This window comes from Hibiscus syriacus, unplaced genomic scaffold (assembly GCF_006381635.1).
Source record: "Hibiscus syriacus cultivar Baekdansim isolate YM2019G1 unplaced genomic scaffold, ASM638163v2 tig00116951_pilon, whole genome shotgun sequence".
Lineage (NCBI taxonomy): Eukaryota > Viridiplantae > Streptophyta > Magnoliopsida > Malvales > Malvaceae > Hibiscus > Hibiscus syriacus.
In genome coordinates, this window is record NW_024063482.1 from 1268442 (window position 1) to 1340530 (window position 72089).

The 72089-nt window shown below is 33.7% G+C and overlaps 3 protein-coding genes and 1 pseudogene across 4 annotated transcripts; all 4 read left to right on the top strand.

Annotated features, from left to right (window-relative positions):
* The first annotated feature begins 14596 nt into the window (after nucleotides 1–14596).
* LOC120188961 (probable methyltransferase PMT15) lies at nucleotides 14597–33343 on the top strand. Of its 2 annotated transcripts, XM_039192327.1 has the most exons (7): nucleotides 14597–15288; nucleotides 16490–16700; nucleotides 16783–17080; nucleotides 17163–17558; nucleotides 17640–17717; nucleotides 17790–18053; nucleotides 33332–33343. In XM_039192327.1, exons 1-6 carry the CDS (start codon nucleotides 14617–14619, stop codon nucleotides 18025–18027), a joined length of 1893 nt encoding a protein of 630 aa, XP_039048258.1. In that variant the 5' UTR covers nucleotides 14597–14616; the 3' UTR covers nucleotides 18028–18053; nucleotides 33332–33343. The 2 variants fall into 2 exon arrangements, with proteins under 2 accessions (XP_039048258.1, XP_039048257.1); XM_039192326.1 differs by lacking the exon at nucleotides 33332–33343 and having other exon boundaries at nucleotides 17790–18069.
* LOC120188960 (homeobox-leucine zipper protein ANTHOCYANINLESS 2-like) lies at nucleotides 26135–31098 on the top strand. Its single transcript, XM_039192325.1, has 9 exons — nucleotides 26135–26282; nucleotides 26379–26606; nucleotides 26711–26828; nucleotides 26903–27577; nucleotides 27674–27775; nucleotides 27853–28068; nucleotides 28794–28968; nucleotides 29044–29411; nucleotides 30095–31098. Exons 1-9 carry the CDS (start codon nucleotides 26215–26217, stop codon nucleotides 30482–30484), a joined length of 2340 nt encoding a protein of 779 aa, XP_039048256.1. The 5' UTR covers nucleotides 26135–26214; the 3' UTR covers nucleotides 30485–31098.
* A 30726-nt stretch (nucleotides 33344–64069) lies between the features above and the next one.
* On the top strand, nucleotides 64070–65267 carry LOC120188962 (homeobox-leucine zipper protein ANTHOCYANINLESS 2-like). The gene is made up of 4 exons (XM_039192328.1): nucleotides 64070–64080; nucleotides 64462–64466; nucleotides 64742–64915; nucleotides 65004–65267. The coding sequence occupies exons 3-4, from the start codon at nucleotides 64760–64762 to the stop codon at nucleotides 65250–65252; spliced, it is 405 nt and encodes a 134-aa protein (XP_039048259.1). The 5' UTR covers nucleotides 64070–64080; nucleotides 64462–64466; nucleotides 64742–64759; the 3' UTR covers nucleotides 65253–65267.
* A 171-nt stretch (nucleotides 65268–65438) lies between these two features.
* Nucleotides 65439–72089, top strand: part of LOC120188967 — a 9440-nt pseudogene continuing 2789 nt past the window's right edge.

Sequence of the window (72089 nt, forward strand, 5' to 3'; positions counted from 1 at the left end):
TACTATTAAAAAAATACATGAAATGTGACATAGGAATGGACTGATCTCAAAGAGGTAATTGGATATAATTCTCAAACAAGCCTTGTTTTCTTTGTATTCATCAAAAAAAATTCGAATCTTCAAACATAAGTGAAACAGCACAATTTTGTTGCATCCAAAAATAAACTACTCAAGATTAAGAATTAAATCTTGTTTTCATAGACTTGTTCTTCTTGTTACATGCAAGTTTAAAGATTTGTTTATTTATTTATTTTTGCAGAAGCGCAAAGAAGAAGGTGGTTTCTTTTTTGTTTTCAAAGGCCATGGATTTATCAAAATGTGCACATGGGATTGCCTCTACATATCTTATTAAACAAAAGAGGCACGTCACATGCATGTTTTCATCAACGGATGGAATATGTAAGTTAAACCAAAGATGAAATTAAAGTTGGAGAGATCATGTTATGTCAAATAGAAGTAGATACACAGGATCTTTCATTTTATTTGAACACTCTTTTTGCTGTTTCTTTCTTTTTCTTTCTGATTCAATGGCTCGAAACAATCGATCATTTCTGACAACCAAATATTCGAGGGGGAAAGGAAAGAGAAAAGGTCGATGGATCCCACATGAAATGTGGGGAAGTAGGGGTGAGTGACAAAACGAGGATGAAATTAAATGCGAAACGGGCATCATTAGATTATTGTCTTCCCCTTCATTCCAAATAAATTAATATTTCCAGAATCAGACTGCAAATAACCAACTCCGTGGCAAGAACTAACTACTGTGCCTCCTTTTTTGACTCGTAAAACATTCCCCCATCAACTGCATGGGCGCAGTGCTCGTGCTTGTTGCTTCCATAACCTCCCAAACGAAGAGGAAAAAAAGTGGGTAAAATTTCCATGCTAAAATGGGGATGAAAGGATATATGCATGTGGCGTGACAAAACATCAGTAATGTTGAAAACCATGAACATGAAACATGTGTTTGTGGACATGCGTGAATGAAAGATCTTCTTAGTGGTTTATAAAAACCTTGATAACGGTAGCGGTATTATTTTGGGAGGAAGGGGGGGGGGGGGTAGGGGTAAGAGACGAGAATACCCTTTCAAGAAGCTTTTGAAATAAAGGTTGAAAACGAAAGGTTTTTTCAACTCTGATGGCCCAACAGGGTTATAAATAATGAGTAATGAATATTCTTGAGTTATATTCTACTTTAAAAATGTGAAATTGAGTTCTATTAATTCAAAAATTTATGAGCTTAAATTGTCAAACTCAACTCACACTTGAAATAAAAAAATTGAAGCTCGTCTCGATTAGAAAACACACAAGTTCAAAATTTTTAATCTTAATTCGAGTTTAAAAAACTTAAATTCAAAATATTCTCAGACTTGGTTCAGTCGAAGCTTAAGCTTGAACTCAAACATAAATCTTAGTACATGAAACCCTAAACCCTAATTGTGAAACAGATGTATTCTATTTCAGAAGTATTTTTTTGTGGTAAATTGTTTTTCAAATATATGTTTAATATTATTTCTAGTTAGAAAAATATTTTCTAAAAACAATACGCTTCTAAACTATCAGTTTAGTTTGCTTTTTATAGGTTTCTTAAAGTGCTTCTCTCTAAAAGCATAAAACTGAAATTTTAGCAAAGAATGTGTAGTAGTGAAATCTGTAAGCTACCAAATAATTTTGCATGTGAATTTTAGGTTTAAACATTGAACCGAACATTAGTTAAATGTGCCATAATTTAGGTTTGAAATTGTGTCTCTGTCCTTTTCTTTCATACCATATTACGAAGACTAAGATGCAAGAGAATCTTGGAGGCAGCGGGAAGAAGATGAGGAAATTCTGTAAAATCATTATAATATTAAAAAAATATATTACTCAAAATCTTAAAACATTAACGTATATAATTTTTTTTAAAATCTAAGTAGAACTAATATAAATAAACGGGAATATACATAATACCAAAATGTATATGTTAAAATAAACTTGGATTTTAGAAAATAAATATATTGAGATGCGGGGACGAATCTACGTAGGAGGTGGGAGGGCAATTGCCCCCTAGTTTTGAGTGTTTAATTAGTTTTAGGTAACTAATATTTTTAAAATCATAACAATTAAGCTCTTACCTTCCTAAAATTTATTTGTTTAATTATATTTTAGGACCCTTTCAATTTTAAAATGAAACTTTGACTTCTAATTTTTCTAGTTTAATTACTCTTTAAAACCCTTCAATTTTAAAATTAATGAAATCAAACCATAACTTTTCAATTTTTTTATTTATTTAATTTTAAAGATATATTTATTTTAAAGTTAAACCACTTGTTTCTTCATAATTCAATCTTACTTCGAGATTCCCAGTTGAGATGGCTTAGTTGTTTAGGTGTACTTAAGATGAAGCCAATGTCGGCTAAACATAGTGTCAACACACTTTTTTGTCCGGGTACAACTACTCAAACCACCATCGAGTCCAGCCGCAAAGATTTTGAGTTATTGGGATTTCTTTGCGCCCGAGCTAATGAAGACTATCGACATTCGAGTGCCAATCTTCTCCATGGTGATTCCATCTTTCCTTGACATGCCATATGAGGGTAAGGGAAAGCATCAAGACGTTTTTGCATATGTGTTTACCGAAGATACAAAGGAAATACATGTAACACCCCAATTTAGGGGCTAAATTTTAGAATTACAAAGTATTGTATTTAATTTGGTATTTTGGAAGAAAATTGAGGATTAAATTAAAAAAATTCAAAGTTGGCAGACCGTTTTATAAAGTGCAAGAAATTCAATGTCTAAACTCATGGTTTACCCATTTTTTATGGGATGAATTATAACCCCTCCCCCTGTATTTCTGCAGAAAACTCTCATTTCTCCTCTACCAAGTCAACGACTTTCAACTCCGATCTACTCGTCGGCCGACCTCCGATAGACGAACCGAAACCACCATCGTGTTCGTTATCGATCGATGAACAAAACCCCTTAAATCTCTCATTGTGAATCGACGTCGTTCGTCGTTAATTTCAATCGGAAGTATTGTCGGTTTTAACTCAATTTTAGTTGGTTTTTCGTCGATTCAAGTCGATTCGGCCATCCGTTTTTGACACCTCCCGCACCATCGTGTTTCTTACATCGTTCTGAGTCCAACGGTGTTCTCCGTTTCTCCGTCGTCGTCGACGTCGGCGCGTGGAGGGGTGAGACGTCAAAGTTTCTAATGTTTCGGAATCGAGCTCTCCGCCATTCAAATTTGTGAATCGAGCTTGGTAAGTGTCTCAAAATGCCTTAAAATAATTTTTAGGAATTTTTTCAGGAATTTTCTGACACCGTATCACTGTTCACGCACCGCCACTGCGCGTAGGGGGTGTTAATTTTATAATTAATTTCTGTTAGGGTGATATTTGTGTAAAACACGGGTGTTATTTTTGTAAATATTTGTAGAAGGTGGCTAAATTTGTAATTAATTTCTGTTAGGGTGATATTTGTGTAAAACGGTCGATTGTTGATCGTTGACCTGCGTTGATCGGGCGTTAAACGACCTTTGACTTTGACCGAGTATACCTATTCTGACGTTTTTCGACGTCCTCAATTCAATTTTGGTGTCCGTTTCGCCAAATTCGAACCCAATAAGTTGGTTTTCACTGATTAATCACCTGATTCGATCCGTTTTTTGGAATTAAGCCACATTTTTTATGAAATGTTTATTGTTATGTATTTGAGGAATTATTGAAAGTTAAATTAAGATCGAGGGCGTTAGAATGGAATTTTTATGTTCGATCAGTTTGGCACGAAAATCAAGGTAATACTTAATTACATCTTTATGCTTTATGGAACATATTGATATTGGATAAATTCATGAATGTTTATGATTGGACTATGATTCCTGTTTGAATATGATGAACTTGAACCGAATACAATTTAAGCGATAAGTTATAAGAATACTTTGATTAGGTAAAATTACGAAAAACCTTATATTGTAAAAGGGACAAGAATTTACTCTATAATTTTGATAAAAGATAATGTCAAGTTCAGAGATTATCTGGGAAAGCAATTAACCTTAGGATCACCATATTATATTATTTTTGTTAAGAGTTTAATACCGAAATTATATGGTTACAAAATTACGAAAATGCCTTTGAGAGGTAAAAATAGTTCGAGTTGACTCTGAACGAGAAAGTAACCTGAGAATTTGTATTTAAACCGATAAATTACTGATTTGATTGTTGAGATCCTACCTTTATAGAAAATTCCTGATAATTCGTTAGTAACATTTGAAAAGACTTTTAACCTGGAAATTACCGAATTGAGTAAGTACATGAAGAATAGTTTATAGATGGTGCTCTTTTATTAGAATGGTTAGAAATGACTGAAGTAAATGATAAGTTTGGACTAAATAATAAGATCGGACGGAAGGAAATGATTGAAATACACTGGATTTGTAAAATGATTAAAATACCCCTAGAATAGAATGACTCAAGAGTATCACCAAGCCCAAGAATGAATGGATATCCTCAAGCTTTGAAATGAATGGAAAAACATTGAGCACCAAAATGACCAAAATACCCTTATGGCCTAAACAAAGTAGATGTCTTGGATTAATTAAGGAATCCAAATAATCATGAGTGTGGTACTGTTTTTAAAAGTTATGGACCATATATTAAGTTGAGCAACCAATATTAGTGTTATATCAGTACCAGAACGACATAGATGTCACTTGAATGCGTGTTCGACTTCTCAAGTTTGGCTCGATGATAAGTTTGGAAGCATTTAGCTTAGCTCAACTCTAGATCGCATTCAGTACTAAGAATTTGATATTTGTACAAAAAATAGACCATGAATACCAAACTAAACTAAACGAAAGTACAATATGTATCAGTAATTCAAAAAACGTCTGAATTACATTGAAAAATTATGAAGTAACCGGGATAGAAGTGATTACTAAATGAATGAAGTAACCTCAATGACTGAGGATTAAATAAGTGATTGGATGAGTCTGGAAACACTGTTGAACTTACATGATGAATTGTCCTTATGGGTCATGAACCATGAATCAAGTACGTCAGTATTTCCTGATATCGTTGAAACGTGGAAATGAAATAAAGACCATTGGAAGATCTATTCAGTGATGATTACGAAGATGATTTATGGACAAGAATTGTTAGTATTAAAGAGTGAATACCTTGAAAGGAAATAAATTGACGAGTCGACATGCATTAGTTTGAGAGTTGTTCAGTTCGAATTATTCGATAAACCGATCGATCAACATGGATTATAAATGTCTTGAACCTCTATTTTTATTTTGTTAGATCAAATCACTCCGGACATGCCTGAATGCTTTCCTGATGCACATGAAAACATAGTGGGATTTTAAAGTATCAACCTTAAATGTCTGATTAGATCGATTAATAATCGATTTTCCTCAATAGAACATTGTTCCTGGAATCCGATCAAATTGCACAAGTTTCATGTTATCCTTACTGATAATTACAAAATGCCTCTAAAAAATACTTGGATCCTCTAGTGTGTTCCCTATGTACCACATAATTATTTTATCTGTTTTGAAATATGGTACATTGAAATCTATGGCTTACTGTTTATTGATACACCGACTTACTGGTGATGGTTTATGGACTATGACTGATATATGATTATTGGTTTTCACTGATATATAATAACGATGATTACGGACTTATGGAAATTATTCTTACTGCATAAATTGTAATTTGAAATACTGATTTTGGATTGGATTGAATTACGAAGGTATATATCTGATCAAGCTAGTAAACCTTACGGACCTAATGTGACTCTTGGGTAGGCTCACGGGCCCCAAGATGCTCCATTAGATTGGCTCCCTTTGTTGTGTGCTTAGAGCAAGCCCTACGGACCTAAGGATACAGACCCCAAAGTCTATCCTTAGGTGGCTTCCTTTTTGTTGTGTGCTTAACGTAAGCCCTACGGACACAGTTCTGGGGAACTGCGGTTAGTGTACAGTAGAAAGGTTTAAACTACGAGTTTCAAAAGTTAAACTTCATTATGATTTTATGATGATTTACTGAATTATTACTTGTTTATTGTACCTACAATGGTTTTAAAAGATTTATATCTTTTCACTGGTTTTGATTGGAACACACTAGACATCCTATTCAATCACCTGAAAATGTTATACTTTGAATGCTTCCTATGAACTGTGATCTTCATGGCTTCAACTCGATGAACTACTAATGGAAACCCAGATTATTCCGCAACTGGTATACGTCTGATTCAATAAGGAAATTATATGGCTTTCCAATTATCTGCATATCATGTGGCTCTCAGACACAAAACGCATGCTTAGAATCAATATTGAAGCAAGAAATGATGAACAATGGGGGCATCTTTGAAGATTCAATATCGAATATTGGGGCATCTTTGGGGATTCAACATCCTGATACGAATTATTAGATCTTCTGAAGGTATTTCCTCCACATACAGGAACAAGCATACAAAGAATGAGGCTCCATCCATGAGATAAAAAAGAATTAATTCATGTTGCGTGCATCTTAGACATCACATTTATCATTTTTAGCATACATAATTTTTTGCAACGTTTTGAGTCAAGTGTCAACTTCAAAACGAAAGATACTCGATTCAAAAGCACATTCAAAACTTGATGGTGGTTGCTCGACCTCACGGTGAAGGGGTGACTGTCTGACGACAAAACAACTTTTCAAGTCTCGTTCAAAGTCAATTTCAACTTCACAACGAAGGATATTGGACTCAAAGCGACACAATTTACTCGAGATTGGATTTCAACTTCACGACGAAGGATATTCAAGTCATGGCTCAACTTCACGACGAAGGGGCCATCCACGATTTCAACTCCACGACAGAGGATATCGTGTCCACACAACCATAATTTCAACTTCACAACGAAGGATATTGTGCCAACTCTAGATTGGATTTCAACTTCACGACAAATGATATTCAATTCAAAGCACAACTTCACGGTGAAGGGGCTTCACAGTTTCATTCAGAGCTAATTTCAACTTCACGGCGAAGGATATTGGACTCGAAATAGTACAAGCTTGGATTTCAACTTCACGACGAAGGATATTCAAGTCAAGGCTCAACTTCACGACAAAGGGGCCATCCACGGTTTCAACTTCACGACGAAGGGAATCGTGCGCACAAGCAGCATTTATTTTTTATTTGATTTCAACTTCACGATGAAGGATATCCAATTCAAGGCTCAACTTCACAACGAATGGGCCATCCACGGTTTTAACTTCACGACGAAGGGAATCGTACCCACCAGCAACATTCATCTTCAGGAACAAGCAGATTATCGATCGCCTTTGAAATTGTTTCTCTCGAAACAAGGGGTCGTCTCGCTTAAGACTAATTTACTCAAAACAAAGTTTTGTCTCTCTTGAGACAGTTTCTCTTTAAACAAATTTTGTCTCTCTTGAGACAGTTTCCCTTGAAACAAAATCTTTGAATCTGTTTTCCTTGAAACAAATTTCGTCTCCCTTGAGACAGTTTCTTTTGGAACAAAGTTTTATCTCTCTTGAGACAGTTTCTCTTTAAACAAATTTTGTCTCTCTTGAGACAATTTCCCTTAAAATAAATTTTGTCTCTCTTGAGACAGTTTCCCTTGAAACAAATTTTGTCTCTCTTGAGACAGTTTCCCTTGGAAATAAGTTTTGCTTCTCTTGAGACAGTTTTGAATATGTTTCTCTTGAAACAAAATTTTGCCTTCCTGGAGACAGTTTCTCTTGAAACAATAAAAACCTTTGAAATCGTTTCTCTTGAAACACAAAAAACCTTTGAAATCGTTTCTCTTGAAACAAAAAAAAACCTTTGAAAATGTTTCTCTTGAAACACAAAGACCTTCGAGTTCGATTACACTCAGCTCAAGGGCACATCATTTACAACATAGCTCGAGGCAAGAAGGGATATATGTCAACAAAACTTGTTGACTTCGATTATATTCAGCTCGATGACACATCAATCACACTATTGTCAGGTTGCAGTTGAGGTTTTCAAGTCGAGAAAAAGACCTGGATTAGTCGTGCCTTAGTGACAATAAACCATTTTTCGACAACATAGCTTAAGTCGAGAAAAGCTACCTGGTGGAGTCAAGAAACTACTTTCCAGTCGAATTTTTAACCAAGGTCTTTAAACCGAGAAGAAGACCAAAGTTGACTATAATTTGGCAACGATAAGCCATATTCCAATTCAAATTCCGAACTACGTCTTCAATTCTATTTCAAGATAGACTCGACTTCACAACGGAGGAGTCATCCGCAACTCAATTCGACAGGGAGTTATTGAAACATCAAAGTCAATTTTCAACTCCACCGAACGAAAATTATATCTTTTAATCTTTGCCCTATCCCCGTTACACGACTATGGGCAAATAGGGGCAGCTATCAACACACTTTTTTATCCGGGTACAACTACTCAAACCATCATCGAGTCCATCCATAAAGATTTTGAGTTATTGGGATTTCTCTACGCCCGAGCTAATGACGACTATCGACATTCGAGTGCCAATCTTCTCCATGGTGATTCCATCTTTCCTTGACATACCATATGTGGGTAAGGGAAAGCATGAAGACATTTTTCATATATGTTTACCGAAGATACAAAGGAAACACAAGAGAAAACCAAAGCTTTGAAAAGACAGATCTGGAAGTGTAACTTAAGCAAGTCACGCTTAGTTGGTAGATTAATCTTGGGAGAGACTAAAAAACAGGAGTTTTAACTGTTAGTCCATCAGGGAAATTATTTGGCATCTGTAATAAGTGCAAGCTTCCTGATCAGGGGCCTGAGCGTGCGGTAGTTAGGAATGTGACACTCACCATGATCCCACGTATCTCAACTACTTCAGTAAGTCCCTAAAAATCTGGCTAGAATATCTGGCAGCTGCAACCTTCCAACATCCATACCCGTACCTTATATAAATCATGAACAATGTTCATGTGGGGGGCTGCACAAACAAAAAGACACAAAATGAGGGACTTAGGGAGGAGTTGATTGTTGACTTGGTGGAGCAGTGATCCTATACTTGAGCGAGGAGTCCCTGCTACTACTTCTGATTTTGTTGGAAATGGTTACTGGTTCACGAGGTTGCTGCTATTGTGGAAGTGGTCCTCGACGGTGATGTGGCAGTGGTCCCAGCTTCAGCGGCGACGATAGAGGCTTGAAGTAGTATAAGGACTTGGTTTTAGCCAACCCTAACCTTGATATTAGATCTATTAAGTTGAAATCTATTTGAGATACTGATGGACTCATTTGATTAAGGATATTAGGCTTCATCTGGGTTGAATAATGAGCATATGATATTGGGTTTATATTTTGGGTACGAAGCATTGAACTTGAGTTGTAAGCCAGGCATATCACATGGATCAATGGAAGAGATGAAGAGAAAACAAGCTCGACAAAGACGGCAATGGCTATATCAATCTGGATGAGTTCATCGCTTTCGATGGAATCGCTGGAGATGAAAATTCGATGAGCAGCAAAGAACTTAAAGAGGCGTTCGTTGCATGTTGTGTTGAAAAGGTTGGGGGAGCAGTGTTCGTTGAGTTCTTTTCAAAGAATGATTAGTAAGTTCGATGAAAATGGCGATGACAACGTTGATTTCCCAAAGTTTGAGAAGAGGATGACTAATGCTTAAAAAAGGGTTAGGGTTTTACTCGTTTTTAGATTATCTGAATTTTGATCTCCAGTTTTAAGAAGATTTTACTGTTTTCCTTCTTGTGGATTATAGTTATTATTATTTGGTTTTAATCCTTTGCACGTGGTTTTATATTTGTTTTATAAGAATTAAATAAAAATGATTAATAAAAAAAATTAGATGGAAATTGTAAAAAAAAATATTTGTTTTTAATATGATAATTAATTTGATTTATTTTTTGATTTATTTATTTTTGACACGTGGTTTTTTTTTTTTTTTTATTTACTATTTTTATCTAACATTTTTTACTTTTTAAATGAATTCTAACCAATCAAAGGTAATTAATTTGAATCGGGCTTTTTAAATTTTCATTTTCATTTTAATTTTCGCGATTAAGACAACCGACAAATTAATTGGTATCGAAAGGGCAGTACAAGACTGCTAATCATTCCTTGACTGTAACCGACTCCCGAACCCGACACATTTCTGGTAAAACGCGGATCAAGTAAGATGGTGTATGACCGACCTAAATTCGTTTAAAAATGGTCGGTGGCGACTCTAACACTCATTATTCACGTCGAAACCCAATTACGGGCTCAACCGAGAGACGGTTCCGACACATAGCATGTGGCATGTAGACCAAGAAATAACGCAAGGGGTACAAGTACGACAATTAACATAGCATGTGGCATGTAGTTCCTTTGTATCATGGTTCAAAATTTTTTTCTCTAATCGGTTAATGATTTTTTAAAAATATTAGTTCAATTAATGATTAAAAATTTTATGGATTCGATTAATTTGATTTGAAATAGTACGGTTCGATTATAAATTAAACTCATTGTTTAAACACATTTACTTATATTAACTCTGAATCTCTTATTTTATCTCATTTTTCCTTTTCCTTTTTTATTTTTTCTTATTTTCTCTTCAGCTAATCGATCGTTGGGTTGTCTTTCAATTGTATCTATCATATTCGTTAGTCACCGTCTACCACCATCAATAGTGGTTGTTTGATACCAAAGTTTACAGTTAGATTTTTTATGTCAGTTTGAAAAAACATGTTGATGCTCATAGATCTAGGTCAAAATTTTCAGCTTCTTCCTCATTGAATTTTCAATTCAACCATCAAATGACGTTCATTTCATTTATGTCTATGTTATATCTTGTGCCCTTATGGAACCACTTCACCATTTAAATCTTCCAACAAATCTCTGAAACACTTAAAATCATTAAAAATAATGAAGGTGAGAATATCGTTTTAGGGGTTTTTCAATCTAAGATCCATCCTTGTTTTTATATTTCGATGAACATTTTAGATGGAGTGAAACAATTATTTTTTTTATCAGAATGTGAGGATGAACTTGTTTTAAATGCATTTACATCGTGTAATTTAATGAACTTGTCTCGAATACATATTTTTCCTAAATTTAGATAAATTTGTGTCTCAATAAAGACTTCATGACATCATTATACATAATTTATAAAATATTGAAAAAAATATCTTTATGAGAGATTGTAAAAGTTATCTCCAGAGAGACTCCAAAAGGATTTCATTTTTATCTTAAGGGATAAAATTTTATTTGTCCCAACAAAAAAACACGATATTGATTGTTGGGAGTTATATTGATTATTCGACAGATAATACTACTAGGACTTATCCCCATTGAAAATTACCTTTAAGATTAAAGTCATGGATTCAAATTTCACCAACACCTAACAATTTCATGTTTTTGGTAGATCATTCCAAGACAACATATGAGCTGCACTGTTGGACGGAGAGAAGGTTCTGAAGGCTCTTGTTTGGATTCAATCTAGGCCATCAATCTTCTGTGATCAAATCTAATTGTAAGTATTTTCCTGGTGTTAATGGCGGTTGGAAAGGGTTGTTAAAAACCCTAGTTGCTTCCCACTTTTGGGTCTGTTGAACCTTTGCTTGGGGTTTCACTAATTTTTGGGCCTTGTAATGTATTGGGCTTTGTAATCCATTCTTGGAGATTGTACTGGACCTAGAAACATGAAATAAAAAATTAAATAATTGTTTTAGCCCTTATATGTATTTAAATTAACCCACATATTTAAATAGGCAATATTAAGCAAATTAATTGATGTTATTATATGTATATAAAGACATACATATTTATATAAGTAAAGCTCAAACAAAAATCCCGAACAAAAATGTGTATTTACAGAATTATGCATGAATTATTCATTTTTTATAAATAAAGTATGTATCATATAAATTAATATATTTAACATATTTATTTTATTATTTCATATGGTATGAATACATAACATGATTTTATTTATTTTGTTATTTCATATGGGGCGAATACATAAATTGATTTTATGTTGTTTTAATTTATCTAAAAATATCCGCACTCATACAAATTATATGTTGGTTACATATTTTGATGTGTAGTAATTTTATTTTGAGTTTGAATACTTGTTTTTGTAATTTTCGATATAATTTTTAAAAATTAAATGATGAATACAGACCATATATAGATCAGTAATCCACAATTATAATATTTAAGAAACAAAACATTTATGAAACATAATTCTTAGAATTATAATTATAGACGGTTTTTCATGGTGTCTTCAATTATTATTCTGTTTGAAGATGCATCATCGGTTTCATTATTTTTTATAGTCCAATTAATAGATTGTGATCAAAGGCTCAAATATTGGATAATATATTAAAAAATAAAATGTGACACTGAGTTTGAGCTTCACGGTAAATTTTCATTCTGCCATGCTTAATCGGTAGGATCAAGGATGGACCGAGAGAATGTTGGGAGTGCAGTTGAATTTTTTAAAAAATTTAAACCATCTTTTATTTGAAATATGTTTTTTATATTTTATACAAATTATTTAATTTCGTATTTATTGAGATTTTATAATTTGTACCTTTAAAATTTTAATATAAATTTTCAAGTTCGAGTCCTCTAACATAAATTCATGCTCCTGTCATCTTGTCATTAAAATTTATGTTAGAGGACTCGCTGTAAAATAATTTGTACCTTTTAATTTTGAAGTCGGATTGGAGGCTCACTGTAAAATAAAATTTTTGAAATAATTTTCTGCATTAATCCAATCATCTTGTCATTTAAAGGAGCATGTATTGATTTTTGTTTTTTCAATTCATACTTTCTTTGAAAAAAAATTATTAGATATTAAACTATTTGATAGTCATAATCTCATTGTTCGAAAGGATTGTTCTTTTCATTGTTCAAGGATTGTTCTTTTTGGCAGGGGCAACATGCTTTGGTTTATCACGTAAGTATATATATTATAACTCATCAAGTAGCTTCAATTATAAAAGATTCTAGAGATCATAGGTTTGAGCAGTTGGGTTTGTAGGATGTCTATACGTAATCAATTGATTAAAAAATTCTTAACAAATATTATCTTATACTATTAAAAAAAATACATGAAATGTGACATAGGAATGGATTGATCTCAAAGAGGTAATTGGATATAATTCTCAATCAAGTCTTGTTTTCTTTGTATTCAGCAAAAAATTTCGAATCTTCAAACAAAAGTGAAACAATTCAAATTTCTTGCATCCAAAAATAAACTACTCAAGATTAAGAATTAAATCTTGTTTTCATAGACTTGTTCTTCTTGTTACATGCAAGTTTAAAGATTTGTTTATTTATTTATTTTTGCAGAAGCGCAAAGAAGAAGGTGTTTGTTTTTGTTTTCAAAGGCCATGGATTTATCAAAATGTGCACATGGGATTGCCTCTACATATCTTAGTAAACAAAAGAGGCACGTCACATGCATGTTTTCATCACATAGTTTTTGACTCCTTTCTTTCTTTATTTTTAGGTAGTACCTATATTATTACTTCTGTTCCATTTTAGTACCTATATTTTATTTTTTAAAAACATACCCAACGTTTAGTTTAGGTTTCAATTTGGTATCCTATCATTAAAAAATTAATGGCAGCGATGACATTGAATTATTTCCCCTTTTGAATATTCCATGTGTCTTATCATATAAATTTCACGTCATCTATGCCGTTAAGTTTTTAACGGCGGGGTATTAAATTGAAACCTAAACTAAATATTAGAAATGATTTTGAAAATAAATTAAAATTTTGGTACTAAAATGAAATAAAAGTGATAGTTTAGATCCTTAACTTAAATTTATTATTTAGTGCAAATCCATGGTTGGCTAAGATGTGACCCGCCTCATCTATAGACAATACACTTGATCAGAACTCAATCGTGCACCCAACCAATTCCTGTTTTGCATTTATAAATTATTTTAAAAAAATTATATCCTTTTATCAGTCCTTGTACTATGCCTATATTATGGATTTAATTTTTTATATTTAATTCGATCATTTTTAATCTATATTCTTTTCAATTTGAAAATTTTTATCTTTACTCACATAGTAGTTATTAAATGATATGTTAAATCAAATTTATTTTTTTATTTTTACAATAAGATAAGTTTTTATTATTTTTAACAATAATATTAAACACTTCAATTTTAAATTAAGCATATCAAAATCACGTTAAACTAGTCTCTAGACTCTTCATTGATTAGATTAGATTAGATCAAGACATAACTCAAAATTGCATATTTCTTATTCAGATTTATTTTATTTTTAAAATAATGAAATATTATTTAATATTAGTAAAAAGTTGAATTAATAAATAATAAATTCAAATAACGAACCACTTTTCTACCAAATATAAATGTATGGAACGAGCATTAAAATTAGAAAGTCAAAAACAACACCTATAACCATTTAAATAATTTGATGGATCAATGCCCACTGCCCACCCATACCTGTCTAAATGGGACCTTTCCCAAATCATTATATATATTCCATATGTCCTGTAATATTTGTGTATTTTAACCATTTAATTAATATAATATATTTTAACCATTTGATCACTATATATACAGCCTCTTCTTGGTCTCTTGTTCCCATTATTTGAAGGAAGCTTAATTTTTATTCGTCAATGGCCGCAATAACATCTCTCTCGCACCGTACCTTATTCAACACCAAAAACTCTAACCTCTACTCCCTCACTCTCCTCGCCGTTCTCTGCATCACTTTTTACTTTATTGGAATATGGCAACAGTCTTTAGGCTCCATCCCCAAGTCTTCCTCCTCTGCCGCCGCCGGCATCCTCTCCTCCGACCCTTGCTATTCCTTTCCCACCGCCCAACTCGACTTCACATCCCACCACCTCCCTCCCGATCCACCTCCCACCGCGGCGATGCCTGCCCCCCAATTCCCTCCTTGTGATCCTTCCTTCTCTGAATACACCCCATGCGAGGACGCTCGAAGATCACTCAAGTTCGACAGGGACATGCTCATTTACAGACAGAGGCACTGTCCCGAAAAGGACGAACTTTTAAAGTGTCGGATACCGGCTCCCTACGGTTACAAGGTTCCTTTTAGATGGCCTAAGAGTAGAGAGCTTGCATGGTTCGATAACGCGCCGCACAAAGAGTTGGCCGTCGAGAAAAAGAACCAGAATTGGATTAAGGTCGAGGGGGAGCTGCTCAGGTTCCCCGGCGGCGGGACCATGTTCCCACGTGGAGCCGAAGCGTATATTGATGATATTGACAAGTTGATCAATCTCAAAGATGGCTCTATAAGGACCGCCATTGACACTGGTTGCGGGGTACGTACGTTCTAATTAGCATCTTTTTACGTTCATGGTTAATTTTTTGATCTGTTGGGACAGATAGAAAATTAGAGGGAATTATGGAAAAGGAAAATTAATTGGTGGGAAGGATCGATCCCGCAAATAATTCGTTTGATTCTTTCCTTTTGTTATACTTAAAGTATTCGACACGGAGAATTAGCGACGGAATGTACCATTTTTAAAATTTATAATTAAGTAAACTACCTATTTAGTGACTCGATTATTCACACAATTTTATTTTAACCGTCTTACTTTTTTTAAATCATTTATAATATTATGTTTTGATTTTATTTTAGTTACCAATATCTTTTTAATAATTGGTGTTAAAATAAAACTAAAGCCTAAAGTTAGATATGATTTAAAAAAAGAAGTTGGATGACCAAAACATAATCACACGAATAATTAGATACCTAAATATGTAATTTATCTTTTATGATTATTTTAAAAATTCCTATTTAAGAGAATAAGAATTTTACTCTTAATAAATATATTATTTTTAATTTACAGAAGGAGGATTAATCATCAAGTGAGAAATATTATTATTTTATGGAATACCATTCATTTATTCTATGGAATCGTTGTTTATAAAAAAAATTAAAATGATTATAAAATTTAAATTATATAATTAAACGGAAGCTACATTCTTAAGTAAAACCCAGGAACTATTACAGGACAATGGATTGATGTGGAAATTAAAAATTGTCATTTACAATATGATTTATAATTTTAAAGAGATTCCATATGCGCATGTTGTGTTTAGCAAATGCTTAGGTGAGATGCAGCATAAAGTCAAAAATCTACTTTGCCAACTGTATATGGCTTTTCTAGGCAAATTTGTGCTACACTTTCAAGTAAAGTGGTTCACCGATACCAAACCATTTTTATTTAGAAAGGATATTGTCGGAAAGGTTAGAAATTTAGATTACACGAAATTATAAAATTTTAAGATTATGAAATTAGCATATTAATAAAAGGTAAAATGTTGAAACCCATTTATGAATGGAGCAAATTGGATTTAGAGGGTAGTTATATAATAAGTTAGTGTAAAATTTGACTCGGATGAATATATCGTTAAATCAAATACCAGTAGGTATAACAAAAAAAATGAAATTTCTAGAGATACAATTGTATCTCAACATCCCCTCGATCTATCACTGAACTAATTAAGTTGATTCAGGTTGCAAGTTGGGGAGCATACCTATTATCGAGGAACATCCTAGCAGTGTCATTTGCACCAAGAGATACCCATGTTTCTCAAGTCCAATTTGCTCTTGAACGAGGTGTCCCTGCACTCATAGGAGTCATTGCCTCCATTAGACTCCCTTACCCTTCAAGAGCTTTCGATATGGCCCATTGCTCCCGTTGCCTCATCCCTTGGGGTACCTACGGTAAAACTAAACCCCCTTCTTCAATTCGAATGCTCTAGTTGGTGCCCATTTGCTCGAGTCCTAATGCTGCTTGTTATGGCAGATGGGATTTATTTGATCGAGGTTGATAGAATCCTACGTCCCGGTGGGTATTGGATTCTGTCGGGACCGCCGATCAACTGGCAAAATCATTGGAGAGGTTGGAATCGAACGACTGATGATCTTGAACAAGAACAGTCTCGAATCGAGACCGTGGCTAAAACCCTGTGCTGGAAAAAGATTGTACAAAAAGGTGATCTTGCCATTTGGCAAAAACCCACCAATCATATCCATTGCAAAGCTAACAGAATGGTCTTCAAGCAGCCTATGTTTTGCCACTCTCAAAACCCTGACATGGCATGGTCAGTCTCATTCTCTTTTCCATTTACTTGATACTCTCCATCAAAAGCTTTTGACCAAGAAGATTTTCAATTTGTGGAACAGGTACACAAAATTGGAGAAATGTCTAACCCCATTGCCTGAAGTATCTAATATAAAGGAAGTTGCAGGTGGGGCATTACAAAAATGGCCGGAGAGGCTGAATGCAATCCCTCCAAGAATCAGCAGCGGAAGCTTAACAGGGATCACAGAAAACATGTTTGTAGAGAACACAGAGCTATGGAAGAAGAGAGTAGAATATTACAAGAAAATAGATTATCAACTAGCCGAGACAGGGAGGTACCGCAACTTGTTAGACATGAACGCTTATTTGGGAGGCTTTGCAGCTTCTCTCGTCAATGATCCTCTATGGGTCATGAACACCGTCCCCGTCGAGGCGGATCAGATCAACACCCTCGGAGTCATCTACGAACGTGGATTGATCGGAACATATCAAAATTGGTATTTCCTCCGTTACAATCAGTAACATTATCGTTTTGGTGGGGATAATTTGATTAAAGATGAACTTTTGTGTCTTACTAGGTGTGAGGCAATGTCTACTTATCCTAGGACTTACGACTTTATCCATGCTGATTCCATTTTCAGCCTCTACAAAGACAGGTAACAAATAAAGCTAAACGAACGTATTCATGATGAATTATGATAATGAGGACTAATGGTTCGACAATGCAGATGCGAAACGGAGGATATCCTTCTGGAAATGGATAGAATTTTACGACCAGAAGGCAGGTTAATCATTAGGGACGATGTCGATTTGCTGTTGAAAGTAAAGAAAATTACAGATGGTATGCAATGGGAGGGAAGAATTGTAGACCATGAAAAAGGACCCCATGAAAGAGAGAAGATTCTTTTTGCAGTTAAGCAATATTGGACTGCACCACCACCATTGACACCTGAACAAGACCAATAGGGAATTAGAACGGCTTTCTAGCTCTTGTAAAAGAAAAGGGAAAGTTTGTTTTTTCTATTTCTTAAATTTTAATTTTTCATTTTTCAGTTTGCACGTTGAAATATCTTATTGATTATCAACGGATGGAATATGTAAGTTAAACCAAAGATGAAATTAAAGTTGGAGAGATCATGTTATGTCAAACAAAAGTAGATACACTAGATCTTCATTTTATTTAAACACTGTTTGTTGTTTCTTTCTTTTTTGTTTTGGTTCAATGGTTCGAAACAATCGATCGTCTTTGACAACCAAATATTCTAGGGGGAAAAGAAAGAGAAAAGGCCGATGGATCCCACATGAAGTGTGGGGAAGCAGGGGTGGGTAACAAAACGAGGATGAAATTAAATGCGAAACGGGCATCATTAGATTATTGTCTTCCCCTTCATTCCAAATAAATTAATATTTCCAGAATCAGATTGCAAATAACAAACTTCTTGGCAAGAACTAACTCTTGTGCCCCCCTCTTTTGTCTCGTAAAACATTCCCCCATCAACTGCAAGGGCGCAGTGCTCGTGCTTGTTGCTTCCATAACCTCCCAAACGAAGAGGGGAAAAAGTGGGTAACATTTCCAAGCTCAAATGGGGATGAAAGGATATATGCATGTGACGTGACAAAACATCAGTAATGTTGAAAACCATGAACATGAAACATGTGTTTGTGGACATGCGTGAATGAATAAACGGGAATATACGTAATACCAAAATGTATGTGATAAAATATATTACACAAAATCTTAAAACATTAAGATATATAAATATATAATTTTTTAAAATAAAAATATAACTAATATAAATAAACGATAATATACGTAATACCAAAATGTATATGATAAAATAAACTTGGATTTTAGAAAATAAATATATTGAGATGCGGAGACGAATCTACGTGGGAGGTGGGAGGGCAATTGCCCCCTAGTTTTGATGGTTTAATTAGTTTTAGGTCGCTAATATTTTTAAAACATTACAATTTAGCTCTTACCTTCCTAAAATTTATTGGTTTAATTATATTTTAGGACCCTTTCAATTTTAAAATGAAACTTTGACTTCTAATTTTTCTAGTTTAATTACTCTTTAAAACCCTTCAATTTTAAAATTAATGAAATCAAACCATAACTTTCCACTGTTTATTTATTTAAAATTAAAGATTTATTTATTTTAAAGTTAAACCACTTCTTTCTTCATAATTCAATCTTACTTCGATTGTCCCGGTTGAGATGGCTTAGTTGTTTGGGTGTACTTAAGATGAAGCCAGTGTCGGCTAAACATAGCATGTGGCATATAGACCAAGAAGTAACGTAAGGGGTACAAGTACGACAATTAACAGAGTGAAGCATTTAGATGCATTTAGATTTTAGCCGCCCAATTGCTCAATGATAGTTGTAAGTGAGTTCCTTTGTATTCATGCAAGGATTACATGGTTCAAAAAATTTGACTATAATCGATTAATGATTTTTTTAAAAATATTTGTTAAATTAATGATTAAAAATTGTATGCATTCGGTTAATTTGATTTTAAATAGTACAGTTCGATTATAAATTAAACTCATTGTTTAAACACATTAATTTACTGATATTAACTCCAAATATCTTATTTTATTTCATTTTTCCTTTTCCTTTTTTATTTTTTTTCTTATTTTCACTTTAGCTAATCGGTCGGTGGTTTGTCCTTCAAATGTATCTATCATATTCGTCAGTCACCGTCGTCCACCATCAATAGTGGTTGTTTGATATCAAAGTGTACAATTAGATTTTTTATGTCAGATGTTGATGCTCACATATCTAAGTCAAAATTTTCAACTTCTTCCTCATTGAATTTTCAATTCAACCATCAAATGACGTTCATTTCATTTCCGACTATGTTATATCTTGTGTCCTTGCGGAATCACTCCACCATTTAAATCTTCCAACAAATCTCTCAAACACTTAAAATCATTAAAAAGAATGAAGGTGAGAATATTGTTTTAGGGGTTTTCAATCTAGGATCCATCCTTGTTTTTATATTTCGATAAACATTTTAGATGGAGTGAAACAACTAATTTTTTTAATCAGAATGTGAGGACGAACTTGTTTTAAATGCATTTACATCGTATAATTTAATGAACTTGTCTTGAATACATGTTATTCCTAAATTTAGATAAATTTGTGTTTCAAGAAAGACTTGATGACATCATGATACAAAATTTATAAAATATTGAAAAAATATCTTTAGGAGAGGTTGTAAAAGTTATCTCTAGAGAGACTCCAAAAGAATTTTATTTTTATCTTAAGAAAAATAAAATTTTATTTGTCCTAATGAAAAACATGATTTGATTGTTGGGAGTTATATTGATTACCCGACATATATTACTACTAAGCCTTATTCCCATTGAAAATTATCTTTAGGGTGCGTTTGGTTCATGGAATGTAGCATTACCTTTGGGAATAGAATTACCAGAATGTAACATTACCTAACACATTACTGGGAATGTTGCATTATTGTGTTTGGATCGTTTAACATGAATGTAAGATTACAGTGTTTGGTTAAAGGAATAAAAGATTATTAGAATGTATATTTTACCAAATTATCCTTATTATATATCGGGTTTTTTAACAAGTTGAATTGTAAATATTCAAATGAAAATATTTGTATAAAAGATCATAAAAATATATAATTTTACTATTTTTAATTTATACATTTAAAAAAAATCATAAAATTTATATAATTTTTTTACAAAATTTAAATGATAAACAAGTTTAATGAAAGGGTTTAATTTTATTTTAACCCCTGAACTTCATATAAAATTCTAATTATGGACTTTTTTTTGTAAATCTAAAATAGTTTAAGGATAAATTTGCAATTTAACCTTCGAAGAATTTTTTTATTCAACGTCAAAAGAATGATATCTGTGGAAAAAAATTTGTTAAAGGCATTTTTATCCAAAACGCCTCGAATGTAACAATACCTAAGGGATTTGGGGGAATCACATTCCTGCTAATAAGCCCCCAAAATACCACTGTTGGGAATGGCTTATTACCGGGGGTTGGGAATCTTTGCAATCCAAAAGGAGGAATCACATTCAGGAAAAAAATTTCCCCTGGTAATCTCACAATCCCCCATCCAAACGCACCTTTAGGGGGCGTTTGGTTCACGGAATGTAAGATTACCTTTGGGAATAACATTATTGGAATGTAACATTACTATGGGAATATTGTATTACCTTGTTTGGTTTGTTTAGTTGAATGTAAGATTACAGTGTTTGATTGGAGGAATATAATATTACTTGGATGCATATTTTACCAAATTATCCTTGTGATATATTTTTTAAAGTTAAACTTTAATATTAATGTAACACCCCAATCATTGGGTCAGTGACAAAAATGTAAGAATTCAAATCTTAGTGGTTTGATTAGAATAATTTAAAAAGTTAAAGATTTAATTACGGAATTTTGTGTAGGATTTGGTATTAAATTTGGATTAGTGGAAGGGAAATATGATCTTTTCTCAATGAAAGATTTTTATCTCATCTTTTAAGGGATAAGCACGTGGTAGAGAAAAGAAAAATCTCGAGCTTAAGTTATCTTCTTTCTTCTTGCTCGTGGAAGCAACTTCAAAGGTAAGCTTCTGAAATTTGTTGGTTCCTTCAATTTTTGGGTTGGTGTTGAAAGCTTGGGTGTTAGATAAGCTTAAGGAAAACTTGTATAAGATTAAAACAACAAGAGGAGTGAATTAGAAATTAATTTGTAAAATGGGTTTTGAGATGAATGATTGATATGGTGTAGTTTTTGGAGTCTTATTGATATTTTTGACTTGTTAAGGATCTAACTAAAGAGTTAGGAGGATTAGAAATGATTAAGAACTTGTTTAAAATTATTGTATGATTTTGAGAGGTAAGAGTTTTAGTGAGATTTTATTTTTTTAGGAGTAATAAATGGAGGTAAGTTGGCTTTGATGAATGAAGTTGAGTTTAAAGGTATAAAAGGAAGTAAAAGTAGGAGATTAGTTAAGTTTTAGGTAATTTTCGAAATGGAAATGGTAAATTATGGGTATGGGTATCGATACTGTAAGAACAGTACCGATACTTCAAGGCTAAATCAATTAAAAATTAAGGAGCAGTATTGGTATTGATTGAAGGGTATCGATACTGAAAGGGGAGTATCGATACCAAGAGTAAGGTATCGATACCATTTTCAAGTTGAAATTCCAGTATGTCGAAATGGTATCGGTACCGAAAGGAGGTATCGATACCATAGAAGGGAAGTATCGGTACTGACGTGGGAGTACCGATACTATTAAGCATAAAATGAGAAATTAAGTGTTTATTTCAGCTTAAGTTATTATGATTGGATATAAGTGATTTGAATTCCGATATTTATTTTCGATTGTTTTGTGTAGACGTTGAACAAAATCAACTTCCGGTCAACTCGACATTATAAGTTTCAATCAAAAGTGTTAAGGACTTCGTTTAGGACTTCACTGAGGCAAATGTGAGTGCAACTCATTGGATTCGAGGGCGGCTTGCCATAAACCAACCTCAAAGTTTTCGATCGAAAACCTGTCAAATTATTTTATTTTATATTTTTACAATGTTTTATTCAAGTTATATTATTTAAGCTATGTTTTGATGTTTATGGATGCATGACTATGAAAATGTGAAATGTGAATACAAAGATATTCGATGTGAAAATGCCAATGTGAATAAGATATACTTCGAATAATGAATGACAAATAATTATGTGGTTAAAAGCCCAAGGTATATATATGAGGATTAGATGTGTAGTTGACATGCCAAGAGTCGAGGGTTCTACGTGGTCATTCGGTAGAAAACCTATGTGGTCCTTCGGGAAAATTATGTGGCACTTCAGTGCAAATTATACGAGCTGTGGTGACATTATTAGTGCATATCCTCAATGTACTTAAATACCTAGAGTTCTCAGAAGTATACGTTGGGCATTGAAAACAAAATATATAAAATGAATAATGTATAACACCATACATTCTTGTTATGGATAATCATTTGAAATCCTTATGAAATGTTTCTATGAAATAAATAAAGAATTGGATTATATAACTTTAGTTGCTCGTAATTGCCTCACTAAGTTATCGACTTAGCGTGTGATTGTTTCACACGTAGGTTTGAAGAAATCAGAAGAGTGAAGCTTGTCGAGGATATCATACTCCCTTGAAGATGAGATCAAGACAAATTGAATGTAGGTTTTTTGAAATTTTGTAAACTGTTGGCATGTACTATACGTTTAATTTGAATTGCTCTGGTCTATTTTTTTACTCTTACTTTGTATTTATGTAAATTATTAAAGACTTTTATTAAGTATGAATGTGAGTTTTATATTTTATTTTAAGTTAAGGAATTTTACCTTGTTAATATGAATAAAAAGTTAAAATTTTCCTTATTTGTTATGAATCAATGTTTTGAAAAGTCAATGTGACACTTCGGATTCGTATTCGGGTCGGGTACGGGTTAGGGGTGTTACAATTAATTTATAAATATTTGAATGAAAATTCATAAAAATATTTTAATCGATATACAAATTTTGAGTAGAAATTACATTTAATATATAATTAATATAATTAGTATATTACCAACAACCAGTTGATCTAGTGGGATGAGGCACTAGGTCCCTTAAGCAAGGTCAGAGGTTCGAATCATGACGTTTGCGAATAGAGCAAACTGGGTTGGGAGGGTCGCTCTAGCCTCTGCAGTACCTGATTTGGATTAGTCAGTCAATAGATCGGATACTAGTGATTAATTCAAAAAATATATATAATTAGTATATTAAATTTAAATTTTTAAATAATGTTCATAAGTATCATATTTATTTATATAAAATATAATATATTATAAAAAATAATATTATGGTAGTAAAATATTATTTTAAATAATTACATTTTTACAATAATACTATTTTTTCCTTCCCATAAAATTATAAATAGTAAAATATTGAATAGAAAAAATATAAAATATTTTAAATTCTCAAAATTATTAATATTTTAGTAAATCAAACTCTTTGTATATTATTATTATTTTTATAATTTTGAGTAAAATATAAAAAATAAGAATTTAGAATGATCATTATAAAAAAAATTCATTAGTCCAAGATTATTCTTGTCCAAAGTAGTGGGAATGTAAGATTACCTAAGAATTTGGAGGTAACGACATTCCCACCATTTTAACCAAAAAATGCTACTATTGAGAAAAGAGTATTCGTGGTAATGTAAGATTCTGTGAACCAAATGTGAGAATACAATTCCGAGAAAAAAAACATTCAACTTGGTAATGCAAGATTCCGCGAACCAAATACACCCTTAGGATTAAAGTCATGGACTCAAATTTCACAAAACACCTAACAAGTTAATGTTTTTTGGTAGATCATTCCAAGGCAACATATGGGGTGTACAACTTGACTAGATTCGAAAAATTATTTTTTTTATTTCGAATTATTCGAGCTAATTCTAATTATTGAGATGATTTTCGAGTTCGAGTTCGAGTTAAGTTGAAATTTGAAATTTTCGAGTCACTTGAAAAACTAAAATTTTGGTTGATTATTATGACAATTTTGCAATTTGGTCCATGATTTCCTTATTCCTTTAATTTCTCCTACATTTTAAGTTCATTTTTTACTAAATTTGAACTACATGCTCTATAGAATACTTATGTACTTTCAATTCATCTTTTTGATAACAAATTTTCTATTTTTAAATTTTAATCTCTCAATTTTGTTTGATTTCATTATTTCTTCAATTTATCATTCATTTTAAGTCTGGTTTTGACTAAATGTAAACCACATGTTCCTATACCATTGTATAATATCTACTTAACTTTAATTCATACTTTTTACTAAAAATGTATTCTTTTTTCAATTTAATCCCTTAATTTTACATTTTATTCAATTTAATTTTTTACAAATTATTTCTCCTCTTAATTTACCCTCAAAATTTTTTATTTGAAATATAGTATTATAATATATTTAATAATTTTAAATTTTATTTGATTTATTAAATAACATTATAATGTAAAAAAAATGAAGAAACACACAACACATATATCTTATATGATTAGAGAAACTAAAAAAATTAAAACCGATCTATACTATAATACTATATAATTATAATTAAATTTATATAGAACTTCGAACAACTCGACTAGAATAAAAAAATCAAATTAAGTTTAATTCATACAATACATTTTTTTATTTAAATAAATCCAAAATCCCCCATAACAATTATAAGTGTATAACCAACCATTTATTTTATATAAAATAATATATGTTTACAATATTTCTTAATTATTGAAAATAGATATCTTATAAATATAATTGTTCTAACTCAACAATGCTATGTTTAACCAATGAGGGACCAATTGATAGATTCATTGTCCATTTTTCTTAATTAATCACTGATATTCGATCTATTGATCGACAAATCTAGATCGGGTATTATAGAGACGAGGGCAACCCTCTCAACCTAGTTTGCTCCATTTGCAAACGCTAGGATTCGAATCTCTGACCTTGCTTAAGGGATCTAGTGTCTCATTCAACTATATCAATTGGTTGTTAGTATTTATTTTAAAATATAATAAAACAACATATTAAATATAAAAATACTTAAATGATTTGTAATAGGTGCATGAATATTGAAGTGATTGGCGGAAGCTTTTTTTTCTTTTGAAATTTTGTTGGTGATGTTGGGGAGAAACTTTGATAGTTCTTGAATTTGGAAAAAGCTTATATTTAGTAATTGCTCACAGCGAAGCATGCAAAGAACGAGGAGATGAACACTAACACCACTATCGGCCAAAACTAGGGTTCCCATTTATTCTATCGCCCATCCAACTGATTTTAAGGCCTTCCCTTTGCTCTTTTTCAGACCTAAAACCAAATACCAAAAACGGCCTTCTTCATCCTTTTAAAGGGAAAGAAAAAGAAAGAGAGCGCGAAGAGCTAAGGAGGTCATAAAGAGTTTCACTTTCCTTCTTTCTCTCTCCTTCTCCATTAAAAATCACTTCTTTGTAGAGAGAGAGTTGGCGACATTAGAATTTTGTTTATCCTTTTGCCTTCTCTACGATCTTTCGTTTATACTGAACTTGTTCGATAACAGCCCCGGTGGAGGCTTTGGGTCTGCAAGGATTGTGGCCGACATCTCTTTTAGCAACAACATGCCTCACCTCGTCTCTCCTTCTCTTCCTAAGAACATATTCAACTCTCCAGGCCTCTCTCTTGTTCTCGTAATAACTACACTCTTAAAGAATGAAGTTGTTTTCTTCTTTTGTTGTTGTTTGTTTTTCACTTAAAGGACTTATCTGGGTTATTTTTTTTGGGGGTGGTGTTTGCAGCAGCAACCGAGTATAGATAATCGAAGAGATGGGGTTCGAATGAGTGAGAATTTTGAAGCAAGTTTTGGGAGAAGTAGAGAAGAGGAACAAGAGAGCAGGCCTGGAAGTGATAATATCGATGGTGTTTCGGGTGATGATGCAGACGCCGCCGACAACCGTCCGAGGAAGAAGAAATACCACCGGCACACTCCTCAGCAAATCCAAGAGCTAGAAGCGTATGGTTTCACTTTCATGTTTCGAACTAAAGTTTCTTTTTTAGTTGGTTCAAGGCCTTAAACAAAAGTTTTCCTTTTTTTCTTCTTCTTGGTTTTTTGTTTAGTCTCTTTAAGGAGTGCCCTCATCCCGATGAGAAACAACGATTGGAGCTTAGCAAAAGGCTTTGCTTAGAAACCAGACAGGTCAAGTTTTGGTTCCAAAATCGCCGTACACAAATGAAGGTATCTACAAGAATCAAACCATTGTATCTTTTATTTTCTTCTTTGCTTAACTTGATCCTTTTTTTTAATCCAAGACTCAATTGGAACGCCACGAGAACTCTTTGCTGAGGCAAGAGAACGACAAACTTCGAGCTGAGAACATGTCTATTAGGGATGCTATGAGAAACCCGATTTGCACCAACTGCGGCGGTCCGGCAATTATCGGCGACATATCTCTCGAAGAGCAACATCTTAGAATCGAAAACGCTCGTTTGAAGGGCGAGTTAGATCGAGTTTGTGCACTCGCCGGCAAGTTTTTAGGGCGACCTATTTCATCACTAATCACTTCAATTGCACCTCCAATGCCAAACTCGATTCTGGAACTCGGAGTTGGTAGCAATTATTTTGCTGGTTTAAGCACCGTGGATACAACATTGCCTTTGGGTCCCGATTTTGGTGGTGTGGTGACGAATTCATTGCCGGTGGTTCCACCGACAACAACCGGACTCGACCGATCCGTCGAAAGATCCGTGCTTTTGGAACTGGCATTGGATGCGATGGATGAATTGGTTAAGATGGCTCAGACTGATGAACCACTTTGGATTAAGAGCTTGGAAGGTGGAAGAGAAATACTAAACCATTATGAATACACAAAAATATTCTCCCCTTGCATCGGCATTAAACCGACCGGCTTCGTCTCCGAGGCATCCAGAGAGATGGGGATGGTGATTATCAACAGTTTGGCCCTTGTTGAAACCTTGATGAACTCGGTAAACTAACTACATATATCCCTAAAATTGCTCAGTTTCGCTTGAATTTATTGGCTTTTTTTAATTCAATTCTGAATTTTGCTTTCATCTATATAGAATCGTTGGGCGGAGATGTTTCCTTGTATGATTGCTAGAACATCTACCACTGATGTGATATCTAGTGGCATGGGAGGAACCATAAATGGTGCAATTCAACTGGTAAGTAAGCTCAAAGTTTCAAGCTTTATTTTTATTTATCTCATCACCATATTCGCCAATTATTTCTTTCCTTCCAGATGCTTGCTGAGCTGCAAGTACTTTCTCCTTTGGTCCCAGTCCGTGAGGTCAATTTCCTAAGGTTCTGCAAGCAGCATGCCGAGGGAGTTTGGGCGGTGGTCGACGTATCTGTCGACACCGTCCGAGAAAATTCGGGTGCACCGACAACATTCGTAAACTGCCGGAGACTTCCTTCCGGTTGTGTTGTGCAAGATATGCCTAATGGATACTCTAAGGTAATTTTTTTATATATATAGAAAAAACATTTAAGAATCCGAAGCTTCCTACAAATTCAAAAGGGAGTGTCTTTACTTCATTCATCTGCCCAATGCTTCTTCTTACAGACAAAAATATTGTCTAAATTTCAAGTTTCACAAACTGGGTTTTTGCTTAAACACTATTAAAATAACCCCCCATTTGAGCAAATCTAGATTACTCCACTCACTGCCATTAATTTTATATCAATGGAAGCCTCTAATTACTCTTTAATTTTTGTGCCCTTTGAACACATTAATTTCATATAAATCCCATTGTGAATAAACTATTGTTTGATGTTTCTATTCCAATCCTTTTGCGTGGGTTCTCCCATATAACCCTTTAGGCATTTTAATCAAGAAAACGAAACTCAAAGCATCGACCAGCTCCCCTTGTTTGTATCTTAATCTTTGAGCCGACATCAGTACAATCAGCTCGATGTCACAATAACAGATGCCATTTTCTTTCATAGAGTTGAGCTCCTTTTATATTATTAAAATAAAAATCGTTTTTCAATAACGATGTTTTACAATATCATACTCAGGCCTGGCTAGTGATAATTGAATGTTATCAACAAGTACATTTTTTCTTATTTATTTATGTATGGGAAATTTGAGATCTGTCATTAGTATCAATGATTGTAGTGTAACATTGCCAAAATTCTGCATGGAATAAGCCTGTGACGATTGATACTGAAAAATTGCAGGTAACATGGGTTGAACATGCAGAATACGACGAGAGCCTAATTCACCAACTCTATCGCCCTTTACTAAGCTCCGGCATGGCGTTTGGTGCCCAACGTTGGGTCGCCACCCTTCAACGCCAATGTGAATGTCTTGCTATCCTCATGTCTTCCACTGTTCCCACCGGAGACCATACTGGTAACCCATAACCCTAAGAAGATGAATATATAAAATATATTTCATTTCATTTCATTGTATTTATTTATTTTGTAGCTATAACTTCAAGTGGGAGGCGAAGCATGTTAAAGCTAGCGCAGAGAATGACTGATAATTTCTGTGCCGGTGTGTGTGCATCGACGGTTCACAAATGGAATAAGCTAAACGCCGGGAACGTTGACAAAGACGTTAGGGTCATGACTAGGAAGAGTGTCGACGATCCCGGCGAGCCGTCGGGGATCGTGCTGAGCGCCGCTACTTCGGTGTGGTTACCGGTGTCACCCCAAAGACTGTTCGATTTCCTGCGTGATGAAGGGCTGAGGAGCGAGTGGGACATTCTGTCCAACGGTGGTCCCATGCAAGAGATTGCCCATATCGCCAAAGGCCAAGATCAAGGCAACTGCGTCTCCCTCCTCCGCTCTAACGTATGTATACTCATCATCATTATTATATTTTCCACATCGAAAAATGAAAGAAAAACAAAAGAAAATGAGATGATCGCAGGAGTGGGTCGGATAGGATAAAAGGTTAGTCGGAAAGGACGAGTGTGGAATTTGGAAGTATCTATGAGGACAGTTCGATGGCAGTGATTTGAAATAAGATTTATTTTAAAAGTCAAAGTATAGGACGTTTCTTACCTTTCTAGCTTTTTCGGGAAAATCTGACGTGTGCGTTACCCTTGATATATGTTTAAGAAAATCTATTACTGAAAATATTATTATTTTTATTAATTTTGTTATTATTAAGTGATTTATTAATTTGGTTAATATATCTGGTAAAATATAATCGTTTTTGTTATATTTTTATTGATTTTTAGAGTATTTTATTAGATTTATTGAAAAATATTAATATTTTAAGTAGAAATAATATTATTTTAAATAATAATTTATTAGTTTTATTTAAAAAAATAATAAAATTGATAGTGTTTTTTTCTTAATTATATATTAAGGGTGTTATACGGTATAACATCCCAGCTTTTTCAATTATTATTATGATTAAAGTTTTCGACATCTCATTTTGACTCTTCTTTCTCATTATCTGACACTTTGGAACCAAATTATTTTATCGAGAAAATATTTTATTATTATTTTTTGCATTTGGTGTGCAGGCCATGAACGCAAGCCAGAGTAGCATGTTGATACTGCAGGAGACATGTACAGACGCGGCGGGTTCGCTAGTTGTGTACGCGCCCGTTGACATTCCGGCCATGAATCTCGTCATGAACGGTGGTGATTCAGCTTACGTGGCGTTACTCCCTTCCGGTTTTGCTGTCATCCCGGATGGTCCAGGATCTCGTGGGACCGTCTCCGATGGACATATTAGCGGGAATGGCGGAGAGTCCCAGAGGGTGAGTGGTTCCCTTCTCACGGTGGCTTTTCAGATACTGGTCAACAGTTTACCGACGGCCAAGCTTACGTTGGAGTCGGTGGAAACGGTCAATAATCTCATCTCCTGCACCGTACAAAAGATCAAAGCCGCCCTTCAATACGAAAGCTGATTACAGTTTCTTTGGCAGTTTTATTAATTTAACATGTGTAGTATTTAGTTTTATTTTGTGAGAAACAAGTGTGTGACTCAGTGAATTGAGGGGTGTTGAGTCAAGAACGAACCTCTAATTTGAGACTCCTTGCATGGTTGACTGAGTCGGTGCGGCTCATGGCAAGGATGGTGGTTCGGGTATTGACTCAGGTCGACCCTTTAGTTATGGGTGGAAAAGAAAAAGGTCGAAACCCTTTTGTCACTTTTCCTTCAAGAATTTGGGGGGTTTTATTTTTCTAATGAATGTATTCATTTCATTACTCTGAAAGTTTCCAATGTCGTACTTTCCGTTAACACGGTAGGTGGCGACTGAGCACGTAGAAACAACGCGCCGCCGATGAAAGTGAGATTGGGGAAGTGAGAGTGACGTGCATGGGCAATGAATAAATAAGCTGTTGGTAGAAAAGCGTTGCTTTCATTTACTGCATTGTGTAGGGGATTACGTGGAGAAGTGAATAAAGCAGAGCCACGTCGGTATTAGAAGGTGAAAAGGAAAGGGGTTGCTTTGGTTTATAATGCCAAGGGATCTGTATGCTTGATTGCTTAGCTGCTCAAATCTTCGACATTAGTTTGTTCATGAAAAAACGTGAGCAGAGAAGTTATGTGTAATAGATCTTACTGTGCTCGAACGAATCCATTTATCAATAAATTAAATTTTAATAAATATAAAAGTAATATGGAGTGACATTATAAGTGTAATAACTTCGATTGAGCAAAGAAAAATCCCTTAACCAAGTACAAAAAAAATCCCGCTAACTTGTGTTGTCACTGAAATAACTTGGTTAAGTGCATTATTAATTGACATGAGGGTTTAGCAATGAATATAGTTTGAGGATGTTAAATTAATTTTTTTTTTTAAATTAGAGGTTTAAATTTAATTTTAATTTTTTAAAGATTTAATTTACAATTTTTTGAGAAAATTGGGGTCTAATTAAAATTTTTAAAATTTTAAGAGACTTAATGATAATTTTAAAACGTTATGAAAATGATTTAATTAAGAAAATTTAAAAGGTTTTAAAACGTAATATGAATTTCTAAAAATTTTATAGGACCGAATTAATTTTTTAAAAGGTTTTAAAGATATAAATTATATATATTTTTTAAATTTTTAGGGGAATATGGCCCCAACATATATCTATTGTGTTTCGCCTCGGTGGAATGACAACATAAGCACAATAATTATAATTATAAATCTAATTTTTTATGCTCGTTTTAAACATTTGAATTTAGACATTTACGGAAAAAAAGTTATTAATAAATTAATGCCTTCGAATTAATTATATTCTAACTCAACATCAAATAACTGTCGGGCTAATAAAACCACTCTCGTATGCATATTTCACACTGTTTTGAGATGAGTTCAATGTTGGATCAATTGAAGAGATACAAGTAGTAGTAGAAAAGTGGGCGAATTTCCCAAAAAATCACTCTACACTACTTTATTTCCCTATCAGACACTATTCCAAGTTTATTTCTTGATCTAACATCTTTTGCACAAAGATGTGGCTCATGTACCGCGCATTATGCTGATGTGGCACCACATGTTGAAAGACGCGATCCATGCACCGCTTTTTATGTGAACGTGTAAAACTATGTGTTAATTTTGTAAATATTTTTAAAATGGTATATAATATATAATTAATTTATATTTAGATGATATTTGTATAAAAATGTCAACTTTATTTATTTATTTTTTGTGTGTAAAAGAAAAAAACTTGCTACATTAAAATCTTTAAATATTTATTTTCCAAATTATTTTATAACTCAACAAATTTTGATTTTTGTATGAAATTATACAATACGTATAATCTAGTATAGAAAAACTTTGAGGGTAAGTAATTTAAAATATGAATACTTTTATAAAAATTTTATAACTAGTATTTCTTTTACAAAATGATGATGATGATAAGAAATATTTATTAGCTTAAGTTGCCAAACTCAACTTGCACTTGAAATAAAAAATTGAAGCTCGTTTCGACTCGAAAACTCACAAGCTTAAAATTTTTAAGCTCAATTCGAGTTTGAAAAACTTAAAACTCGAAATATTCTCATACTTGGTTCTGTCGAAGCTTAAACTCGAACTCAAACCTAAACATTAAGTACATGAAAGTTTTATATTATGTTTTTTAAACAACATATAAACGTTAATATTATTAATAATTTAATTTAAAAAATTTAAAATTTTAATATATTATTTTTTAAGACAAATCTTAAATAATTCATTTTAGTTTGTTAAAAATTTAAATCGAGTTTGAACTCAAGTCAAATATTGATGTTGGCTTTTGCCTTGCTTGGAGTACACAAAGAGATCAATGGATAAGTGGAAGTTGATTGGACGGACAGATTTAGCAGCATTATTACAAAGGCATAGTGCAAAAAAAATCTCATAACCTCCTGTTAAATAGTTATTTTAACATATTTTTTTTTTTAAAAAATATATTAATATCTAGTAATTCATTTTAGGATTAAAATATCTTTCATGAAATCAAAATAAAAATCTTTTATTCTAAAATAAATCATTATAAGTTAAAATAATCTAAAAAATAATAAGGGACAAAATAAATATATAGTCAAATATTTAAAAAAAAGTAAGCTAAAAAAATATTTCAAAAAATAAATTTAAATAACTATTTAAGTAAACGTCAAAAAAATATTTGTAATACTAAACCTTATCAAAAGGCAAAAGAAAAAGAATAAGGGTTGGTGGCAATGGCCGTTGGGTTGGCCTAAATGTGAAACAGACGTATTCTATTTCAGAAGTAGTTTTATTTTCGGGTTGAAAATATATGTTTAATATTATTTCTAGTTAGAAAAATATTTTCTAAAAACAATACGCTTCTAAACTATCAGTTTAGTTTGCTTTTTATAGGTTTCTTAAAGTGCTTCTCTCTAAAAGCATAAAACTGAAATTTTAGCAAAGAATGTGTAGTAGTGAAATCTGTAAGCTACCAAATAATTTTGCATGTGAATTTTAGGTTTAAACATTGAACCGAACATTAGTTAATGAAATCAAACCATAACTTTCCAATGTTTATTTATTTATTTAAATTTAAAGATTTATTTATTTTAAAGTTAAACCACTTGTCTTCATAATTCAATCTTACTTCGATTGTCCCGGTTGAGATGGCTTAGTTGTTTAGTTGTTTAGTAGTAAGTTCAGTTCCTTTGTATTCATGCAAGGATTACATGGTTAAAAAAATTTGACAATAATCGGTTAATGATTTTTTTAAATATTTGTTAAATTAATGATTAAAAATTTTATGCATTCGGTTAATTTGATTTTAAATAGTACGGTTCGATTATAAATTAAACTCATTGTTTAAATACATTTACATATATTAACTCCAAATCTCTTATTTTATCTCATTTTTCCTTTTCCTTTTTTATTTTTTTTCTTATTTTCTCTTTAGCTAATCGGTCGTTAGTTTGTCATTCAACTGTATCTATCATATTCATCAGTCACCGTCAACCACCATCAATAGTGGTTGTTTGATACCAAAGTGTACAGTTAGATTTTTTATGTCAGTTTAAAAAAACATGTGATAGGGAAGCGGTGGCGGGTTAATGAATGTTGCTCTTGTTGAAGAATCAAACCTAGAAAAGATCTAGACTCGATGAAGAACAATAAGGGATGAATGGGGAAGGTGACGGTAATAGATAGGGTTCTTTAGGGTTTCTTTTTTGTGCTGAAAACAAGATTAAAAATAAGATTAAAAAATATAAAGAAAAGATAAAGGAATTGCAAATAAAATAAGATAACCAAGAAATCAAAAGATCTCCCTTATGAAGGTGAACGGTAAAGATGATTGATGACGTGGATGGATATGTGGAAAATCGATGGATAATATCCTATCGAGCCCTCCTAGTCGCAATGAAAAGGAAAACACGATAATATGGCTCTAACCAACCCTCCTAGTCGCGATGAAAAGGCAAATTGGAGTGTGAAGATTAATCTCCCTCACAAGAACTTGAAAGAACTCAAGGAGAATAAGCTTCGAAGGCACAAGGCAATCAGCACTTGCAAAAACGAACTCTCGTTGTATTATTAATCAAAGAAATCTTGAATTACAAAGTTTAATGAAGCCTCCTTTATATAGGGGCTGAGTTCTAAAGGTCCTAAATAACTAATGAATAAAATAATAATAAAACTAAACATATCTTAACTCTAATTCCTAATAAAAATAATAATAACTAAAGATAATATTTTTAACCCAACCTTAATTCCTAATAAAATAATAAATCTAATCCTAAAAGATAATGCATCATCCTATATTAAGTTATATTACAAATAATCAATAAAAATATTGAAAATTCGTAATATTTACAAAATCCCGTATAGGATTTTCTGCATGCACCGTCTTCAGTAAAATAGCCATATCTTGAGTTCCCGATATCGGGTTGATGCGATTCAAGAACCGTTGGAAAGATAAGAGACAGACGGTCGTATCTCCAGATAGACATCTTGACTAAATAAGATCAGGATCCCATTCAAAAAGTCATCGTAAGTCTGCTTCTGTTCTGATATTCTTTTCCAATGCTTGGACGAGTGGATCATTTGGAAGAGTTATTACTTCTTCCTTTGATGTGAGCCTTGTGATGCATGTATCATCCTCCCTTTCTTCAAAAAGATTTGACCTCGAATCTGAAACATTAAAGGGAGCAACATTAGAATCGTTTAATGATTCATTCAGATTATACTTACTGAATAGATATGCTTTGAATCTTCGAGACTTTGTTATTCTAATAGGTTCGAGTATAAACATTAGTCCAAAGAAGCATGTATTATGGACTCTGGTGCATGTATCATTCCTCCACTCCTCAAAAGGATTCGTCCTCGAATCTTTGGACTCTCGTAAATCATGACTCTTCATTGATATATCATAGTGATTAGGGCTTTTAGGTGGTAACCCGTCAGGAGGGTCACCTAGCACTATTCGACAACTCTTGGAGAAAGAAGATGGTGTGGGCCAGTCTCGTGTTGCTTTTACTTTCTCATCATTTACATGGATTCCCTGTGCATGAACTATAAAGCATGTGGAGTTGTTCAAGTCATGTTTCATCATTAAGATGACGTTACGACTAAGGCTTTCATGGATGTAGCCTTTTTGTAACAAATTTAACTCTTTGGTTTCTTCGAGATTGTATGTTTGACGAGGTATGATGGAACCTTGAATTAGATTGGTTTGGTGTTGTTTTCCTTTTTCCAGTGGTAATCCGTCAGGTGGATCACCTAATTCTTCTTGAAAATCCTGTAACAAAGATGAAAACACACTAGGCAAATCCTTGTTAATGTTAGAAATCGAAACAATTGATTCTCTAAAGCGAACAAGGATGGAAGGCTATTTGTAAAGAAGGTTCTCTCTCAATTCTTTTGTGTTCACACATAGATTTTAAGTCACTCTTTTCTTCTCACAATTAGGTTCACTCACCTCCCATGGGTCATTATTCTTTTGGCTTTTGTAACTAGTGACCTCTTTTTCTTTTGCCTCTTTCTCAGCCTTTTCTACCTCCTCACAAATTATCATTTGATCTTTAGGGACTGGAAGTGTGTCATTCTTTGTTGGTTGTTCTTTCTCCTTGTCAGGTTTGTCATCTTTTGGCTTTTTTAGAGAAGATGTAGTAGAAGATGAGGAAGGATTTGAAGGATTACCTTGGTAAGAGGTTGAAGTACCTTGGTAATGTTTACTGAATCGAGATTTCCTTTGGATTTGTGCTTCGATTGTCATTGCTTTCTTTAGTGTATCTTCAAGGTTTTCGTACCCTTGATGATCAAGAAGATCAGTGATGTTTGAGTTTAAGCCGACGATGAATCTTGACAATGTGACTTCTTCTTTTTCGGTTATGTTAGCTCTATTGAGTAAGGACTGCATCTCCTTGTAGTAATCTTCAATTGAACTTCTACCTTGTCGAAGTCGGTGTAGTCGTTGTTTAACTTCTCGTGTATAATGTGTCGGTAGGAATCGATTCCTCATGGTTTGTTTGAGGTCGGTCCAAGAAGTGATTGTTGGAATTTGTAAGTTCTGGATCTTTTTCCTTGTTTGCATCCACCAAGTTCGAGCATATCCTTCAAATTGTATGGTGACGAGGTGAACTTGTTTAGCTTGGGGGCAGTCATGGTATGCGAACATAAGATCAACTTTTCCTTCCCATTCGATGTACCTGTCTGGATCGTTGTCTCCTTTGAAAGACGGGATCATGAACTTTGGTTTTGTAAAGAGTTCGGGTGCTTGGAAACGTGGTTGTTCTTGCCCGGGTACCAAAAGTTCAGCATTGTTTGGTCTTGGATTCTGGTTTGGTAGATCCAGTTGTGGTTCTTGTCATTCTCTCACGATATTGGTAAGTTCATCAAATCTTTCAACTTGAGTCGTGAGTCGTGCAAGTGCGGCTAAGATAGCCGTAAGTGTCTTGTTGTTATTGTCACACATCCTAAAATCATAACACTCGAAAGAAAATTTTAAAGTAAAATAAAAATAAAAGAAAGAAAATTCAACAAAGCAATAAACCTCACAAGTCACTCCAAGAAAGTAACACAACGAGAGGCAAGTAAGCCGATCTTGTACTCTTTAAAACTCACTTTACCAAGTAGTCTTCCACGGTTCGCATTGGAGTTTGATTACTAGCAAAGGCGATAAGAAAAAAACCTAAAAGCTATAAGAGGCTAAACAAAGGTTAGACTCCAAGAGAACGAGAATGCAAAGAAATGCAAAGAATGAAGAAGTATGCAAACTCTTTAGTCCTACTAACACAAGGAAGATAATGTGTTAGATAATGCAAAAGAACAATAATAGGGAAAAACAAAAGAACCTAAAGCACTAAGAGTCAAAGAAAAAGGGACCAAACCAGAAAACCTAGAAAACGCTGGATCAACTTGTGAAACGTTTTTGAGGGGGTTACCGGTGTCCAAAAATTCTGGAAAAATTCTTGAATGTCTTTAATGCGTCAAGAAACCACCTGTAAAATTTCAGAACCAAATACCTTCAGTAGTATCCAGTAGACTCTGTTGAACGGTGAGTCCTCAAACAATCTATTTTTCTTGATCATTTTGTTTGAAGTTGTTCTTGATCTCCAAAAAATCTGATTTTTTGTGTGAATGATCTTCAATATATGAAGTTGCAATCTGGAAATTTTCACCACAAAATTACTCCTGTAGAATTTTCAAGAAATTCGACAATATTCTAGACCGAATCTGCCGATAAAACTTGAATGATGTATTTGAAGGATCTAATGAACTCTGATCGGAGTGAATTTTGGACTGGAAATTAAACTTAAGACGAATATGATATATGGAGAAAATCAGCCCTAAATACCTTCGTTTGCAATTTTTTTTGAAATTTTGGCTTTTTTATTTTTTTTGCCTTTTTTTGTTTGTTTTTTTGAAAAAAATAGCAAACTAACAAGAAGGATTTGAATCTAAATTAAAATTAAATAAAAAGAACCTGAAATGATGAATCTTCTCTGAACTAGCTCCGTTGGGGTACCTTGACGGTGTTGTGTGCAAGAACAAACAAGATTGCTTGCTTCTTTCCAAGAATCGACCCAACTCTGATACCAATTGATAGGGAAGCGGTGGCGGGTTAATGAACGTTGCTCTGGTTGAAGAATCAAACCTAGAAAAGATCTAGACTCGATGAAGAACAATAAGGGATGAATGGGGAAGGTGGCGGCAATAGATAGGGTTCTTTAGGGTTTCTTTTTGGTGCTGAAAACAAGATTAAAAATAAGATTAAAAAAAGATAAAGAAAAGATAAAGGAATTACAAATAAAATAAGATAACCAAGAAATCAAAAGATCTCCCTTATGAAAGTGAACGGTAAAGATGATTGATGACGTGGATGGATATGTGGAAAATCGATGGATAATGTCCTATCGAGCCCTCCTAGTCGCAATGAAAAGGCAAACACGATAATATGGCTCTAACCAACCCTCCTAGTCGCGATGAAGAGGCAAATTGGAGTGTGAAGATTAATCTCCCTCACAAGAACTTGAAAGAACTCAAGGAGAATAATTTTCGAAGGCACAAGGCAATCAACACTTGCAAAAACGAACTCTCGTTGTATTATTAATCAAAGAAATATTGAATTATAAAGTTTAATGAAGCCTCCTTTATATAGGGGCTGAGTTCTAAAGGTCCTAAATAACTAATGAATAAAATAATAATAAACTAAACATATCTTAACTCTAATTCCTAATAAAATAATAATAACTAAAGATAATATTTTTAACCCAACCTTAATTCCTAATAAAATAATAAATCTAATTCTAAAAGATAATGCATCATCCTATATTAAGTTATATTACAAATAATCAATAAAAATATTGAAAATTCGTAATATTTACAAAATCCCGTATAGGATTTTCTGCATGCACCGTCTTCAGTAAAATAGACATATCTTGAGTTCGCGATATCGGATTGATGCGATTTAAGAACCGTTGGAAAGATAAGAGACAGACGGTCGTATCTCCAGAAGACATCTTGACTAAATAAGATCATGATCCCATTCAAAAATTCGTCGTAAGTCTGCTTCTGTTCTGATCTTCTTTTCCAATGCTTGGACGAGTGGATCATTTGGAAGAGTTATTACTTCTTCCTTTGATGTGAGCCTTGTGATGCATGTATCAACATGTTGATGCTCACAGATCTAGGTCAAACTTTTCAGCTTCTTCCTCATTGAATTCTCAATTCAACCATTAAATGATGTTCATTTCATTTCCGACTATGTTATATCTTGTTTTTATATTTCGATAAACATTTTAGATGGAGTGAAACAACTAATTATTTATTATCAGAATGTGAGGACGAACTTGTTTTAAATGCATTTATATCGTGTAATTTAATGAACTTGTATTGAATACATGTTATTCCTAAATTTAGATAAATTTATGTTTCAAGAAAGACTTGATGACATCACGATACATAATTTATAAAATATTGAAAAATATCTTTAGGATAAGTTGTAAAAGTTATCTCTAGAGAGACTCGAAAATGATTTTATTTTTATCTTAAGAAAAATAAAATTTTATTTGTCATAATTAAAAACACAATATCGATTGTTGGGAATTCTATTGATTACCCGACAAATAATACTACTAAGACTTATCCCCATTGAAAATTACCTTTAGGATTAAAGTCATGGATTCAAATTTCACCAACACCTAACAATTTAATGTTTTTTGGTAGATCATTCCAAGGCAACACATGGGGTGTAAAACTCTACTAGATTCAAAATATTATTTTTTTATTTCGAGTTATTCGAGTTAATTCTAATTATTGAGATGATTTTCGAGTTTGAGTTAAGTTGAAATTTGAAATTTTTGAGTCACTTGAAAAACTAAAAATTTGGTTGATTATCATGACAATTTTGCAATTTGGTCCATGATTTCTTTATTCCTTCAATTTCTCCTACATTTTAAGTTCATTTGTTTACTAAATTTGAACTACATGCTCCATAGAATACTTATGTACTTTCAATTTATCTTTTCGATAATAAATTTTTTATTTTTTCAATTTAGTCTCTCAATTTTGTTTGATTTCATTATTTCTTCAATTTATCATTCATTTTATATAACTCCCATAGCCCGTAAACATCTAAGAATACTAGCCATAGACGTCACATCAAACTGACTAACCATTACTATTCACAGTTATTTAATTGTTTTTAAACATTCCTATTTTCAACTTTCTATCAACTATTTTTATCTACTTGAATTTCCATACCATTTAAAAACATACTATTTTATTTACTAAATAATTTTAGGCAAAATAAAATGCTAATAAGCTAATCTAGTCAAATTAAACAGTCCTAATTTACTATTACCAACCATTTTGTCAAAACTGATAAAGCAGACTTATAACATAAATATACATGCCACTATTAGTCAAAGGAAAATTTAACGATGTCTTACTGATACTGGTATTATAGATGATCTGCACATGATGCTTGGAAGGCTCCTCATAAAACGTCTGTATCTCAGTCAGACCCTACGCATGAAAATCATCACGTGTTAAGTATAACTTAGTGAGACAGTAATACTAAAGGTGAGAACAAATAAATAAAGTATAAAAAAATATATAAATTTATAAAAAATAAAATAAACAAACTTTCATAATTTCAAACTGGATATCACATGATGAACTTTATCAGAAACTTGAAAAGAATAATCTAATGATTTTCACAAAATCATAATAAATCATATCAGAAAGAATAATCAGTCCACATTCTTTTGTAATCAGACACTTTTTAGAACTTTCGTATTTTAGTTTTATAGCCCAAGTATATTTTAAGAGAATATAAGGTACGTGAGTCAGACGAGTGTGCGCAATACAGATCTCAGTGCCATTTGTCGTAACCGGTTTTCGCCCGGGCACGAAATTTTTACTTGGCGGGAAAAGTGATGTGTGAATAAATGGTTTTTTAAAAATGGTTTTCTTAAAATGTTTTGGGAGTCGCCATCGGCCTTTTGGATTAGGTAGGTCGAATACCTAAAAATTATCTTTTAAAAGAGTTTTTAAGAAAACATCAGTTAAAAGATAAACTGTTATGCGTTTTAACCAAAAATTCATTCTTTTTTAATAATAAAAAGGGATTCGTGGTCGATTACGTTTGAGGAAGGATTAACACTCCCACAACGCCCAAAATTGGTACTTATTAATTATAAATTGTCTTTATTATTAGAAATTTAAATATTCAAAGATGTATTTAATTTATAATCATGTTATTTCAAAATAAGTATTTTTATAAATAAGATATTTATTTATTTAGAAATACCGGAATAAGGCTTCTAGGTGCTTTAAGACAGCTCTTTTCTTAGTATTAAAAAATAAATAAATATTAATAAAATATTTATCTAAAAATAAAAAATAGATTACTATATATAATTTATAAAAGTAAAATATTTATTTATTTAAAAATATCAGAAAATAGACATCCAGTTGCTTTAAGACTGTCCTTTCTTAATATTAAAAAGAAAAATATATTAAAATATTATTTTTTAAAAGTAATTTATAAAATTAAATTTATAAATATAATTTTAATAAAAAAAATTAAATAAATAAATGAATATGACTAAATAATAATAATAACAATAATGATTAAAGTAATAATTTAAACATATTAAAATTGAAATGATAATAATATAAATTAAATTGCAATTAAAGATATAAATAAATAAAACAATGACAAAATAAAGAAAACTAAAATTATAGGATTAAAATATAAGATATATAAATTAATAGACAAAATGAAAATTATAAAAAAATAGTGACAAATATATAAAATATAAAACCTAAAGATCCTAATTTGAATTATTAAAAAAAGATATGTACTAACAGTATAATTTAGCCTCAATATTAATTATCCGGGTTAAAATAAATTTTATTAAAATTACCAGGGACTAAATAAAGTATTTACCATAAATATGTAAGTATAATAATAGTGACTAAATAATTAGAAAGTTGATTTTAGTGATTGAAATAGAAAGTTACAAAACTAGGATGGCTACACGCGTGATTCTTCCCAGATGGAAATTACACAGAAGTCCCTCCTAAAACGACGTAGATTTGAGGAGGGTATAAATAGACCTTAAATAGCCTAAAATTCCCAAAATTCCTCATTTCTTCATTTTGCTTCTCTTTAAACTTAGCCATCTGTCGGCCACCGCCGATCAATATTCTGACCACCGTCGATCACTATTCTGGTCACCGTCGATCACTATTCTGGCTGTCGGTCATTATTTATGGTGGCCGAAAAATATAAAAATACCCCCAAATCGTAGATCGGAATACCCTAAAGCCAAATCTGACCTCCGTTTTTCCTAAAAACTCCTAGAATTTTCTAGATCTAAATTTATACCTTCGATATTTTGGTTTTCTGATGACCGTGGTAAGCTCTCTTCTTTTTTCCTTTCAGTTTTTTACTGCTGGTGGTAGATTGGTTCTCTTGCTTCCTCTTTTTTTATTTGCAGGTTAAATGGCCTTTTTATAGGCCTTCAAAACGCTGTTTTGTTCGGTGAGTCACCGGATCTAGGATGGCGACTCACCTTAGCTTCAATGAAGTGTACAGTCGTCTTCATCTCTTCTGGAATCTTCATTGCGGCTGTGGTGACGTGGCAGCAGCTGATTGGGGAACATAACGGCAGAGCAGTTGGAGTAGAGACGGTGGAGCAGTTGAAGTAGAGGAACGGCTGGACGGTTGTCGTTGTTGGAGCTGTTGGCAGCTATTGAAGCTGAAACGTGGAGCTATTGGAATGGGGAGTTAAAAATGGTGATTACACCATTATCATAATCGAAACAGATAAGCACACACAGTGTTATCACATCGGAAATAACAATATGCACACAAAGTGCATTCAGATCAGAATATATATATTGTCGAGACGGTATTTCGCCTAGCGAAAATAAGTGTCGTTGCTTTCTAAATCTCGTCTCGAAAAAGTGAGTGTTTTTCTTCTGGTATAAGATAAAACACAATTTGTAGAGTCGCCACCAATCATTTTATTAAGGTGTGATTGGTCACCAAAAATGTTATGTTATTTTAATAAAATTTATAAAAATAATATTAAAATAACACAAAAAGGGTCTGCTTACCAGAAAATGAGTTCGTGAGTCGGTTACGTGTAGAGAAGGATTAGCACCCCCACAACGCCCAAAATTGGTACCTTGTTTATTAATTAATGTCTTTGCAATAAATTAACAAATTTGTATTTAATTTCAATTTATGATCCCATAAAAATATTAAGGATGTTATTTTAAACCAACAAATTATTTAAAATAAATTCCTAATAAGTTAAGAAAATATTTTATAATTTATTGTATAAAATAAAATAATATAAAATAACCCAAAACAACATAATAAATTTAATGATTAAAAATAATACAATTTTAGGTTACTATTAATAAATACTTAATATGCAAAGTACTATAATAGTAAATAATTCTAAAAATAATATTTAAAATTATTATTTTAAAACTAAATGATTAAAATTGTAAAATATCAAAATTAAAAATCCTAATTCTAAATATCATGAAATCTAGGTATTATTAGTGTAAATAATCCTAAAATATTATTTAAAATTAAAATATTAAACCTCAATGATTAAATTGTAAAAATATAAAAAATTAATGGTCTTAATTCAAAATATTATAAAATATAATTACTAACAGTGTAATTTAACCCTAAATGACTATTCAGGATTAAAATATAAATAATTAAAACATCAGAGACTAAATATGTTATTTACCCTAAATATATGTAAATATGCGATTAATGATTAAAATAAAATAAAATCTAAAAACCAAATTATAGTGCACAAAAATCAATTCCAGTGACTAAATTGTAATGCATACAAAGTACAGGGACCACAGACATAATTTGCGCATTTAAGAAATTACGCAGAAGCCCCTTCCCAAAACGACGTAGGTTTTAGGAGGATATAAATAGGCCTTAAATGGTTTAAAATCCTCATTTTCTCTCATTTCTTTATTTTTGCTTCTCTCTAAAGATAGAGAATCTCTCCATTCTCTCTAAACTCTCTCACCGGAGGGAGAGTCGGTCACCGATCGACCACTTTCCGACCATCGTCGGGCACTATTTTGGTCACTATTTCGGTCACTGGTCACTATTCACGGTGGCCGAAAAAAATAAAAATACCTCAAAACGTAGATCAGCTTTCCCTCGACCTGAATATAAGCTTCTTTTTCGCTAAAAGCTAGTCAATCGGACTAGATCTGAGATTTTACCTTCGGTAAAATCACTTTTCCGATGATGTTTGAGCTTCAACGGTGGTAAGATCTCTTCTCCTTTCTTTTGCTTCCTCTGTTCGTTTCTCTCAGTCGTCTGTTGCTTCTCTTCGCATTCTTGTTGTTGTTATTTTTTTGTAGGTTTTCAAGGCTTTTTATAGGCCTCGGAAAGCTTCAACCAACCGTTCATTTTGGTGAGTCACCGGATCTACAATGGTAACTCACCATAGGGAGTGAGGTGTGCGGTTCTCCTTGCTTCTTCTAGAGTCTTCTACTGAGGCGACGGCATGGCAGTGTTGGAGTGGAACACTTGGACGGTTGGAGGAAAAGTGTGGGAAACCCTTGCTACTAGGTTCTGGATCGGGTCAAATGGGTTTCGGTTTGTAAATATATATTGTAATAAAATTTATTATTTAATAATAATAATAATAATATAAAAAGGACGGGACGAAAATGATTGTCGACAGCTGCCCCTCTTTACTCATTTTTATGTTAACAAGAATAGAGCAAAGATAAAAAGACAATGAATTTTCGTCCAGTTGACTTAATGTTTTGATGGGAAATCTATTCCATTTTTCATGGGAGAGATCCAACTGGTGTATGACATTGTTCCTTAATGATGAGGACGTCTGACCATCTTTGAAGATATTTGAGATAACAAGGTTCCTTTATGATGAGGACGTCTGGTTATCTGAGAATGACTCGGCTCCTACATGATGAGGAGTTCTAATCGGTGGATGACATTATTCCTTCGTGATGAGGATGTCTGGCCATCTTTAAATATATTTAAGATAACATGGTTTCTTCGTGATGAGGACATCTGGCTATCTAAGAATGATATTTGCTCCTTCGTGATGAGGAGTTATGATCGGTGGATGACATTGTTCCTTCGTGATGAGAACGTCTGGCCATCTTTAAAGATATTTGAGATAACACTGTTCTTTCATGATGAGGATATATGGTTATCTAAGAATGATGTTTCTCTTTCGTGATGAGGAGTTCTGATCGATGGATGACATTGCTCCTTCGTGATGAGGAGTTCTGATCGATGTATGACATTGTTCCTTCGTGATGAGGACGTCTTGCCATCTTTGAAGATATTTGAGATAACACAGTTCCTTCATGATGAGGACGTCCGGCTATCTAATGATGATGTTGATGGACACGATATCCTTCGTCGTGAAGTTAAAATCGTGGATGCATTGCTGTTGGTGGACACAATATCCTTCATCGTGAAGTTGATATCGTGAATGACCCATTCGTCGTGAAGTTGAGCCTAGAATTGGATATCTTTCGTCGTGAAGTTGAAATCCAAGGGTTGCATTGATGTTGTTTCGAGTCCAATATCCTTCACCGTGAAGTTGAAATTAGCTCTAAATGAAACTGGAAACCCCTTCGTTGTGAAGTTGAGCTTTGAATTGGATATCCTTCGTTGTGAAGTTGAAATCCAATCTTTGGTTGTATTGATTTGAGTTTAATATCTTTCGCTGTGAAGTTGAAATTGACTCTGAATGAAACTAAAAAGTTGTTTGTTGAGCCCAACATCATTCGCGGTGAAATTGAAATTGACTTTAAAAGTCTTGTTTTATCTCTTGGGTGGAGTCTCATGCTTTGCTTATTCCTGTATGTGGGATTTGAATTCTACCTTCCATTTGTAAGGTACTTTGTCCCTGCATCTTCATGTGAAAAATGTATTTATGCAAATGTAATGCATGATCTTTTATGCAAATAATGTTCTTATGAATGCAAAATGTCGATTCAATCTTCGTTTGACTTCAGAGTGTTGAATTCAATCTTCTTCCACTTAATAATTCCTTTCCAGGGTTTCCTCCAAATATTAGTGTAGCAACTTATGTTATCAAGCTTGCATTTATGAAGAACCATCTGATCAACTTGTATCTTTGTGTCTTCCTTGTCTCAATTTGCATTAAAGTTTCAGAAGAAATGTTTCATTTACGGATCTCTTATTGCAGTCATAATTATGAGCTCAGTGTCCCCATTTTGTCCTTGAACTTGTGTGAAAATCCAATAAAGCTTTCATTTTTTAAATGAGAATCTATCATCTTTGGAGAATGTATATGTAAATATGCCAAACTCAGCAAATACCAATGAGATAACAACATTTGTTCTAATTTCACTTTTGAAATACATCACAATGAGGATTTATCCTAATTCCTTTTATATCTCCACTTCTAATCGGATATCGTACAAGCCATTCAGACCATATCATGTTGAGACATTTATGCAACAACCCATCGTTCAATCTTAGTTGGTTCCACTAATTTCTTGAAAATTTCAATGCCTTTTTTCTGTGGAAATCAATCTTCATAATTTCTCATTTTTATCCCTTGGAGTTGTAGCAGACAACCTTCATCTCAGATCAACAAATGGAAACAACATATGATCGGAACATTGGTTTAGCACCATAATCACTGGTTCGTAACATTTGACAACACATTTATTCTTTCATGTGACTTCTGCCCAAATTTTTTTTGTCAGTCAAGCTCTTTGCATAGCGTTTGGAGCTTTTGTATGACGTTATTTAAGAACAAAGCTCAGTGAGACTACAAGTGGAATGCTTTAACTGCCAGTATCAAATCACCATAATAACTGCTTGATGAACAAAACAATTATATATAGTCAGCTCTATTGTCATTGTTCCACCATTTTCATTCTTTATACCTTTTTATCTCATTAGAAATATTTGCTCAATTCAATGATCTTGACACAAGATGATATGGGCTTTCAGCATGCCCTAATATTTGCTGATACGAACAATCAAAATGGGTCAACATTCCTATTTCTGATTGAAATAGGCTTTTAGCATGCCCCATCATTTACTTCTTGTTGATATGAGCCTTCAACAATGCCCCTCATGGATCGTTTCTTTCTGAAATGTGCCTTCAAAATGCACCAAATTTTCATTTCTGATCAAAATGGACCTTCAAAATGTCCCAACATGATGATGTGAGTCTTCAAGATGTCCAATCATTGATAATATGGACCTTCAAAATGCCCCTCATTATTTCTGGTTGAAATGAGCCTTCAAGATGTCTCAACATTCTAAGTTGTAAGGTTCACTCTCAATGTTCATTTGATTTGAATCTTGTGATCCTCATAATGTCCAATTTTAATAATGCCTCATTGTGGGTATTCGTGGCTTTCTTGGTGTCGAATCTCTTAATCTTGAATGCTCTCATTCTAGTGTTACTAGATAGCAGTGTTGTCAAGTAACTTGAGGGATTCTCTTCATGTTGTCACCACAAACTTAAAAGGTGATTAATTCTTCTGAAAAAAATATTTGAGATATGTGCCTCTTCTGAATGAGGTGATCATCTCCTTCTGGATATGGAGGGGTCTAGTCAGACAGAGCGATATAAATGCTTGGTAATCCATTCTAGGCCGACACAGTGGCTTGTCATCTTTCGGTCTTAAGAGACATGTTCCCCAGGTATATCAATGTCTTGTCTCTTTTTTCAGGGATCAGTGGTGTAGATATTGTCCTTTACCGGCTCAGAATGCCTTTTAAAGCAGATGTGCAAGAACTGAATGGTGATCGATTGGAGCAATTGATGAGTAGATTTGGCAGATTCGACCTTGTTATCGGTGGCATCCCGTATAACAACCTTACTGGAAGAAATAAACATCATCAGGATGAACTAGAAGATTTTTGTTGGTATTTTTTCTTGCAACGATTGCCTCTTCTGTTGCTCCAAAATATATCCCACTCTTCCCGAACCATGAAAAGGTTTAGTAGACAGTAAAACTGATTATCTCTACTTTTAGAATCCTATAACCAATGCTACCCCGTATGAAAAGCCTATAAGTGTAGAATATGTTCCAATGTCTTATTATGTCCCTATAAGTTTTCAAATTCAAGTTCAGCAATCTTCTGAAGGACATAATCGATATGATCATGGCAAAGAAAATGATCGGCATGGAAAAAGCAGCAATGATTTATCAAGACTTGAGCCAGTATCACAACATAACCAGAGTGCATGTGATGGACTTGTTCATTCCCATAATACACCTAATGAGACTTATGGCTATGTGATTAGAGGATTTGCTAGAGGACATGGATTGGTGGATGGGGGAAGTAATTTGTCTGGTGATGCTTATCGCCATTAGTATGAGATAAGTGTCCCTTTTAAATAGGATAATGTTTCTTGATGAGTTGTTAATAATGTCACAGGAGATCGTTACAAGTTTAATTCTCTAGACTTTCTGGCTTCTTGGACCACTTGCTTTCAAGAATGTTTCATCATTCTGGCCTGGCTTATTCTTTTTCTACAATAAAGATAGAATAGGCAACAATTTGCTTCAAGAATCTTTCTCATTTGAGACTGTCCTGTTTGAAAATGTTTTTTCTCCTTTCCTTATCAAAGAATGAAAGAATTTTGTAAAGTATTGTTTCTTACATGTTCACAATAGAATCAAATCATAAGTATGAGTTCAAAGAATATGAAAAGGATCAACAATTATTTAATGTTTGAGAATTATAGCTCTTTGACAAGTATCAAGATTTAGTTTGGTTTCAGGATGGCTTTTCTATTTTCTATGGTTATATCTATTTAAGATGTCACTCCTCTCTTGCTCTTTGTGAACTTTGTCACATTTCTCATTTTAAGAACTTGGTATTTTAACCAGATGCGTACAAAATGACGCAACTTGTATAACCAATTACTAGAATACTTCTATTTCAATTCTCTGAAATCTTCCATTTAGACTCATCTAACCAAAGTAGCGCGAAAATATCGGTATAAAAATAAAATTTCTGAGTGCTCGTGTGAGGTTGACTATAACATGTGTTCCTTAATCCCCTTAGTCCATCTTTATTTAGTAACTTTTTGTCATTTTGGCTAGCTGAATTCAACTTTATTGTATATAATAATATAATCACCTTTATCAGGCTAGTTGAAACTTATCTATAAAGCCAGGGCGATTAACCAATTGCTCTAGAGGGATAGTTTTATTGCATATAATAGTATAATAGGTTAGCTGAATATTATCCATAAAGCCGGGGTGATTAACCAATTGCTTTAGAGGGACAACTCGAGCATAACACACTAGCTGAATATTATCCATAAAGCCGGGGCTATTAACCAATTGATTTAGGGGGATAACTCAAGCTTTATTGTATATAATAATATAACATGAGTATATAGCTCCAATTTCTTAAGTTTGTTAAAAAGAACTTGTTATAGTCTATGTGTTTTGGTGGAAATCAGAAAAAATCTCTTCGTTAAAGTTCAATTCCCAAGCAACTGACTTAAACTAGATTTGCCTATTTGTAAAAACAACATTTTCATCATCAAACATCATCAATATAAAAATCCTCTAGTCGGTTTTGCAATACACCAACGATGCCCCATGTTGTACGCTCCGATATATAAATACCAAGCCTTTTTATAATTCCTTTCAATAGGAGAATGCTATCTCATATTTGTAATAGGATAGTGTTTGGGTATATTTCATCTGAGATAAGGTCAAGGGTCCTTGTTTTTCCAGTTTTCAATCCTGATATTTTGTCAAAGTTTATAACTCTAATCATTTAAAGAGTTTTTTAATCCGGTTGATATTCAAAGAACTGTAAGATTGCAAAATTGACTCAATGCTTATAACCTTACAAGCAACACAAATTTATTTATTGCACAAAAGGCAGAGAAAGGAATAAAAAACAAGTTCAAACAAGATCCTGAAAATAGAAAGATACTATAGTGGTAGATAACAATTTCCACTTATTTATTTAGCCTACCCCATCATTCCAGTAATATTGGGTGTGTAATCGGCCCAAAATTTTTGTCCTCATTTGCCTCAATTTCTTGATAATCTTTTGTGTCAACTTCTTTGGATAAACCTTTAGATACACAAATCTCTTCTTCTTCCTAAGCAATTTCTTGGTAGAAACTCATCATCATCATTTTCTTCCCTAACTGGAATTTGGACTCAATTTTAGATTCAGAACAAATTTATTTGGTGATGATAGTTTTGTCTTGGTTTTGAATGCTCATTGCAACTACGATTGGGGTGGTATTCACCAGATTCCTTAAATTGCCCCCTACCTCACTTGTTTTCAGAAAATCTGATATAGGTGTCTGAGGTGTCTTCTGGGTTACATCTGCCCCATTCCTTTTTAAACCTATAGGCTAGTCTCGGATTACTTCTCCTTTTACTTCTTTATCATTTATAATCAGAGAGGTATTGAGAATTTAATGTTTTATCATTGGCTTAAGTACTTCGTTTTCCTCGTCCTCTGTGACATGTACTTCACTTATTTTGATACTACTAACTCCATTTTGGGGTTTGATTCCCAACTATTTGACCAAAATAGACTGGTCATTAACATCCACTTCTATGATTCCCTGAACCAAAAGGTCTTGAACCCGTCGTTTGAAGTTACCACAATTCTCGATGGAGTGCCCTCGGGCTCTAACATGATAATAAGAAGAGAGTTTCTTATTATACCAACTCGGGTATGGAAGCAACAAAGGATTAGCTCGACATGGAGCAATAATCTAAGCTTGGAGCAACTTGTAATATAACTTGCTGCATGAAACTGAATGAAAACGGGGTAGATTCTCCCTTGACATCACTGTCTATTTACAATTGTTTACTTTGCTTTCTTGAAAACCATGTGAATGATAACCAAAATGTTTGCTTTGAATGTTTGACTCTTGAACATCATGAGACAGACAGTAATTCAAAAATTTCTCTTTCTCGACCAGTTTTGAATCTTTGAGGAGCTTAGGTTTCCCATCTTCAAAACATAGCAACCCTTATGCGAAGAGGTTTGGACCTTTAAATTCATAACCCTACAATTCTCCGTAGAGTGGCTAAACTCTCCAGAATGATAATTGCATGAATTCTTGACACCCTGCCAATCTGGACGCAAATAAGTATTAGACCTTGGAGGAATTGGTGTTATGAGGTCATTTTCAAAAAGAAATGGTAATAAATCTGAATATGAGATTGGAATTCGAATGAGAGGTATTATTTTCTTTTTGTTTTTCCTAGCTTTCTTCAATGGCCTTTTAACCTCTTCTATACTTCGCTTCAACTTGATCTTTGTCGCCTTTTCTGGGATCATACCCGATTTTTGGAGACTTATTGGATTTCCACATTTCTTGACAAGTTCTTGGTCATTTGTTTCCATTGCATTGGCTATACCACTAACGTTCATAAACCCATTCAAATCTGTTACAACGGGATCCTCTAAGGGTTTCTCTCCATGGATCACAATATTCACCATATCCATTAGTTTTGTCATTTTCTCTTTTGAATCATCTTGGGATTTTTTTACTTTATCCATTTGTTCATTTGAATCACCCTGGAACTTTTTTACTTTATCAATCATCTCTTGTTGAGTCTTGATAAGTTGCTCTTGCAGTTTTTCGATTCTACCAATCCTTGATTAAATCTCATTCATGGCTATTATCCTTCTTTAGGAAGACCAAGTTAGCTCCAATTTAATTTCAAAATGCTATCATGGAATTCTCCATGAATTATTCACATATTTTTATGATTAAATGCATGTAAAATAGTTTGAAACAAAATGCAAATGCATGATGTAAGATTAAAACTATAAATATAACTATGCAAAGATACAAATGTAAAAAATGAAAATGTAAATACAAACGTAAAGATGCGAATGCAAATGCAAAGATGTGAATGTAAAATGAAAATGTAAAAAATGCATAAATGCAAAAATAAGAATGTGAATTGTGCAATGCAAATGCATGCATGCAAAAAGGTGTTGATACTGAACTGATTCCTTAGAACAACTTTTATACTAAAATGAAGTTTTAAACATATTACAGATACATCTGCATTATTTTCTACTTCATATAGGACTTTTCGTTCTATATTTCTAGCCTTCTATATGAACATCAATCATGAATCAACACCATGGTATGAAAAATGTAATGCATAATGAAAATGATAAAACAAACAAAGGAAAATTAGGGTAGAAATATCATAAAAATCCTAACCTCATGTAATCTAGTTCCATGCTTTATTTGGAGAAATAAATCTAACCGCATGATTTCTAGTTCGCATGCATTTATTAGGAAAATAAAGTAAATTAAGACTCAACATGTTTTTCCTTGTGTGCTAATCTTACGAGATTCTCTTGGGTTGGCTCTGACTAGATTCGAGTTCTAGGTTTAGTATATGCTGGGTTTGGATCTAAGGTAAAAGGGTCATCGAATTGTCATTTGTTGGTGCCCCCTTGGACTACCAAGCCCTCAATCCTGGTCTATCACAGACTTTCAAATTGAGTTCAATTCGAAGGAACACACTTCCTTATGTCCATACGGAGGTGAAAACCACACGAGGAACATAAGGTGTGAGCTCAAGGAATGGTCCCCTATCCCATACGGAGGTAAAAACAACACGAGAGAGTAGTTTCTCATTCAAGCTAAATAGGATAAGACCGGGGTTTTTCTCATGTCATGATAATGCAATGCTCAGTGTGTGATGAAAAGCATAAAGAAAAACAATGTATAACATAGAAATTTATTCTTTAAATCTAAAGACATATAATTAAACCTGAAAATATTAACAAACAAGTTAGTACAAATATTTAATTGTTAATAAATTCACAAAAAATGGTTATTAAAATAATCAAGGAAAAAATAAATTAAAACAAATTTATAATTTTATTGCAAAAATAATTAATTAATAAACTGGTGGCTTGACTCTCTAAAAAATAAGTCCCCAACAGAGTCGTCAAGCTGTCGAGACGGTATTTCGCCCAGTGAAAACAAGTGTCGTTGCTTTCTAAATCTCGTCTCGAAAAAGTGAGTATTTTTCTTCTGGTATAAGATAAAACACAATTTGTAGAGTCGCCACCAATCATTTTATTAAGGTGTGATTAGTCACCAAAAATGTTATGTTATTTTAATAAAATTTATAAAAATAATATTAAAATAACAAAAAAATGGTATGCTTACCAGAAAATAAGTTCGGGAGTCGGTTACGTGTGGGGAAGGATGAACACCCCCACAACGCCTAAAATTGGTACCTTGTTTATTAATTAATGTCTTTGCAATAAATTAACAAATTTGTATTTAATTTCAATTTATGATCCCATAAAAATATTAAGGATATTATTTTATAACAAGAAATTATTTAAAATAAATTCCTAATTAGTTAAGAAAATATTTTATAATTTATTGTATAAAATAAAATAACCCAAACAAACATAATAAATTTAATGATTAAAAATAATAAAATTTTAGGTTACTATTAATAAATACTTAATATGCAAAGTACTATAATAGTAAATAATTCTAAAAATAATATTTAAAATTATTATTTTAAAACTAAAGGATTAAAATTGTAAAAGATCAAAATTAAAAATCCTAATTCTAAATATCATGAAATCTAGGTATTATTAGTGTAAATAATCCTAAAATGTTATTTAAAATTAAAATATTAAACCTAAGTGATTAAATTGTAAAAATATATAAATTAATGGTCTTAATTCAAAATATTATAAAATATAATTACTAATAGTATAATTTAACCCTAAATGACTATTCGGGATTAAAATATAAATAATTAAAACATCAGAGACTAAATATGTTATTTACCCTAAATATATGTAAATATGCGATTAATGATTAAAATAAAATAAAATCTAAAAACCAAATTATAGTGCACAAAAATCAATTTTGGTGACTAAATTATAATGCATACAAAGTACAGGGACCACAGACATGATTTGCGCATTTAAGAAATTACGCATAAGCCTCTCCCCAAAACGACGTAGTTTTGAGGATGATATAAATAGGCCTTAAATGGTCTAAAATTCTCATTTTCTCTCATTTCTTTATTTTTGCTTCTCTCTAACTTCTCTCTAAACTCCCTCACCGGAGGGAGAGTCGGTCACCGGCCGGCCACCTTCCGACCACCGTCGGGCATTATTTCGGTCACTATTCCAGTCATCGATCACTATTCACGATGGCTGAAAAAAAATACCTCAAAACGTAGATCGGCTTTCCCTCGACCCGAATCTAAGCTTCTTTTTTCGCTAAAAGCTAGTCAATCAAACTAGATCTGAGATTTTACCTTCGATAAAATCACTTTTCCGATAATGTTTGAGCTTCAACGGTGGTTCAAATAACCATTCATTTTGGTGAGCCACCGGATCTACAATGGTGGCTCACCATAGGGAGTGAGGTGTGTGTTTCTCCTTGCTTCTTCTGGAGTCTTCTACTGAGGCGGCAGTATGGCAGTGTTGGAGTGGAACACTTGGACGGTTGGAGGAAAAGTGTGGGAAACCCTTGCTACTAGGTTCTGGATCGGGTCAAATGGGTTTCGGTTTGTAAATATCTATTGTAATAAAATTTATTATTTATTAATAATAATTATAATAATAATAATAATAATAATATAAAAAGGAAGGGACGAAAATGACTATCGACATATATACTAGTGTACACTTCAGTACACCACAATATATCAGAATCAGAATAGATAATCACTCCACCTCATGACATGTCAATTGTACCTATAACTCTCAATATAACATACAGTGGGCTTTCAGTTCATTTCGTAATTATTTGATAAAAAATTATATCAGAATCAGAAACATATTTAATTCGCATTCATAAAACATGACATGTGTAGTTCATACCCAAAATAATTCAAATAACATTTCTAAAAATCATCGAGAAAATATTCCATCATTAACGATGAATATCATTCTTTAAAATCATTCTAAAAATAATTCATTCGAATACCTTTTTCAGAAAATATCATAGAAAAATGTATTGGGTAATTTCATACCCAAAATAATCATAAATCCTTTATATGTCATTATGGAAATATTTAATAATTAAAATAAAACCATACTTTTAAAAGATAATATGAGGTTGACTTATCGCAAGTCTTCCTCAATCAGAATAATTAAATAAATAAATTGCACTCACCTTTGCCTCACTACAGAACTTGTATATAATAATCCTAGACACGAGCTTTGTCATTTCCTTTTGAATCGTTCGGATTACTAGATTTGTCGTGGTCTGACAATACCAAATTATAACACAAAAATTGTTTGAACTACATATTAGTATCGTACTAATATAAGCTCATTTTAACATTTGAAAATCTATAAAATAAAATCGATATCAACCAAACTTATAACTCTATTATAACTTCAAAATTATCGAAACACTTATACAATTTCATAAATAATTATTTCCAACATGATTATTCAACTTTTACCAATTATAAAATCAAACCAAATATTTTAATTTTTTTCTAGAATTCATCTCAACTTTTCCTTTAATTCATAATGGTCCTTCACTATTATTGTAACCCCCTCAGACCGATGCGAGTAACCCAATTCGATCTGGAGTGTCACATTAGGGCCACCGGAGCGACCCACTGTAAAAATAGCAAAAAATTTAAAACTTTTCTTAGAACATGTAACGTATAAAATCATTTATTAGTATTCAGAAATAAAATAGATTTTCAGACTCGTATATAAAACAAAATATAAGTACATGCCCCCTAATCACATGTATCATACTCTGAAAATAATGCCGGAAGAACTCCCTTACTGATGTCGATAGTTGCACTGGTACAATTCTTTTAACCTGCAATGTTGAGTAATAGAGTGAGCTTCGGAAAGCTCAGTAATACAGAACTACCAGATGATGCTACATGACATGTAGATAAATGGAAAGCCATATAATTTCCTTATTGAATCATACGTATACCAGTTTACGAAATAATTTGGGGTTCCCTTAGAAGTTCATCGAGTAGAAGCCATGAATCTCAGTTCATAAGAAACCTTTCAAAGTATGACATTTTCAGGAGATCGAATAGGATGCCTAGTGTGTTCCAACAGTATAATAAAATCATAATAGGTACCCTTATCAAATGATAGTTCAGTAAATCTCATAAAATCATAATGAAATTTAACTTTTGAAACTTGTAGTTTAAATAATTCTCTTGTACACCATCTGCAGTTCCTAGAACTGCATCCATAGGGCTTACCTTAAGCACACAGCGAAAAGGAAGTCAACCTAAGGATAGGCTTTGGGGCCTGTATCCTTAAGTCCGTAAGTCCATAGGGCTTACCCTAAGTACACAACAAAAGAGAGCCAACCTAATGGAACATCTTGGGGCCCGTGAGCCTACCCAAGAGTCACATTAGGTCCGTCAAAGTTTTCCAGCTTGATCAGAGCTGTACTTTATAAATTCGTATAAAAAATACAATTGCACCGTGACATAAATTCCATAAATCTATATACATGGTAATCAAATACCATTTCAAACCAAAAATCAGATAGTCGTCTTAATCCATAAAACATCACAATAAATTGGTGCATCAATAAAACAGGAGCCATAGAATTTAGTGTACCATATTTTAAAACAAATAAAACAGTTCAGTAATAAATAGGGAACACATTAGAGAATCCAAGTATTTTCAGAGGCCATTGTAGTTATCATTATGGATAACATGAAACTTATGAAATTTGATCGAATTCCAGGAACAAGGTCCTATTGAGGAGAATCGATTACTAACCGATCTAGCCAGACATTTAAGGTTGATACATTAAAATCTCACTATATTTTCGTATGCATTAGGAAAATGTTCAGGAACCTTTATACATAATAATTCTAAATTCAGATTTACTGCGAGTGATTCCATTACCCAAACAATCAGGGGTATTCAGGAATATACTTTGAATTCATAGGATTTCAGCCCAATTGAACCAAATGAGGTATTCCGAATCTTTTCCTTCTGCGTTACTTACGTTTTCAAACATGACCGAAGTGATTTTAGATGAAAATATAGAATCAAAGATTCAAGTCATTTACAATCTATGATTATCGATCGAATTATCAAACAACTCGAGTTACACAACTCTCAAACTGATGTATGTCAACAAGTCAATTCATTATCCTTCCAGTGTATTCACTCTTTAATACCATAATGCAGATCCATATATCATCCCCATAATCATCACTGAATAAATCTTCCAACGGTCTTTATTTCATTTCCACGTTTCAACAATATCAAGAAATACTGACGTACTTGATCCATGGCTCATAACCCATAAGGACAATTCATCATGTAAGTTCAACAGTGTTTCCAAACTCATCCAATCACCTATTTAATCCTCAGTCATTGATGTTACTTAGTTCGTTTAGTAAGCAAGTCTATCCTGATTACTTTAAAGTTTTCCAGAATAATTCAGACGTTTCTGAATTTCAAATACACGTTGTACTTCATTTCAGTTCAATTTATTCATATAATAAAGTCATTATGGTATTCGTGGTTGATTTGACTCACGAATACCCACTTATTAGTACTGTATGCGCTCTAGAGTTGAGCTGAGCCAAGTACTTCCAGAATTATTATCGATCCAAATTTGAGAAGATGAACAAACATTCAAGTGGTACTTATATCATTCAGGTAATGATATAGCACTAACGTTGGTTGATCACTTAAGCTGCGTTCCATAACTTTTAAGAGCAATACAACATCCATGTTTATTTGGATTCCTTAATTAATCTAAGACATTTACTTATTCTAGGCCAATAGGGTATTTTGGTCATTTTAGTGCTCAATATTTTTCTATTCATTTCAAAGCTTGAGTATATCCATTCATTCCTGAGCTTGGTGACATTTTTGAGTCATTTCCAGTCCAGGGGTATTTTGGTCATTTTACAAATCTAGAATATTTCAATCATTTCATTCCGTTCGGTCTTATTATTAATTCAAAAATCATTTATGTCAGTCCTTTTAAACTATTCTGACAAAATATCACCATCGATAAGTTATTATTCTTCACGTACTTACTCAGTCGGAGATTTCCAAGTTAAATGCCTTCTCAGATGTTACTAACGGATTATCATAATTTTCCATACAAAAATAGGATCTTAACAATCAAATCAGTAATTTATCGATTTAAAAACAAATTCTCATGTTACTTCCTCATTCAGAGTCAACTTGGATTATTTTTACCTCTCAAGGGCATTTTCGTAATTTCTTAATCAGATAATTTGGTATTAAACTCTTAACGAAATAAATACTTTAGAGATCCAATGGTTAATTGCATTCCCCAACATTCTTTGATCTTGAAATGATTCCTTCACAAACTCTCCTAGGATTAAAACCGATTATCCATAATTTCCAAATAAAACTAACATTTCTTATGCACATCAGTAGTTATATCGGATCAATATGTCTTTTCAGAGTTATTAACCAACTTCCAGGGATAATTCTTGTCATCCTATAATATAAGGGTATTTTCATAATTTTACCCTACCGGAATATTCTCATAATTTACCATCCAAGTACTTTTAACATTTAACCTTTGATGATATAAAATATAATTTACAAATCCATGTCTGATTTCTTTATCACTAATCGCAAACTTGTAATTTAATTCTAACAATCTTTCAATCTCTTATATTAGTCATTCGATCCATATTCAGTTACCGAATTTCTACTACATTCATATCGAGTGTATAAATTAACCAACTCCATAAAAGTGACCAATATTATCTTATTCATGCATTTACCAATATTAACATGTTCCATAAAGCATAAAGAGGTAGTAAAGTATTACCTCAATTTCTGTGCAATATTGATCGACCATAAAAATTCCATTCGAATGCCTTTGATCTTCAATTCAACTTTCAATAATTCCTCAGATACATATCAACATAAATTATATCAAAAACGAAGCTTAATTACTATAAACGGATCAAATAGGGTGCTAAATCAGTGAAAAATAGCTTATCGGGTTCGAATTTGGTGAAACAGACTTCGGATTCGGATTCAGGACATCGAAAGCATAAAATATGACTTTTTAGAAATTTGGAATTTTCGGTCAAAATCAAAATAATTGGGTTTGACCGACAATTTGGAGGCCTTTGGGTTCAAATTTCAAAAAATGGACTGCGGAATCGGATTAGGAACGTCGAAAAATGTCAGGATAGGTATACTCTGTCAAAGTCAAAGGTCGTTTAATGCCCGGTCAAAGCCAGTCAAAGTTTTGGTCAACAGTGGTCAACGCTGGTCAACGATCAACGGTCAACGGGTCGGGTCGGGTTGTGACCGGTCAAACCGACTACTCCAAAACCGGTAAAACCGGTCATTTGTACCATCCCCACGCGCAGTGGCGGCGCGTGGGGGCGCATAGGGCCCCTTCCGGCTGCCTAAAAATCATGGGAAAATTCTTAAAAATTATTTTTGAGCGATTCCGAGATACTTACAAAGCTCGGTTCACAATTTTGAACGGCGGAGAGCTCGATTTCAAATAATAGGAAACTTTGACCACTTCACCTCCTCACGCGCTGCCATCGACGGAGACCAAGGATGACACCGGCGGACTCGGAACGATGCAAGTAACACGATGGTTCGGGAGGTGTCGTAAATGGATGCTCGGATCTTCGTGAATCGATGAAAAACAATTGAAATTGAGTTATTACCGACGATACTTCCGACTGAAATTAACGACGAATGGTGACGATTCACGATGAAGGTTTGAGGGGTTTTGTTCCTCGCTCGACAACGAACACGATGGTGGTTTTGGCTCGTCGATCGGAGGTCAGACGGCGAGTAGATCGGAGTTAAAAGAGGGGTTGAGGGGAAGAGGAAAACTGGAAACATACTAGAAACTGGGCACGTCAAATAGGGTTTATAATTCATCCCATAATAAAAATGGGTAAACCATGAGTTTAGTCACTGAACTTCCTGCACTTCTTAAAACGGTCTGCCAACTTTAAAATTTTACAATTTAATCCACTGTTTCTTTTAAAATACCAATTAAATCCACCATGTTATAATTTCTTAAATTTAGCCCCTAAATTGGGGTGTTACAATTATGATAATTTTACATTAATTACTAAAATTCCAACACTTAAACAAAATACCCAAATTATACTTGTTCATTTAAGAACTTGCAAACAAGTCCCCAAAGTTTTGGAACCTTTCGAATTCCACCATCTAACCATTAAAATGAATTCTTTTAGAATTCTTCTCAACATTTCCAATTTATTCAAAATGGTCTCTTTTCATTTAACTTCAATTCCAAGTATCCAAAAATATACTCAATATTTAAACCTTACTCTTCATCTTCTAATCCATTTCAACTTAAATTCTAAAATTTTCATATTAAGACAACTTGCATTACCTTTAAAGAATCAATATTCTGTATTGATATACACACTGTTATTTAATTCAGTTTCTTCCATTGAAAACTATACTCGAATACAAATCTATCCATATAAAGAACTCATTCTAATTCATTATGTACAATTTATGGTGAATTTTCAAAGTTAACCGACAAAATCTGTTTTGTGCAGAATTTACTGCCCGTTTTTCTGACCTTTCCTCAGTTAAAAATTCATATCTTTTTTATACACCTTGAAATTGATCCCCTTTTATTTAAAACAAAACAAGATTGATATAATAACACAATATATAAAAATCACCCCCAAATAATTTTTATAGAATTTCTGGTGTATTTTCAAACTGACAGATTCAAAATCTAAATTGTTTTCATTAACTTCATCCTTAGGTTCTTCATCAATTCTTAGAACCAATTCTTAAAATCACTTAACTCTTCATAACCTCTAAAACACAAGAAATCAACATTCCCTTTATCAACTCAAAATGAACTTGAACATAAACCATAGTGATATTCATGTCAAAACGTAGCGAATTGAATGTAGAACATTTTTCCTAACTACACCGAAGTCTAATTCTCAAGAAAATAGCTTTAAAAATCAAAATAAAAGTCCTTACCTTGTTAGGACTTGAACTTACGACCAAATGAAGGAAGAAGCTGATAATGCTCAATTCTCTTGAATTTTCTAATGTTAATTAGCCTTAACACATGGCTAAATAACATTAAAATGGAATTTTTTATTTAATTATTAAGAAATTTCATTTTTGCCATTAATGAAACTTAAAAATTATCAATTTCCAGCAAAATATTCCTTGGTCAAATATGAATTAATTTGACTTTGACTTTCGAAATTGTCATGTAATCTTCGTACAAAAAATCTGATTCCCACTCAAATCTATGTTTTAATCCAAACTGTTCATTTACATGCTAAAATATATAACTTTTAAAAATTATAATTTCGGTCCCTAAACTTCTCAAAATTTATACTTTAGCCACTAAACTTTCAAAACTTATATTTTTGTCACTGGTCAAAATTCGGGGTATTACATTTTAAGTATGGTTTTGCACTAAATGTGAACCACATGTTCCTATATCACTATATAATATATACTTAACTTTAATTCATACTTTTTACTAAAAATATATTCTCTTTTTTAATTTAAAAAAAATAGTTGACCATATTCTCATATATAATGGGGTAAGGGTTTTTGCACTAAATGTGAACCACATGTTCCTATATCACTATATAATATATACTTAACTTTAATTCATACTTTTTACTAAAAATATATTCTCTTTTTTAATTTAAAAAAAATAGTTGACCATATTCTCATATATAATGGGGTAAGGGAAGGAAGGATAGTAGGCTGCCCCCAACGCCAGATTGAGAGCAGCTTCCGTGGGAGACCTCCGACAGTCAGAATTATGAATTGCCCACCATGGGACTCGATCCCACGACCACAAGATTAAGAGCCTTAATTTTACATTTACTCAATTTGATTTTTTACAAATTATTTCTCCTCGTATTTTACCCTCAAAATTTTTTATTTGAAATATAGTATTATAAATATATTTAATAATTTTAAAATTTATTTAATTTATTAAATAACATTATAATGTGAAAAAAATGAAGAAACACACATATATTTTATATGATTAGAGAAACTCAAAAAATTAGAATTGATCTATACTATAATACTATAAATAATTATAATTAAATTAATATAGAACCCCGAACGACTCGACTAAAATAAAAAAATTAAGTTGAGTTTAATTCATACAATACGTTTTTTTATTTAAATAAATCCAAAATCTCTCATCACAATTATAAGTGTATAACCAACAATTTATTTTATTTTTCGAATAGTCTAGAGTAATTATAAAATAATATATGTTTAGAATATTTCTTAATTGTTGAAAACACATATCTTATAAATATAATTGTTCGAACTCAATAATACTATGTTTAACCAATGAGGGACCAATTGATAGATTCATCGTCCATTTTTTTAATTAATCATTAATATCTGATCTATTGACTGATAAATCCATATTTGGATTGTAGAGGCGAGGGTGACCCTCCCAACCGAGTTTGCTCCATTCACAAACGTCAGAATTCGAACCCTGACTTTGCTTAAGGGACCTAATGCTTTATCCCACTATACCAACTGGTTGTTGGTATTTATTTCTAAAATATAATAAAAACAACATATTAAATATAAAAATAATTAAATGATTTGTAATTGGTGCATGAAGATTGAAGTGATTGGCGGAAGCTTTTTTTCTTTTTTCTTTTGAAATTATGTTGTTGGTGATGTTGGGGAGAAGACTTTGATAGTTCTTGAATTTGGAAAAAGCTTATATTTAGTAATTGCTCACAGCGAAGCATGCAAAGAACGAGGAGATGAACACTAACTAGGGGTGTGCAAAATAATTTGATCCGACCGATTTGATCTGTTGATCCATTGATCCGATCTAAAAATTTGAATAACCGATCTGATTTTTAATTTTTGGATAGTTCGGATCGAGTATTAGAATTTTTTTTTGAATTTTCGGATCGGATACGGATCAATCAAAATTTAATTTCCGATTATCCGAAACCCGAAAAAAATTGGGCTATATTATTAGCCCAGAGCTATTTGGGTTATTATCTTGTTCTGTCATTTCCTTTTTTTTGCTTCTAGAGATGACAAGGCCGTTATTTGGAAGAAACCCAGAAATCATTCAAGTTTTACAGGGACATCCTTCGACTCATTTTGTCTTACTTCCTACCTGCTTCGTTTGCCGCGGTCTTCAAGGATCAAATACTAGCGCTACCCAAAAATGACATGTTATTCCCGATTAGATCATGTCCTTGAAAAACTTGAATAAATTTATGATACGTAATATCAATAAAATTTTCTGCCGGAAATACTTTCATATTCTCTGCCTGAATAGTTCTGCTTCGTTGTAAGTTCCGATAATTTAGACTCGTAATTATATTATACAACCTATGTTATATGGACTTTCCACAAATGTAGAGCATTGATATGTTCACAGAAGAAGCAAAAAGAGTTACAAAAGAAGATCCTGAAACATTCAGCTTACTTTTTTATCACACCAGTCATCAAATGTTCTCATAAATCCCACGAATAAAGCCAGGTATTCCGTAACAATTGCCACGTAAAATCTCCATTCTACCATGCAACAAAGAATGCACCAATTGTATCAAGCTGGAATTGCTAATGATGCCACAAGATTCGTCAACGGAACAGTAGAATACTATGCGATTAATTCACTGAAATATAACTCTACTAAGATTTATGATGGTGCCATCGTATTTCGTAGGACACATGATGATTGGTGCATTAGGGCATGAGAAGTGCGTATATCTTGGAATATATATAGAGTTCTTTACATTCATCAATCTTGGAATTAGTATTTAATTTCTTTTAATTTTTTATGAACAACTAAAAAAAGACGAGGGCATTAACATTGGTAGAAATAAAAATATTAATTTTAAAAATGGTAATATTACATATTTAATCAAATATATTTCGTTTGAGAATAAGATCATGATCCGTAACAAGTAATAGTAAATTACACTGTTAACTATCTGATTTAATTTCAAGGGTTTGGGTGGATAAGATAAATAAAAAAAATTAGAAAAAAGGAGAATTTTTTGTTCTAACAAAAATCAGATTCGGATCTGAATATTTGGACGATCCGAAATTTCGGATCAGATATCCGAAATTTCATAAATCCAAATGTTCGAATATCCGATTTTTTTGAATCGAATAATATCTGATATCCGATAATGCACACCCCTAACTAACAACACTATCGGCCAAAACTAGGGTTCCCATTTATTCTATCGCCCATCCAACTTATTTTAAGGCCTTCCCTTACTCTTTTTCAGACCTAAAACCAAATACCAAAAACGGCCTTATTCTTCCTTTTAAAGTGAGAAAAAGAAAGACAGCGCGAAGAGCTAAGGAGGTCATAAAGAGTTTCACTTGCCTTCTTTATCTCTCCTTCTCCATTAAAAATCACTTCTTTGAAGAGAGAGAGTTGGCGACATTAGAATTTTGTTTATCCTTTTGCCTTCTCTACGCTCTTTCGTTTATACTGACCTTGTTCGAAAGTTTGATAGATTATTTTAATGTATATTTTAGTCTGCAAAATTGGGTTTTATTTCTTGGGAGTTTCTAATTTACTATTTTCATACTCAAAGCAAAGAGTCAAAGACATGGCTTGGTAATGAAGCAAATCAGTCTCTAATGGGAGTTTAGTTACAGTCAAAGGTTGTAAATTTTCAGATAAAAATATTTGTTTTTTGTTTAAGAAAAAGGGAGTTTCTTTGATGAGTTTTGGGGGATTTTTCGATAACAGCCCCGGTGGAGGCTTTGGGTGTGCAAGGATTTTGGCCGACATCTCTTTTAGCAACAACATGCCTCACCTCGTCTCTCCTTCTCTTCCTAAGAACATATTCAACTCTCCAGGCCTCTCTCTTGCTCTCGTAATAACTACACTCTTAAAGAATGAAGTTGCTTGTTTGTTTTTCACTTAAGGGACTTATCTGGATTTTTTTGGGGTGGTGTTTGCAGCAGCAACCGAGTATAGATAATCGAAGAGATGGGGTTCGAACGAGTGAGAATTTTGAAGCAAGTTTTGGGAGAAGAAGTAGAGAAGAGGAACAAGAGAGCAGTCCTGGAAGTGATAACATCGATGGCGTTTCGGGTGATGATGAAGACGCCGCCGACAACCGACCGAGGAAGAAGAGATACCACCGGCACACTCCACAGCAAATCCAAGGTCTCGAAGCGTATGGTTTCACTTTCATGTTTTCGAACTGAAGTTTCTTTTTTAGTTGGTTCAAGGCCTTAAACAAAAGTTTTCCTTTTTTTCTTCTTCTTGGTTTTTGGTTTAGTCTCTTTAAGCAGTGCCCTCATCCCGATGAGAAACAACGATTGGAGCTTAGCAAAAAGCTTTGCTTAGAAACCAGACAGGTCAAGTTTTGGTTCCAAAATCGCCGTACACAAATGAAGGTATCAACAAGAATCAAACCATTGTATCTTTTATTTTCTTTTTTTGCTTAACTTGGTCTTTTTTTTTTAATTCAAGACTCAATTGGAACGCCATGAGAACTCATTGTTGAGGCAAGAGAATGACAAGCTTCGAGCTGAGAACATGTCTATTAGGGATGCTAGGAAAACTCGATTTGCGTCAACTTGATGCTGAACTGTCATATTATACTTTGATGGCGCTGAGATACCATGAATTGACAGATCAACGTAAAGACGGGAATTGATTGTGACATGTTTCTTATTGGGATCGTTTTGAGTATGTTTTAGTTTTTTAGCTATAACTTTGGCTACATGTGTCAGAATCGCTCATAAGATCATAATTTGAAAAGTTTTTTTCGACGCTCACGCTCTACACATTGAGTTACGCTCCATGTGATCTTTTTCTTCAACCTCAAATTCTGTCGTTTTTCCCTCCGAATCATTAAATTTAGATATTTTTTTTACTTTTAAGGTAATATTTCGATTGTCAATTAGGATGTCAATTTAAATCCGATTTAGGTTGAATTTTTTATAAATTGCTTATTTTACGTCGAATTTCAATTTAGAGTAATTTTTGAGATTTTGCTATTTTTGACAAAATTCGAATAAATATGATTTTTGGCTATAACAGTCCGGCTTGTGAACTAATTTTAGGCATTGTTTGATTTTATAATATTTTATTAAATCCTATAGATTTTTTTCTCTGATTTTTTGGGTGAATTTTTCCTTGTGAATCATCTGTTGGAGCGTCTGCAGGATAATCATTATTCTGGCTGGCGTCAGTTGGTGTCAGAGCTTCAACATCTTCCTGAGAAATTTCACCAGTTTCAATTGTTGGAGGTCGTGGTCGTGGTCGTCGTGAGCAGGTTCCGAATGAGGAAGCCCAACGCCGTGATCGCATCGTTCAGGATGTGATGATTGCGGATTTGCAGAGGCAAGTCCCAGAATTAACCCAGCGCCTGGCGGCGCAAAACTTCGAGAATCGTGAGGTCTCTGATCACGATACCAATTCCACTTTCGAAAACCCATATCATAATTGTGTTCTATTCCGGGAGCACCGTGGTCGGGAGGAGCGTCATAGATACCTCAGTTTTCGGGTCGATCTCCCTGAGTTTTCTGGTACGCTACAGGCCGAGAGATTCGTGGATTGGATTAATGAAGAGCGTATTTTTGAATTTAAAGAAGTCCCCGATCGTGTGAAAGTGAAACTGATCGTCATCAAACTCAAGGGCAGAGCATTTGCGTGGTGGGAACAGTTGCGACGTTCACGAGAAAGACAAGGCAAGGCCAAGATCATTGATTGGGAGAATATGAAGGGTCACTTCCTTACCTTCGGCTACACGTAAACCTTATTTCAGCGACTTCATGCGTTGAGGCAGGGCGCACGATCAGTCGATGATTATACGGAGGAGTTTTACCAATTGGTCGCCCGGAACGATTTATCTGAGACGGAGGAGCAAATGGTGGCGCAGTATTTGAGGGGTTTACGCCAGCCCTTACAAGATGTCCTTAGCCTTCATTCATTGTGGAGTGTTTCAGAAGCTTACCAGCGTGCACTTGCTGTTGAAAAACAACAAAATAGGAGACCAGTGATCAGGAACGATCACAACAGTCGGCTAGTTCGTCCTCAGGATTCTCGTCCTGCTCAACAGCCACCGTAGGGTAATTCTAACCCTACTATTAGATGTTTTCGTTGTGGTGAACAAGTGCATAGGGCGACTGATTGCAGGAAGCCTGCTAGTCAAAAGGGCAAAAATTTGTTGATTGAGGAAAACGCGGAAGACGAGATGGAGGAGATTGGCGAACCCGTGTATGACGATGATGAGACTGATGATGTACTGTATGGAGATGATCATGAGACTCTGGTCGTTCGCAAGAGTCTACTTACTCCCAAGGACGATTCAGGGGACGATTGGTTGAGAACCAATATTTTTCACACGACCTGCACAGTTACAAATAAAGTCTGTAAAATGATCATTGACAGTGGCAGTTGTGAGAATGTAGTGTCCGAGGAGGTTGTCCAGAAATTGCAGTTGAAGACGGACCGTCATCCTAAGCCATACAAGTTGTAATGGCTAAATAAAGGCAGTGAGGTAACAGTTGATAGGCGATGCCTCGTGTCTTTTTCAATTGGTAGAAAATATTTTGATAATGCCTGGTGTGATGTTGTGTCCATGGATGCGCGTCATATATTGTTGGGCCGACCCTGGCAGTATGATCGCAGTGTCATTCATGATGGACGGAAGAATATATATTCCCTTAGCATCAATGGAAAAAAGATTGTGTTGGCACCCCGGCAGGTAGGACTCACTCCTACCCCAGTAACAAATAATACTACTCTGCTTTCTATGTCCAGGTTTTTAGATGAGATTGAGCATGGCGACATGGTCTATGTCTTACTACCTTGCGAGAACAATGCAGTAGACGTGGATGCAGATTTACCAGTAGAGGTGCAGCGGCTGCTAGCAGAATTCTCTAACTTGATGCCAAAAGATCTTCCTCTTGGGCTACCACCTATGAGTGATATTCAGTATCAAATTGACCTTGTTCCTGGGTCAAGTTTGCCAAATCAACCAGCATATCGCCTCAGTCCCAAGGAGGCTGAAGACTTGTAGCGACAGGTGGAAGAGTTGTTGGAGAGGGGCTATATCCGAGAGAGTATGAGCCCATGTGCAGTCCTTGCTCTACTAGTGCCAAAGAAAGATGGTTCTTGGCGTATGTGTGTTGACAGCCGAGTGATCAACAGAATTACAGTGAAGTACCGGTTTTCAATTCCCCGTCTAGATGATATGTTGGATCAGCTATCTGGTTCTAAGGTCTTCTCAAAAATTGACCTTAAGAGCGATTACCACTAAATTAGAATAAGACCTGGAGATGAGTGGAATACGGCGTTTAAAACGCCACAAGGGTTGTATGAGTGGATGGTCATGCCTTTCGGGCTATCCAATGCGCCTAGTACGTTCATGAGATTTATGCATCAGGTCTTGAGGCCTTTTATGGGAAAATTTGTTGTAGTTTACTTCGATGATATCCTTGTTTATAGTCCAACATGGACTTCACACTTTGATCACATCCGTGTTGTTTTTGAGATGCTGAAAACGGAGTGCTTGTTTGTCAATCAAAAGAAGTGTTATTTCTTCACTACTTCTGTGACTTTTCTTGGTTTTGTTGTGTCTACTGATGGTGTTCATGCAGATCAGTCAAATGTAGATGCAGCCTTGGAGTGGCCCAGACCAAGGACCTTACATGACATCCGAAGTTTCCATGGCTTGACGTCTTTTTACCGCCGATTCATTAGAAATTTCAGTACTCTGATCGTCCTTATCACAGAGTGCCTCAAGGGGCGTGATTTCCAGTGGTCTGAGGAGGCAGAGGCCAGTTTTCAACTGGTCAAGCAGAAGATGACCGAGGCTCCAGTTTTGGCACTTCTAGATTTTGACAAAGTGTTCGAGGTAAATTGTGATGCATCTGGCATTGGCATTGGTGGTGTTCTGAGTCAGGTAGGTCGTCCGGTTGCTTTTTTCAGTGAAAAACTATCGGGATCAAAGAAAAATTATTCCACTTATGATCTGGAGTTTTATGCCATAGTTCAGTCCCTGAAGCATTGACGTCACTACCTAGTACAGAAGGAGTTTATTCTGTTTACCGATCATGAGGCCTTGAAGTACATCAATGACCAACACAAGCTGAGTAGACGTCATGCCAAGTGGGTGGCATACTTGCAAGAATTCACTTTTACGCTGAGGCACCAAGCAGGGAGTTTGAACCGCGTCGCAGATGCCCTGAGCCGTCGTACCTTACTTCTTACCACCATGAGTACTAAAGTTGCAGGCTTTGAGACGTTCACAGATATGTATGCAGTTGATCCTTCCTTTGGAAGGATATTTCAGGAGGTAACTGAGGGTCACCGTCATGATTTTGTTTTGCATAATGGGTATCTGTTTCGTGGATTACAGTTATGCATTCTAGATTGTTCATTGAGGCAGCAAATTATAAGTGAACTCCATAATGAGGGACACTTTGGCCGAGATAAGACCTTGGCCCTTATATCTTTGACTTTTATTGGCCCAAGTTGACCAATGATGTGGCCCATTGTGGACCGTTGTTATGTGTGCCAGCGGTCTAAGGGAGTTCTCACCAATGTGGGCTTGTACACTCCCTTACCTGTTCCTGAAGCTCCTTGGTTCGATGTCAGCATGGATTTTGTAGTAGGCTTACCCGCACCCAAAGGGCCTTAGATTCTATATTTGTTGTGGTTGACAAGTTTTCCAAGATGGCTCATTGTAGCTTGCAGAAGACTATGGATGCTGACCGGATTGCCCATCTCTATTTCAATGAGATTGTGCGTTTACATGGTGTTCCTCGATCCATCACTTCAGATTGTGATACTAAGTTCATCAGTCATTTCTGGAAGAGCCTGTGGGGGAAACTGGGAACGCAGTTGAATTTCAGTAGCACCTACCACTCCCAAACGAATGGCCAGACCGAGGTGGTGAACCGAAGTTTGGGAAACCTTTTGAGGTGTTTGGTAGGAACGAAGCCGAAGTAGTGGGATTTGGCATTGCCTCAGGTAGAATTTGCCTACAACAGATCAAAAAACAGAACCATAAGTTTAAACCCATTTGAGATTGTCTATGGTCAGAACCAATCCGGGGTGCTGGACTTACCTATTCCACGTATAGGTCGTTTCAGTCCTAAAGCAGATGAGATGACAAATTATCTTCGGGGTATCCATGAGCAGGTGAAACAGACCATTCATGAGAGCAATACCAAGTACAAGACTCGGGTCGACAATCATCGTCGTCAGGTACTTTTTGATGTTGGTGATTTTGTTTGGGCTGTATTAACTCGTGATCGTTTTCCTGTTGGTGAGTATAATAAGCTTAAGGATCGGAAGATTGGACCTTGTGAGGTCGTGCAGAAGATCAATGATAATGCTTACATGTTGCGCCTTCTCAGCCACTTGAAGACTTCTGATGTCTTTAATGTGAATCACCTAAGTCATTGTTTTGTGGATTCTGATGACACTACTCTGAACTCGAGGACGAGTTCTTTCCAACTCGGGGTGACTGATGCGGGGGGATCCGAGACAGATGATGCTGAGCTGTCAGATTGCACCTTGATGACGCTGAGATACCATGAATTGGCATATCAGCGCAAAGACGGGAATTGATTGTGACATGTTCCTCATTGGGGTCGTTTTGAGTATGTTTCAGTATTTTGGTCATAATTTTGGCTACAAGTAGGGGTGTGCATTATCGGATATCGGATATTATCCGATCTGAATTTTCGGATATCCGAAAATTTTGGATACCTAAAGTAATGATCCGTATCCGATCCGAAAAAATCGGATATCCGAACATTCGGATATCCGAAATTTCGGATCGGATATCCAAATATTCGGATCCGAATCCGATTTTTGTTAGAACAAAAAATTCTCCTTTTTCTAATTTTTTTATTTATCTTATCCACCTAAACCCTTGAAATTAAATCAGATAGTTAACAGGGTAATTTACTATTACTTGTTACGGGATCATGATCTTATTCACAAACGAAATATATTTGATTAAATATGTAATATTACCATTTTTAAAATTAATATTTTTATTTCTACCAATGTTAATGCCCTCGTCTTATTTTAGTTGTTCATAAAAAATTAACAGAAATTAAATACTAATTCCAAGATTGATGAATGTAAAGAACTCTATATATATTCTAAGATATACGCACTTCTCATGCCCTAATGCACCAATCATCATGTGTCCTACGAAATACGATGGCACCATCATAAATCTTGGTAGAGTTATATTTCAGTGAATTAATCGCATAGTATTCCACTGTTCCGTTGACGAATCCTGTGGCATCATTAGCAATTCCAGCTTGATACAGTTGGTGCATTCTTTGTTGCATGGTAGAATGGAGATTTTACGTGGCAATTGTTATGGAATACCTGGCTTTATTCGCGGGATTTATGAGAACATTTGATGACTGATGTGATAAAAAAGTAAGCTGAATGGTTTAGGATCTTCTTTTGTAACTCTTTTTGCTTCTTCTGTGAACATATCAATGCTCTACATTTGTGGAAAGTCCATATAACATAGGCTGTATAATATAATTACGAGTCTAAATTATCGGAACTTACAACGAAACAAAACTATTCAGGCAGAGAATATGAAAGCATTTACGGCAGATAATTTTATTGATATTACGTATTATAAATTTATTCAAGTTTTTCAAGGACATGGTCTAATCGGGAATAACATGTCATTTTTGGGTAGCGCTAGTATTTGATCCTTGAAGACCGCGGCAAACGAAGCAGGTAGGAATTAGGACAAAATGAGTCGAAGGATGTCCCTGTAAAACTTGAATGATTTATGGGTTTCTTCCAAACAACGGCCTTGTATCTCTAGAAGCAAAAAAAGGAAATGGCCCAATTTTTTTCGGGTTTTCGGATAATCTGAAATTAAATTTTGATTGATCCGTATCCGATCCGAAAATCCAAAAAAAATTCGGATACCCGATCCGAACTATCCGAAAATTGAAAATCGGATCGGTTATTCGAATTTTCGGATCAACGGATCGGATCGGTCGGATCGTGCATAAGACCTCAATCCAGAAAGCTCTTTT

Excerpts from the sequence above, each read along its gene's own strand:
- LOC120188960 (XM_039192325.1), top strand. The coding sequence starts at position 26,215 with ATGCCTCACCTCGTCTCTCCTTCTCTTCCTAAGAACATATTCAACTCT. Across the intron at positions 26,829-26,902 it reads ATCGCCGTACACAAATGAAG|ACTCAATTGGAACGCCACGA; the intron begins GTATCTACAAGA and ends TTTTAATCCAAG. Across the intron at positions 28,069-28,793 it reads TGCCTAATGGATACTCTAAG|GTAACATGGGTTGAACATGC; the intron begins GTAATTTTTTTA and ends GAAAAATTGCAG.
- LOC120188961 (XM_039192327.1), top strand. The coding sequence starts at position 14,617 with ATGGCCGCAATAACATCTCTCTCGCACCGTACCTTATTCAACACCAAA. Across the intron at positions 15,289-16,489 it reads CCATTGACACTGGTTGCGGG|GTTGCAAGTTGGGGAGCATA; the intron begins GTACGTACGTTC and ends AAGTTGATTCAG. Across the intron at positions 17,081-17,162 it reads CAAAACCCTGACATGGCATG|GTACACAAAATTGGAGAAAT; the intron begins GTCAGTCTCATT and ends TTTGTGGAACAG.
- LOC120188962 (XM_039192328.1), top strand. The coding sequence starts at position 64,760 with ATGAGTTTTGGGGGATTTTTCGATAACAGCCCCGGTGGAGGCTTTGGG. Across the intron at positions 64,916-65,003 it reads CAGGCCTCTCTCTTGCTCTC|CAGCAACCGAGTATAGATAA; the intron begins GTAATAACTACA and ends TGGTGTTTGCAG.